This window comes from Salvelinus namaycush, chromosome 22 (assembly GCF_016432855.1).
Source record: "Salvelinus namaycush isolate Seneca chromosome 22, SaNama_1.0, whole genome shotgun sequence".
In the NCBI taxonomy this organism is placed as follows: Eukaryota; Metazoa; Chordata; class Actinopteri; order Salmoniformes; family Salmonidae; genus Salvelinus; species Salvelinus namaycush.
In genome coordinates this window covers 9,043,154-9,115,242 of record NC_052328.1, presented here as the reverse complement: position 1 = coordinate 9,115,242, position 72,089 = coordinate 9,043,154, and the positions used below count along the sequence as shown (strand labels likewise).

At 41.4% G+C, this 72,089-nt stretch overlaps 1 protein-coding gene across 1 annotated transcript; it reads right to left on the bottom strand.

The window, feature by feature from the left end:
• Positions 1–36,288: 36,288 nt before the first annotated feature.
• LOC120017526 (rab11 family-interacting protein 2-like) lies at positions 36,289–51,650 on the bottom strand. Its single transcript, XM_038960343.1, has 6 exons — positions 51,500–51,650; positions 50,288–50,942; positions 43,492–43,898; positions 42,987–43,356; positions 41,996–42,059; positions 36,289–39,458 (listed from the first exon to the last, which is right to left on the bottom strand). Exons 2-6 carry the CDS (start codon positions 50,638–50,640, stop codon positions 39,231–39,233), a joined length of 1,422 nt encoding a protein of 473 aa, XP_038816271.1. The 5' UTR covers positions 50,641–50,942; positions 51,500–51,650; the 3' UTR covers positions 36,289–39,230.
• Between the last annotated feature and the right edge of the window lie 20,439 nt (positions 51,651–72,089).

Below are 72,089 nucleotides of genomic sequence, written 5' to 3'. Positions count from 1 at the left end.
ATACTTTAGTTCGATTTCCAAAACTTCCCTTTGGAGAAAGGCAAAAGGAAAGAGGCTATTTGAGGGCAAAATATGCAGCACTCAAAATGATAATTCTCAGACATCTTTCAAGTGGAGGTCTGAGAAACGGCAGCTCAAGGTTCAAACTGCTTTATATCATCTTTATCATCATAAGGGGGTCAGCAAATCGCCAACCTGCTTACCTTGTAGTAGCCACTTCACTCATAACTGTCACTTACAGGTATCTGGTGCCTGCATAATGCCAGATTATGCTATCACTCAGTCACCACAAAAAGTGTTTCTTTGCATGTATTCATTAAAAAATAACTGTTCAAAAAACTTGCCTGAATTATAATTTCAAACTTGTGGAAGTGTATGAGATATGCCGTATATTTGTTCACCAGACTTCCAGTGCTTGATAAAATTGGTAATAGAAGAGATGGAATGAAGTAAATGAGAATAAATATTTGTGCAGACAGCACGGAATCATACACGTTACAAGTGTTGGCATTGAATTAAGATAAACAGCACGAAAAAAGGATGTAACATTGTAAGCAGATATAATAATATTACAAATACATAATAACACATTTGTTTACACTTTGAGATGTATTTACATCTTAACAAACTCTGCAGGAGGACAAAAACCCAAAGACCTGCTAGCTCTCCCCAGTTCTATCCATTTCACCCCCCCTCCCTTCTCCTCCCCAATGCTCTCCACCATTCTCAGCCTCTGCTGAAGGGTCCCCCCTCTGAGCACCTAGACCACCTTTACATTTCCGTATGGAGAGAGGGGGGGTGCAGAAAAACCAATTTACTAACAGAGCGACATCATCTGTTTGGCCGTTTATCTCTGACACACCACCCCTCAGTCCAGTGTTGACGGTACATGATATTCCATTAATCTGCCTAATGAAAATTTAACCAGTGTTATAAACAAATAATTGGCCATTATCCTCTCAAAGATTCCGAATAAATTACTTGGGCGTTTTTCATGGGCTTCTGAAAGAAGAAGAAGCCGGCCCCTCCTGATTGATGCTGGAATAAATGCGGGGCCTGCTCCGTCGCCGCGAATGGGTCTCGACTAAGCCTGTGATTGACTTAATGAGAGTCTTTGGGGTGAGTAAATGTTCCAAATTGCTCAGTCATTAGCTTTTGCTCGGCTGTCTGAAGATACCCCCGGATCTCCAGCACGGGTCTCTCCTCTTGTACCATTCCGCCTGCAATTACATTTTCATTTAGCGCAAACCTCTGAAGTCCGATAGGCAGGCCACTTTTCATTACGCTGGCCTCCTTTTTCTTTTTTATCTAAATGGTGTGAAATGTCTCTTCATTTAGACCAATTAAAGTTGAAAAAGACTGTGCTGTAATGAATTATCATACAAATTATTTACTTAATGCCACAATCTCGTTCGCTCTCTCCCTCTCCTCCTCTCTCCTCCTCCTCTTTCTGGCACCAGGGATGCAGAGAGCCAGGCAGACAGGGAGAGCGGTGAGAGGGAGGACACGGTGGGAGTCCACTGTGAATCTACTTTAAAATAGAAACTTCTCCCCTCAAATATATACTCGCACAAATTGCTGAGGTTATCCCCTTTGCCGGTTTTATCTAGGTTTTGCATTAACTGTGGGCTGTGGCTACTGTGTTCCGGAATCGAAGAGAGAAGGAGCACCACTAGATGAACAAAGGCATATATCGTCAACATTACTGTCATTTCAGGAATTTCATTTCAGGAGATGTCTAAGCTCCTCTTAATTAAGAACAAGCTTATGCTTTCAAATTAACTCATTTTAATTGAGGGGGACGTTTTCCATCTGCAAGATGGTGTGGAGAATGTCTCAAGTCTCCTTCTCCAGGCTGCTGGCTGACACACAAACACTGGGAGAGTTCAGAACTATCACAGCAGCCACATCCACTCCACTGGGACTGCCTCTCTCTATCTCTCCACACTAGGGCACAACACCACTAAAGGCTCCTCCATTAGCCTTTTACGCCAATATACGTCAGCTACTTAGTGCATAATTATTCAGCCACAATACAAGGCAGCAGCTAAATGTACCCACATTGTTGTTGTTTTTTAGGAATGGTGAAACTGTATATTATATCTTCTGTTGTTTTTGTTTTGCATCAGTCTGAATCAGAGCCCAGTAGCACTGGGCAAAGCTGATAGAGCTGAAGTGGCTTGTCACCATGGAGACTGCAGCTCCAGCTCCATGCCAGAGCAGTTTCGGCACAGGCCCCAAGATGAGGGGGCAGCAGGAGGGGGCCACCAGGGCGTCCCTGTCCAACCCCAATCCCCCTATAAACCCCCACTCCTCTCCAAATAGGAGGGGAGGTCTGGCCTCAGAGAGAACCCAGATACACTGCTTTGGGCCATATTTAAACAACAATACATTGAAAAACTATCCTAGATTAATTACTTTTAAGTTTGATGATGAAATCTAAATGCTATGGGGGGGGAAATAAACCCATGAGGGTCAGATCCAGAGGAGGTGTCAAAGTGTTGTTAGACTCACAGGGCAATAACGTTAAGTGCTCCATGATTTGTGCTAATCGGTATGAAATCACCCACAGTGCTTATGTGCAGCTACCGTTTCTGTTACACTGGCTCTGTTCAGTGTCAGGGCCGATTCGTTCTGACAGCTTCGCAATGCAAATACCAAATGGTTACCCACCTTGAAAACTTTACTCTTAGGTACAGCGGAGTAGACTTAGTAGACGCTCTTATCCAAAGCGACGGCATACATTTTCATAGTTGTTCATCCAGGTCCCCTGTGAGTATCAAACCCACAACCCTGGTGGTGCAAGTGCCATGCTCCACCAACTGAGCCACACTTTTCTAATCAGTCCTCATTGGGTTGATTTTCTTTGGAATTGTTTGCATTGATCATCCAATTAGAATAAAACAAATAAACGTGAGACCTAAAGGCAATTAAAACATGATTAATGACTTCAACTGCAGTGATATGGCGAGGGCCTCTGAACGGGACAAATTGAACTCTGGTGGAACAAACAAAAGAGGTGATATAAAGAGTCAGAATCACCATATATTATGTACATTTGACTGAGTTAACCTCTGTTGAACAGTCACTATCACCTTAGACCGTGAATGTCATTCTGAAAACAAACATAGTGACGAGCATCTGTTAAGTGGTTAAACACTAGAGCTGAAGGAAAGGGTCTGAGAGCCAATGCAACAAAAAAAAACTGCTCGTTTAGATGTGTCAGAGGATAGGTAGGCTGTCCAGTCACCACTCATACGGCTAGACAGGGGATGTTTGCTCAATCAAACACAAAGCAGTCTGGGTTATCATACTCAAGTCAAGTGCCTTAGAATTATGCATGGCAGTGTGCATGCGTGTATGTACAGCTTATGCATGCTAATGGCTGATTTGCTAGTCCTGTGTTTTCATGGTCAGGAATAAGATGGCAACCTATCTTTCCTGAAAACAGCAGAGGGATAGACTGCCCATATTCTTATTCACAGTATGTATCATATATTGTCATAGCTATGCCTATATTCTAGTAACAGTCGTTGTAACAACACAGAGCGGTTTGCAGTACACTCGAATTGTGTTACGTGCGAGCACAGTTCTGGCTTGTATTTCATATTAAGAATAAGATTAAGGTCACTTTATTGGTCAATGGCACATGAGGTCCAATCAAAATTTGACTTCCTCTTTTAACCCAACCCCTTCGAAAGACACACACGGGTTTTGCAGAGGTGTGGGGGCTGCCACACTGGGTGCTCGTGAGCTGTTGTAGAGGGGGAGGGGTGGAGGGAGGGGGGAGGGTTTATGTGCCTTGCTCAAGGGCACAAAGGCATCTAGGATTTGATAACAGCAACCCTTAAGTTGCCAGCTTACTTTCAGACATATTCTTCCCATCGGACCCAGGATTCAAACTGGCAACCCTCTGGTGGCTGGCTCACCTCTTTAACCACTAGGCTACCTGCCGCCCTTATCATATATCCTGAATGAATCAAAGCAGCTGTTACTGTACATGTGATAGCATCAAATGAATCATGAACGGATCAGAGAAGTGTGGGGAAGTACCTTACACATGTCCCTCACATACAGTATCTGATCCAAACCTTACAGTCCTAATATTGTCTTTGCAATGTCTTAGCACGAAGGTTTCCAACCTTCCCGACAAAGAAGAAAATTGTGACTCTTCTAGCCTCTCTCTCCTACCTTACCACCACATAATATGGGCATGTGGCACATTGTGTAAATGTGTTAGACAACAAATGGACGAATATCGATGCCGCTTGTCATGTAATAGTTTCCTTTGAAAAAATGGTGTCAGGAATTGTATTGAGCTGCCAGTGTTTGTTTGATGGTGGTTGAGCTTTTACGACTTCATTGTTCAGTGAGGCAGATCACATCAGAAGAAAGTCTTTGCAAACCTGCGGGATCACATTACCTACCTCCCACCTGAACACAATGGGCTTGTTTCTTTAGTATCAATAACCAAGCCTCACCTATACAAAATCAATTTGAAAGTGTGCTTTTGCTCCTGAATGGAAAGCGGAAGAACTATTAATTAAAAGTGGAACAGGTTCTTATTTTAGTGGAAAGTGGGAAAATGATGAGCCTTTGTTGAGGAAAGCCCAGGAGCAAAGCTTTCATTAGCCTACATGCATGGCAAAAGCAATTCATCAACTATAATTTTCTCTCAATGGGCAAAAAAGAAAAAAGGATCAACCTCAGTATGCTATTTATGGAGATTTACAGAAGTCTGGGAAATGCTAATGTGATTAACATTTATCTACAACATGTTTGGAAATGGCCCTCGTGTCCATATTTGCCACAAGATTAAAGTATTGCACTTATTCCCAGGAAAATAAAAAAGATATGCTGTGATATCAAATCTGCTTTGCAACGCAGGAGTAGCACACAATTATGATTTTGGGGAGAATTCTCTGTCATATTAGAGAATTTCTTCTTCTCTCTCTCTCTCTCCCTCTCCCAGCCCTCTCCTCTCTCTCTAAATATCTCTCTTTATGTGTGTCTGTCCCCAATGAAGGCACGGCGAGCAGAGCGGCTGCTTTTGTCCTACCGGAGTCTCTCTCGGAAATGTGAACTGTTCCACGGATTAGCCGAGCTGAGATTTATTTAATGCATCCTCGTAGAGTATTGTTGAAATCTATTTTGGGATACGAGGCTTGCCAAGCTCTAAGCCTGGTAATATATGCCTGCTACAGTTTAAGAGAGAGGGTTCGCAGACCCTCTTTATGTTGGGATCATATGGATCATACAGTCATTGAATATGAAAATATTGAGGGTCTGGTAACACATTTATTGTTTTCACAAAGGAAGCCCTCAAAGGCGTGTTTCCAGCATTCTCCCCTGTCTCTTGTTTGTATGGACTGTTTAAATATTTGATGTCCTAGAGAATGTTTTTTGATATTCTCCAGATAAGATACTGCACATGCATATGCCATGAGAGGCCCCTATTTAAGATGTCGGCTTAAGATTTCTGAGAGGCCAACAAAGCCATGGATGGAAGAGACTGGAGTGCATTTGCATTGAAGCTGTGGATTTAGAAGGAGCGAGAGGAAAATGAATTATAATAATGTATCTTATTTAAAATGCTAAGTATTTACCATATATTTTAATTTCCTTATCATAAAACCGCGAGTATAGTCACGACACATTTGTATTTACCATTCATTTCAATTACTTTCTTCTGTTCTAAACATGAAATATATATAAATGAATATATATATAAATATATATTGTAACTCAAATTACACCATACATGTCATTCTATCAGTCTTCCATTTTTCACCCAATACTGAACATACATACATCATCAATCTGCACCTGCTGATCTTCGTCTACTGTAGTCCTAAGAATTAAGCTTAGAATGAAGCTTAGAATTCTCGAGACATATTCCAACTACATTTCCCAGCATGCTTCAAGGTTTGGACTCCATTCCACGCAGTGAACTGTGGGCAATGTGACAGAGAGTGACACAAAAGAGGAAAGCCAGGGGGTGCACAGGAGTGGGGGAGAGGGAGCCGGACAAAAGGGGAAGACATGGGCTTTTCACGGAGGACACGATAAAGCCAGCAGCATTATCGTCAGTGTGAAAGACGGGGGCCATACTTCAAACGGGATTTTCTCTCCATGACAGGATACTCCGCTGACGCATTGCAAATACCTCTTTGTAGCAGCAGCATATAGCCCAAGGGCTTCTGTGGTCCTTTGTACAGTCACTACAACTACAATAAAATGATTCAATCTGTTATAGAGAAACCCAGAATTTTTCATACAGATTGATAGAGAAATATATAATTGTTGTCCAGATCGTTTGTAAAAAAATATATATAAGATTTTCCATAGAAGAAAGGTGGTTTTCACTCTTGAATCTCAACATAATCTAAATGTTTTCAAGGTGCACAATATCCTTTACATACTGTATAACAGTGAAAGATGCCTTCATTTTTTCCCGAGAGGCATTGAACTTTACAAGATATCCCTCCTGCAAGGAATCCACAGGGTTCAATCAATTAGTTTGTGATTACGATTACTTCTGTTCTTATTACTAGTCCCACTAGCCTGGCTGTTATGGTAACCCTAGACACAGTCCATACTACTAATCCTTGCCCCTTCCCTAACCCTAACCTTTACTCTCTTAATCAGCATCATGTCTTGAGCAAGGGTGCACAAATATGTACATGTTGGTTCTTGCTATGTTCAGTGAGAATTCCCTCTCAGTCTGGGAATTCTACATTCAAGTTGTTTGTTTGTGTGTGTGTGTGTGTGTGCGTGCGTGTGTGTGTGATTCTGCCCTAGTTCAGTGGACGGCTTTCACTCCTTTGTCTGAGTTGAAATACATTTTTTAAAAATTAACATTTGAATCCAAATAAATGAGTAAAAGAAAAGATTTTAGTTGTAGATGGGTTGTTGTGCATGTGCAGGTCTGTGTTTGATATGACTCTGTCTTGTACATTATGGCTGTTCTACCGCCCTAGTAATATGTCATAGTCTGTCTTAAAAGTTGTGGTACAATACCATGTGTTATGACTAAATAGCAGCAAAGAGAGTAATATATGGTATACCCTAACCGCAATTAAATAAGTTCAAGCCAGACAATGGGTAGGCTGTCTTTTCATTTCGTGTTTTTCGGCAGCAAAATGATTGTTGAAGAAGTTTGATGTGACAACAAATATGAACTGGACGGTAAGATAAAGAAAAGCATGAGAACACTGCAGCAAGCAAACATGACAGCAAGACAAAGATATTTCCTATGCAAAGCTTGCACACAATGTCATGTGTGATAGGGAAGGATCCTGTCCAAGTCACACGCAGGAGGGGAGTGGGGGTGGGGGTGGGGGGGGGACCGAAGCGAGGCCGGCCGCCTGCATCTTCCATTGATTCCCCCACTCTTTGCTTTGATTCTGTTGATCCGGTATCTCGCCGTATACCAGGGACAAAAAGCAGATCTTGGCTTTAGGGTAATCTCATTAAGAAACTCTAACCACCATGAGAAGAGAAGAAAATCGACTCATTCTGCGCCATGCCAAAACTAAGGCTCAGGGAGGCAGGTGTAATGTTACATAATTAGCCTTTAAACCGTAAAAAGGAGATTATTGCAAATGGGCCTACTAGCCAGCACATGCAGCAAGTGTACCTGCATGGTCCCTAAACACACACCAATTGAGTGGCACTGAAAACTCCAGGGGGACTGATCTGGGAAAACAAAAACAGAGTAGGCTGCTGTGAGGGTGCAGTTCAGGGGGGTTGGCGGTCAAGAACGGTGGTCAAAGTGTATGGTCAATATCCTCTCAGCTCCACTCCAATATACGTTATGAACATTAAACATTCACGGTTTAAGCATGTCAGGGTCATATGATTACATTTTGAAACAATATACCCACATTCAATATGCCTGGGGTTGGAAGGAAGGTATTGGAACTAAACAAGGTCAGCATCCAGTAAGATATTATTTTTTCTTCCATCTCTCTTGTTACTTTTCAATACATAAACACTGCATTGAGGGACTTTACTGAGGCCAGACTCTGTGCTCCTGCTGAGTTCTTCTGTCAACTACTACCAGTGGTTCCTGCATCTCCTTCTTCTAAAAAAAATGGTTAACAGAAGAAGTGATGGAGACTATGATCCAGGGAGCCCATACCAAGTCTCTCATAACCTCGAGACGGAATTATCATGTCAGATTGTTGCCATATGTGGCACGGAGCACCACTCACACAATGACAGTGATCAACTACTACTGTGCAGCGTCCCCATCCTCTCTGCAATGGACTAGACAGGATCACTGGGAGTTGAATCCTAAAACACTTCTCATGGTAGAGATACCCCCCCCCCCCCCCCGAGCTGTTCGAGAATTCAATCCCGCTCCACATTTTATGTTTCAAACATGTTAATTATTGAAACAGACGATTCGAAGCACTGTACGGTCGAAGACCAAACCCGGCTTTGGAGCAGGCAAGAGGGCGGCATTCCTTTGTTGCCTCTTCAGACGCACTGAAGCATCGGCTCGTTGTTACATAAAGTGGTATAACAAATGAGGCTGGAGCCTTTGAACTGGGCTGACCACACAGACCTGGAAGAGCCACTAGGAGCCCAACATGTGGCAGCAATAAGAAGGCCCCGCCCACTGCGAGACATGTGAGAGACACTGCATTCCAGCCGAGCTCATTAAAGCCAAAACACAACTCCGACAAACACTGCACCAGTCACAACGTTACTGGGTGGACTATTTAGTCAGCAGAAGAAAAATGATATAGAACATAATTGCTGCCTCAGTTTAACCGAAAGGCCTTCAATGACAAAAAAAAAGTTACAACTGTAGTGTGGTTAGTCGATGTGTAATCTCACAACGATGTATAGAATCGAACTAACAAACTATTTCAAACAGCATGTTATTAATGATTGACAGCTGTACAACAAAAGGTTTTCCTAAATGCACAATCTGTAAGATTTCCTGCTTTTCAGTGCTTTCCAATGGTTGTCCTAATCAAATGCTATATACCCATTATACCCCGTATTTAACTGTCTCACAACTGTCTTACCCTGTCATCACACAAAATCTAAGGTTGAATTACTCCATTGTTTTTGCTGCCATTGATTATTTGTAAACAAATAATGTATAACTTAAAAAAAAAAACATGCTTAAAACGTCCATGTCTTTCAGTCTCATGGACAGTCAGTTTATGCAGCAGTACTATAGCTCTGTCTATGAATTTGACAGTGGTAACATTTACCCAGACTCATCCCGCAGCTTAGCGAACAAAGTGGCAGGGTAAGGCTGTTGAAATGACAGATTTGGGCCTTTAAAAGTAGTCAGTTACCTTTTGTAGAGAGACTAACTTTAGATGCTACGGCTTCAACAAACTCTACAGATGTGGTTACGTTTCCCAACTAAAATATTGAAACCTGCCATTGAATTATGTTTACTTCTGTCTCGTTGGAGTGTGTGCGTCAATAGACAATTGCTGACTTTCATTTTGAACCATTCCCTGAACAATGACATCAACAGAGATCAGTCTTTCAGGTTAAAAAAAACCCCAGCAACCTCATATCGTCAAATGTGACTGAATATTATTCAATTTGCTTAAAATGGCATCACAACATGAAGCCGTGCATTCTGGACCCAAGAGTATATTCACTTAAGATTGCTAAAAACAGCCAAATCAAATGCCCACCGGTGGAGGCGGTTTGCTTGGTGTAAATCACATCTGGCATGATTATTTTCAGCTCTTCAACTAATCCTCTCGAAATGTAAACTGAGGAAAAATGTGCCAAATGGCTTTAGAGCAAGACTGTGTTCTGGACTTGCGGAAAGATTTAAATGAGTTGCATAGAAATGTTAGAGGCATTATTGTAAAACGTAGTGAAACAATTGTAATTAGTTGTCAGCCTGTCACATTTATAATCATTATCCCACTTTTTAGACATGGCAAATTTTCACTCCCCGTTAACCGTCACAACCGTAAGAACAGCCACATCAAACGATGTTTTGATATGCCTTCGTCCTTGTTGTCATCAGCCAGATGTTTGATACTGTACGTGGTGTTGAGACTGAAAATGTACATGAGGCGTGTGCATGCCATTCAGAGGTGGCACTGCAAGACAAATATCTACTTGTCAGGGTTGACTGCCAAGAATATCAGCCCACACACTTTGTAACATTACTTTATTCAAATTGGAGATCTGGGACATAAACTGTCTAGAATAAAACACACCCACCAGCATCAATGAAAAGGAGAGCTACATCAAAATATGAGCATGCGGACATGCTACGAAAACATTGATCCTTGTCCACTCGAAAAGCTTAAGAGTTTGCTGCACACTGGAGCCGAAAGGATTTTTGTTGATAACGAGTAAGCGAACTAATACAAGACTTTCTGGAAGCGTGTTCTTTTTAACTCCAAATATGTTCCTGCAATATTGAAAACTAACCTCATAATAATGAAACTACGTATTATGTGTATGCAACAAAGAAACGGTGTTTTCTGTACAAGCCAAGATGCAGCGTAGTCGCCCCCACATAGCAGGTGCCATATATACAAGAATATGTACATGTATATATATTCTTATTTGAATAAGAAGTCAAACTAATTTTGGGGCTGAAATACATAATACACATTTCCATGCACATTTCCATGCAGTTGGCAGGCAAACAGTGCCATCATTCAGCTGCTTAATATATGAGCAAGCAATAACATATACATCAAATGATGTAGCTAAGTCTGAGATTCCAATCCCCTGACTTCAAACAACGAGATGCATTTGACAGAGGTTCGGAATAGCCCAATCACAACAATAATACAACACACTGGCATGATTGATGGGGTTTAAGTAATGGCTCTTCGTGGCTATTTAAACAACCTCCAGTTGGCCAGTGACTTCAGTCTCCAACACATCATGAATCTCTATAAACAAAATTGCGGCTCCAAAAAAAACCACACACATCATAAGGCAAATATGTCTAATATATGTTTTCTGCTATTTAAGACATGCTTCCAGGTCACAAAGGCAAGGTTCACGTATGCATAAAAAGACACCTGTTGGAGCAATCGTTTAGGAGTGTAATAAATTCCTCTCTTGATAAAGAAGACAGGCGGATGAGGACATCTGCTGCTGATCAGAGTCTCACAAATGTATATTGAGGAGGATACTCTTGCTGTTTAGTGTAAGTGCAGAGGTACACAGTCGTGGTATACAAGGTGTTCTACTTTACAGTAAGATGATCTGTTTTTGGGTCCATGTTATTACGTCTTCTGTCATTGAAAAGTGAGCTTATTTAGACGTGGTTACAATGATTAATGGTTATGAGCGCTTCAATGCAAAACGGAAGAAAATAATAGCTTAGTACCGTGTGATAGTAAATTAGGCAGACAAAAACAAATGAATAGATATTTTAGTCATTCAAGTTGGTCATAGATTCAGATGAAAGGCTATGTGTGATTGACCTTTGCATAAGGCAATAAAGATTTGTTTCTGGAAAACCTGTCCTAACTATAACTATAAATTACACTACTTCAACGTCAGTTTTGGCAAGAGAGGAAGATTCTTTCCAGAGCTGGATATATTAATTTTACACCTTAAAACTGTCCATCAGAAAAGCTTTAGCACAAATACCATCGCCGAGATAAAGCCTGTATTATCAATCAAATTTTGGAACAAGACTAAATGAAAACAATATCAAATCCAAAGTGCACAATCTCAAGATGATTCCAATAAACCAACAAATAACATCAGTGTAGTAATTCATTCGCCTCAGGGCAAAGAGAGGAGCTGGCTGCCAAGACACGGCCCCAGTGAATGCCACAAGGGGCAGAGTTCGATACTGAATATATAAAATTACTGCTCGATTAATAACGACAGTAATTGTTGAAATATCACCACAAACATGAAGGGGAAAGAAAGATTCATCGAACTCTGCTGGTGGTTTGCAAGTAGCGTACGTTATTATCCTTGAAAGAAAGGATGAGGTCAAACTAGTTAATCATATTCATGTATGATGCCTTTCATTGTCAGACTATTACTCAATATTATATCATAAGGCTGTTTTAATGAATAGTGTTGGCAGTGGTTACTTCAATGCACTTGTAGTGAGTGTTGATACTTCCAGTCTAGACACAGGGCCAGTATTGCGTTTTGGATCCATATTTTCTGATTTACAATGTCACAATAATTGTAATTTCCTGGGCAAAAATACAAAGATTTGCTCTTGTAACTTCAGTCACAGCCTATGAACCTAAATCTGAATTCTGCACCCAGAAGGGAATCAAAAAGTTATCAATGACTTAAGGTCTGTAGTTATAGTTTCCTCTGTCTCCAAGGCATATTTATTTATATTATTTAACCAGGAAAGTTAGTTAAGAACAAATTCTTATTTACAATTACGGCCTAAACCCTAACCACGCTGGGCCAGTTGTGCGCCACCCTATGGGACTCCCAATCACAGCCAGTTGTAATACAGCCTGGAATCGAACCAGGGTCTGTAGTGACGCCTCCAGCACTTGAGATGCAGTGCCTTAGACCGCTGTGCCACTCGGTATAACTCAGTAGTACTATAACATACATCATTAATGTGGAGTGTCTCCAGATAATTAGACAACAATTCGGACGGTAACATCAGAGATCCTTAATGTGGTTTGAGATGTCACATTGTCATAGTCAATCTGGGACATTACACCAGATGCCAGTCAAAGGCCAGAGAATAGAATAACAGGAACAAGAAACCCAAGATGACCAAAGGCCTATTTACTTTAAACAGTATTCTATTAATTTTCAAAATGCCATTAAAAGTGGCCCAGAGAAATGTTAAATATTTCATGCTGCCAATTAATAGCTTCTTAGTGGAATCAAGTTATTTGAATTAGCTTGAAGCCTTGAACTCTCCTTTTTTAATTCATCAGATTAGATTGTTTCACAGTGAAGGAGATCAGTGTGCAGCTCTGGAGGAAGTGTAGTGAGAGAGGGAGAGAGGGAGAGAGGGAGAGAGAGACAGAGCGAGCAAAAGGGAGAGAGAGATTACAGTATGTAATGTCTGTATACTGTACGTATGTTCAGGTATATAGTATATAGTACGCATACATGTGTGAGTTGCTTGGTGGCTGGGCAAGGGGATACAATCTGTATCAGTATCTCCATCATCCATAGACCGAATTAAAACAAAAAAAGATCTGTCCGACTGAGAGGGTCAGAGAGGGAGAAGTAAGGGGGGTTGTGAGGGCATGGAACTCGATAGCACAACTCGAATCTCATTCAATCTGTGTACTAAATTGATGGCGATGAAAATAAGACTCTAAGACACAAAAAAACACTTGTTTGCAGATTATTGTCTTAAATGGAGGCCTGTGAGCCCACTCTTTATTGTTGGCTTCCTATATGGGCCTGAGCCCTGGTCTAAGAAACTGCACTACCGATCCTCAAGACCAGGCACTGTGCTTTCAGTGAAAGTAAAGGGGCTTAGTGCTAAGAAAACATGAGTTAAACTTCATACGGTCAAAATCAATAAAGATTTATGCCCCTTTTAAACCTGAATAACATATTAATAACTAAGCATTTATAAAGGAACATGCTCTGCAGTAGTTATACTAAATGTAACTGTTATTTAGGTGTTTTCTACAATGTCATAGTCAATATTGAAATACTAATATTCTCCAGGAAATTAATACATTTGTTGACTAACAGCATGGCTAAAAGTGTTAAATATTCAACATTTTAATCTGGTTTAATATTTTCTCCAGTTTTATGCAAATGATGGGCTATTAGCATAATCACATTTGAGAAATACATCCTTATAAAGTGAAAGATTATAACCAATTTTTTCATACATATATATCAAAATGGTATATTGAAATGTTAATGTTTTAAATGTGGTGTGCAACTGTGAAAAAAAATTGTACATTTACATATGCACTTTTGAGCATTAACGGTTCCACTCTACGTGACAAGATACAAAAAAACCTGAGCTAAAACCTCCATGAGGGAAAGCATCCAACAGCTTAAATGTGTTACCAGACATGAGAAATCCATTTAGTGAGCCACGATAAACAACTGTAAACAGTCTCTTTGTGCCGTTTTGCCCATGTTACACACGTTTCCCCTTGATTCTTCATGGTATCACTTTTCCACCTCCTCAATACTGTATACGTAACAGGTATAAATCCGATTTCTAGGCAAGAGAGGAGAGAGTAGAGAAGGAAAGAAAAAGGTAGGACATTACCTTCGGGCATTTAAGTGGAAACGGGGTCTGTAAAAGCTTCAGCAAGATATCAGTGTGGATAAAGACGTAAGAAAGGGCCATTATGCTGCCGAGGGGACTCTATCTCTCTCTCTCCATCCCTCCCTCTTTCCCTCTTCACGTTCGCCTTGAACTTGCGAGGAGTTCAGCCGGGTCTGTGACTACAGTCCAGACAGGCCCCTGGAATGCGAGTACGGCCACTCAAGCCCGTCCGACCTGCCACCGAACCAGCTCCATTTCACTCGAGCTAACTTACCTATTCATTTACAATGAGACTTAAACTTTATCTCTCACCGTAACCCAACATTAACTACCAAAGAGCTGGAAATGCATTATCGGCCCGCCCCAAAGCTTTGGGATCGCTTCACTCATAAATAAGATCATTATACCAGGGGTAATCCCATTAAATAGATCATTTTGCAAATATCTAAATCCAATTAATAATGTGTTTTCCAGAGGGGGTGCAGAAAACACTGCTCTTTAGAAAGCTGACATGCTGTGACTCAACGTCCTTTGTTAGTTGCTTCTGCCTCTGTAGCGAGTGTGGCATTAATAAAGTACAAACTTGAAGCCTGAAGCACAGTCTGAAGGAAAACGTCCAGATAAAGGCATTCGCTTATAGTCTCACAAAATAATACATCCACTGACATTCCATAGAAGACCGTTCAACAATATATCTTCGACAGTGCTCAAGACAATAAAGCTCAAAAAATCTCGAACTATTTGATTCTAAAATATTGTACGTAAAACGTTTGAAGTCATATATCACAAAACACATAAATGTATAATGTATCGACGTGATGGCATCAGATGATCGAACTCACGTAACCCAAGTTAAAAGTGCTTATCTTTGGCCACATGGTTCAATAAACGAGTAACCAACCACCAACCATTCAACCATGCTAAACCATTTAGTTTTAAATTGAGGAAAAGTTGGTTTATAAATTAGCCATTTATGGGATTAATAAGGGTCACTTAATTGGGAATAGCTGAGAATTAAGAAGTTATTAGAAAATGAATCAGAGAGAATACCCTCTAAATGCCCTTTAACAACCTCACTAACTTATTGGATAATATTTCAAGATTTAAAAAATAATGGTGACACTTAACGTTATGATGCAGTTACAATGCATTGGAATAATTGTCATGAGCATGTACTGTATCGTCCCGTTATAATGTCTTATAATCATTTCACAATGATCCTGACTAAATACTGGCCATTTTGGCCAAGTTCAGTGGTGGAAAAAGTACCCAATGGTCATACTTGATTAGTGTTGTAAAAATACTTTATAGTACTACTTAAGTAGTTTTTTGGCGTATCTGTACTTTACTATTTATATTTTTGACTACTTTTACTTTTACTTCAATACATTCCTAAATAAATAATGTACTTTTTACTCCATACATTTTCCCTGACACCAAAAAGTACTCGTTACATTTTGATTGCTTAACAAGACAGGAAAATGGTCCAATTCACACACTTATCAAGAGAACATCCCTGGTCATCTCTATTGCTTCTGATCTGGCAGACTCACTAAACACAAATGCTTTGTTTGTAAATGATGTCTGAGTGTTGGAGTGTGTCCCTGGCTATCCACAAATTTAAAAAAAAACATGAAAATTGTGCTGTCTGGTTTGCTTAATATAAGGAATTTGCAATTATTTATACTTTAACTTTTGATACTTAAGTATATTTGAGCAATTACATTTACTTTTGATACTTAAGTATATTTAAAACCAAATACTTTTATTTTACTGGGTGACTTTCACTTTTACTTGAGTCATTTTCTACTAAGGTATCTTTACTTTTACTCAAGTATGATAATTGGGTACATTTTCCACCACTATACTTGAGTAAAAGTAAAGATACCTTAATAAAATACTACTTGAGTAAACATCTAAAAGTATTTGGTTTTAAATACACTTAAGTATACTTATACTTGGCTCCCGAGTGGCGCAGCGGTCTAAGGCACTTTGTCTCAGTGCTAAAGGTGTCACTACAGACACCCTGGTTCAAATCCAGGGTGTAACACAACCAGCTGTGATTGGGCGGCTCACAATTGGCCCAGCGTTGTCATTTTTTCTAAGGTGTCTTTACTTTTACTCAAGTATGATAATTGGGTACTGGGCCAATTGGGTACTGGGCCAATTTACAATGACCAGTGTAGGCCGTCATTGTAAATAAGACCTTGTTCTTAACTAACTTGCCTAGTTAAATAAATACATATGAAAAGTATCAAATGTAATTGCTAAAATATACTTAAGTATCAAAAGTATAAATAATTTCAAATTGAGCAAACCAGACAGACAGCACAATAAAAGTAGTCAAAAATGTAAATAGTAAAGTGAAGTACAGATACCCCCAAAAACTACTTAAGTTGTACTATAAAGTGTTTTTACATAAATACTTCACACCACTGGACAAGTAGATTAAAAAAAAAAAAGAAAGACATAAGAATTATAACACATTACAAAGACTGTGCTTTTAAGTGATAAGGCATGGTCTGCAGGCTGTAACTAGTGTTGCCAGGTACCCTAGCGATTAAGTGTGTTGGGCCAGTAACTGAAAGGTTGCTGGTTTGAATCCCTGAGCTGACTATTGAAAAAATATGCAGATGAGCCCTTGAGCAATGTACTTAATTCACTCTAGTTGCCCTGGATAAGAGTGTCTGATAAAAACAAATATATTTTTGAATTTTTTTATCAATGACATTTAACATTTACTAGAAAATTATACCATGCCCGAGCGGCTATCTCAGCAATTCAACAATACAGTAGTTGTCCCCGAAGTGGTTTTGTTTGTTACACTAAACTAATAAGTGTATAATCCATTGAGAGATGATATCCTGAGCTTTGGTTGTGCCTGAAGTGGTTGATTTACCTTTGTGGAATTCACATCTGGCATGGTAAGACTGTTTTCATGTCTTTTCATGGTTTTTAATTGTCAACTGAAGCGGTTAAGAAAACACTGTTGTGGTTAAATGAATTAGTGTGGAGCGCCCCTGGCTGATGTTAACACATGACACTTATTTCATCCAAAACATATATGTTCAGATGTATCTATTGAGGCTTAAGTTCAATATAAGTGATTTGCTTATTGTTTATAAATGTAGTTGGATTTTGATGAGATTTCCACACTTCCTAGATAGCTCTTCTTTGTTTGATGCCCATTCAGCATCGTTCACACCCTCCTAAACCTTAGCCTCACCCCACCCACACATGTGGTTCAATATGGTTGTCCATAGCTATATCTTTCCAAAAAATCTGTGGTAGCAAAGAGTATCTATATACTGACCAGGGAAGCCCCCATTCTGTTATAGGCAGAAACCTGTGGCATGACATTCCAATCAGGACTCATCTCAAGGCATGTCCAACCATTCCATTATCTTAGCCAATCATGATTAACCAGGAAGGATCCTGTCTTTCTCCCTGTATCACCCAGTGCTTTCTCCTTGGCTAAGCCAGGCTAATAATTGTACATTTTTATTAATACTTACGGATCCCATACAAGTTTGTAATTAAGGCACATGAAAGTTCACATTTAAGATGGCATACATGTTACATTTATTTTTATATCTAACAGCCCTACTGTGAAGCAGGAACTAGCGTCAAACTCCTCAGATCCTGTAACACGTCACATATGAAGTCAACTGCCAATGAAACACCTGTAATTCACTGTTATGCATGCTGATTTGACAAAATGAAAGAAACCACAACCTTGAGAGATTTGTTTCTGCCTTCTGTTTTGGTATCGCTTGACACCATTGCAAGCTAGCCATAAAATCCCATATTTTCCCTGAAGAGAACTCGGCATACGGTTAAAGCTCTATTGCATCGACAACACTCAATGTGTGCGTGTGCGTCTTGTGTGAGCATTTGGGCTTGCGTACGAGCATGCATGCATGTGGAAGTGCGCGTGTGATTCCCCTGGGGAGTGAGGAGTTAAAACACTTTGGGCCACCGTCCCACCAGATCATATTCTGTGATGCACCCTGGGAAGGAGAGAGGTTTGCGCACTGCGGCAGACCCCTTCTTCAACATCCTAATGACAGTATAATTAGAAGGATCATTGTGGTAATTATTCTTTTCATCTGAAGGGAAGTCTGCAAAGTGGGTGGGTGAAGAACACAGGTTGGAGGTTGCCAGAGCCCCCCTTCTTCAGTCCCCCTTTTTACCTGTCTAATCTCAGTCTCTCTCTAATGGAAAGAAAGAAAGAGAGAGAGAGAGAGATGTGGAGATTGAGGTCGCCTCCCCCTCGCAGGGTCAAACTCGAGGGGTTAATACCTGGTGCCCAACACAGCACACAAACTCTGCTGAGCTCATCACACTAATTAAACAGACACATATCCTCTCAGGGCTCTGATGGCCAATCGCTGCCAGCTAAAAAAGCAGCCCATTCATGGAGCCTGGCACGGTGTGTGTGTGTGGGGTGGGCTGAGGAAATGCTACCTGGCCTTGCTGAGTTTGATTAATGTGGGGAACAATGGCGCTCCTGTGGGCCGTCAGCCCCACTCCACTTGGTTCTGGTTCAGCGCTCTCGGAGAGGGGACTTCATGTTCCAAGTTCATACCCACCCGTAACTAGCCACCCACTATCTATTTCTACCTCATTTCAGCCACTCTGTTCACTAAGCTCATCTCCTCATCATTCTATCATTGGATCTGCAGTGGTGTTGTGATTGCTGTGGTATTATTTGATCACAGTAGCAAAGGCAAGTCCTAATGGACCTTGATCACTGATAAACCCAATGTGGATGATAGCATCCTCCATTTTCCAAGATGACTAGAAATGATTGCCATTTTAATGATCAAATATTGCAATACTACTAAACTACTGAGCTGCTTTCTATGAGAGTTATATGTTTGGGTTTATTTCGATTACCTTCTGTACTGTATTACTTTAAAAGAATTTGTAGACACTATCTTTATTTTTCTTATCTTTTACATCAGGTCATTTAAGAGTTATCCTTCGATTTACATTTACATTTCTCAACTTTACTTATCCAACACAAGTGAAAGAGAATAATGGATATTTTAGCCCTCGAGTGTGACCATCCTTCTCTCTCGCTCTCGGCGTATAAATGACAGCCAGCAAATACCTCGCTGGGATAAAGATGTCAACGTCATCCTTCTTGAAGACTGACGGCGTAATGCTGTGCGTGTCAAAACTGGGCAGACGTAATTAATTGCAGCACTTCTTCAACTCACAGCGAGACTCCTAGAAACTCAAGCCTCACTCTCGGGCTCACCGCCTCAGTAGTATCAAAACAGGGAGACAAATCGAGCCACCTGCGTACGTTTCCAAAATAGCCTAATTTCACTTGCAAATCAAGAACGTTTTTTTTGGAGGAGAAAAATAAAAAGAGAGAGAGAAAAGGTCCACAAAGGTTAGCTAGATTCCAGCCAGCTCTGCGTTGATGGGTCTTCATGGAGCTATGTGACACTTGGAAAACATTGGAGATTTTCCATCTCATATGGGGCTGGAAAATGAGCATGTGAAGCCCTAATGAGAACATGTGACTTGAGAGTACGGTGTTGGTCATCTACTGTACGCTGGGGCTGTTTTGAGTAGTAGTGCTTGACGAAGAACTGCCATTCACTTGACATGCGTTTAAAAAAAAATATACCTTGGCATGTTCTCAGGCATGCTGCTGAGAGGGATAGTGAAAGCTTGAATTGCTTGGCCGTGAATGGGACTTTGCTAGGGCATAATTGACCTTGCACTTGACACTGTTGACCATACTACTAATACTACTGTTATCAGAATGGTTATCAGAATGGTTGTCTCGTGATTTTTGTGTAGGTGTAAAGTTTGTGAGGAAAAGTGTAGATGTACAATCTCAGAAAGAGAGAGAGAGTGTGTGTGAGAGCGAGAGAGAGCGAGCGAGAGCGAGAGCGAGAGCGAGAGAGAGAGAGAGAGAGAGAGAGAGAGGCCCCTCAATAAAAAGTTATTATTTGGTTTGGTGTTTTACGGTATTGTAATCCTCTTTGGAAGCTATTTTGAAATGGAGTAAACGATTATTTATCTCAGATTAATTTGATTAAAGACCCTTTAAATTTCATCTGCTGTGGAGTGCCCATGAAGATTCTCTTTATGTGAAGAAGAAACACCAATGGATCTTTCCAGCCAGTCATTTTTTTTGTAGATTAGAGGATTGTAATTAATTGGTCAATTGGCTAATTGTTCTGTTCCTTAATTAGGCACTGCAGAGTAATACGTGTTCTTGCTAAATGACCCTCAATTAATGTGCAAAGCAGCGAGGTGTAGTTTCATTAGCCCATTCAAAACATGCAGTGATTACATGCAAGCCAAATTTAGCACAACTGCACATACTCACAATACAGTATTATACACACTGGCAAAATAACAGACAAATTACAAAATGGGGGCAAATCGTGGAAGGGTGCCATTGTTTGGGGAGAAAAACATCTGTGTAGCTGACAAATCCCATCACCTGTTGTCAGCTGTTAGGAGAAGGATTAAAGTGAAATTACATTTAGTATCTTGACTCCTCTAACACAAACCTGAAAATGACAGTATTCCCATCTGATTGACTGTTATGGCTTAATGAAGATCAAATACATAATGAGGAGTAACAACTGAAGTGACATTTACAGTACAGTACATTATGAGGGCCTGATTTTGCTTTGTTCACCTGCTGGAACTAAATACCTGAACAATACAATTTACAACTTTCAAATCAATACAATGCAAAAAATATGCAACTCCCCCCCAAAAAATGTCTGTATTTAGTGGATAAAGCAACACAGTCTCACGAGTTTTATAATCCATTTCAACCAAATAGTTGTGTTGAGTATTTTGCCGTTAAACATTGCATTTGAATGTTTTTCAAATCCTAACATACAAACACAAACATGTTTAAGATGCACCTTTCAGTGCTGGTTTTAAGGTGAGGGTTAGCACAACTGTATTTATTTACTTATTATTCCTAACTAAAATGGACAGATATTGAGCTTTGTAATTTTGCTATTTTGATCCAATACTCAGTGTCATAGTTAGTGGAGTACCACAGGTCACTCCTTTGGATCCCCAGATAACTTATTTGGATCATCAGGGGAGGGGAGGGTCCCTGATCTGGGGGCATGTTCTAGATCACCTACTCAAGGGCTTGATAATTAGTTGAATCGGGTGTGCTGGCTCTAGAATAACTCAAATACATGGAATGTTGGGGGTCCCCAAGGAGAAGTTTGAAAACCCCTGTCCTAGATCTCTTTATTGGGTTTTTGGACAATCTGGGACCATGTCATAGATCTCTTTTAGGGATTTCCAGATTTGAACCTTTCTTAAAATGGTCTCTCAGATTAAAACATGTTTTTGTCCCAGACCACTTTTTTTTTTTTAGAACATCCATAGGACCACTTTTTTGGACCCCCTCCAGTTTTACCTCAATTTTTTTCCCATGCAACTATTGCGCAAATACGAACTAATGGAACATAGACTTGACCACTCGATGATACTGGGTGAACACATAAGATCATTCAGTTCAGTTATACGGAATATTGGCAGAGGGAACGAACACAAACCATTTTTTTGAGGAATGTTGAAGACGCCAAAAAAACGACAGTACATTCAGAATTGGAACTACAATGAGTATTGTCAGCTGAACCACCATGTGATGTCATGTCCTGCAGACAGGCGAACGTGCACAGCCTCAACAGCAGCTTTCCCACTTTCACATTTGAACAGTGTCGCTCTGTGCAGAGCTACGAGGGCTAACTGTCGGGCCAGACACTCAAAGACATTGGCAGAACACTGAGTCGAGGGTAGCCCAAATATACAAAGTCTTCCCGTCAAACCTTGCTTGCTTAGCTGCTGGCACCCAATGTCGTCAGTCATTTCCATGCCAGCCGAGCTGAAGTGTGCACAGAGTACACACAGTGGCATCTCTACTCGTGCTCCTCATGCCCTCACTGTGTCTACCTTGGCACTTTACACATTTGATGGAAAAAAACGACACATTGTAGCTGAGAAGTCAAGTGCCAGACACCATATTTATACATTTTAATTAGCAATAATGAGGTATGCTACCTGCCAACATCTGATGCCAGTGGTGCCAAGTGTTGACTGTGTTTGTCTGTGGTTTGCCTGTTACTAAATGTTACTCATTTACTAAAAATAAAATCATTGGAATGTTTAGACTTCTTTGTTTCTACGTATAAATTGTATATCTACATGATGAAACATGTCCACAGACTTGATGTGCTCATTAGGTATGTAAACAGTTTGAACTGAGGGAGAAAAAAAGACTTACAAGTTGTAGCTTGCCTCGTATTTACACAGGATTATGAATTGGCTTAAAAGATGATTAATAGTTGCTCTTGGATTTGACATCTCACAGATCTTTCGTTTCAGCGGACCTGTTACGACATGGCGGGGAGCCACGTTACTCTCAAGACATTTCCTCAGAGATCCCTATGATTTGAGGCCATGTTTTGATGTAAACATGTCTAGATTTGCCAACGGTGATAAGTTTCAGCCCTGCAGAGAGACAAGTTCTTGCGACAGTTATGGAAACGAGGACAGCGTGCATTTGCTGTAAAATACAGCCGTTCCAGTGACATGTGAATTTATGGCGTGGTAATTCCCCACTAGAGTAATTTGGCTGGTACATCTGCAGTTTAACAGCATTCCAGCAGAGCTTCCCTGCCCTGTGAAGTCAGGGAGATGACTGATTGATTGACTGTATTACTCTCAGTTTAGCATGTGTTTATAATGAGCAAGGGATCAAAGTTCAAATGCAAACTACCCATGAGCAACCTGTTCTGATGTGTGACTCACAGACCGTTGTTGATTATATTAACCATTACTAGCATGTTGGGACCAATGATGTAAACTCAGCAAAAAAAGAAACGTCCTCTCACTGTCAACTGCGTTTCTTTTCAGCAAACTTCACATATGTAAATTTGCCAGTTCTTGCTGTGAGATGTTACCCCACTCTTCCACCAAGGCAACTGCAAGTTCCCGGATATTTCTGGGGGGAATGGCCCTAGCCCTCACCTTCCGATCCAACAGGTCCCAGACGTGCTCAATGGGATTGAGATCCGGGCTCTTCGCTGGCCATAGCAGAACACTGACATTCCTGTCTTGCAGGAAATCACGCACAGAATGAGCAGAATGGCTGGTGGCATTGTCATGCTGGAGGGTCATGTCAGGATGAGCCTGCAGGAAGGGTACCACATGAGGGAGGAGGATGTCTTCCCTGTAACGCACAGCATCGAGATTGCCTGCAATGACAACAAGCTCATTCCGATGATGCTGTCACACACCGCCCCAGACCATGATGGACCCTCCACCTCCAAATCGATCCCGCTCCAGAGTACAGGCCTCGGTGTAACACTCATTCCTTCGACAATAAACGCGAATCTTACCAGCACCCCTGGTGAGACAAAACCGCGACTCGTCAGTGAAGAGCACAGTCCTGTCTGGTCCAGCGACGGTGGGTTTGTGCCCATAGGCAACGCTGTTGCCTGTGATGTCTGGTGAAGACTTGCCTTACAACAGGCCTACAAGCCCTCAGTCCAGCCTCTCTCAGCCTATTGAGGACAGTCTGAGCACTGACAGAGGGATTGTGCATTCCTGGTGTAACTCAGGCAGTTGTTGTTGCTATCCTGTACCTGTCCCGCAGGTGTGATGTTCGGATGTACTGATCCTGTGCAGGTGTTGTTACACGTGGTCTGCCACTGCGAGGATGATCAGCAGTTCGTCCTGTCTCCCTGTAGCGCTGTCTTTCACAGTACGGATATTGCAATTTATTGCCCTGGCCACATCTGCAGTCCTCATGCCTCCTTGCAGCATGCCTAAGGCACGTTCATACAGATGAGCAGGGACCCTGGGCATCTTTCTTTTGGTGTTTTTCAGAGTCAGTAGAAAGGCCTCTTTAGTGTCCTAAGTTTTCATAACTGTGACCTTAATTGCCAAAAAAGAAACGTCCCTTTTTCAGGAGCCTGTCTTTCAACGATAATTAGTAAAAATCCAAATAACTTCACAGATCTTCATTGTAAAGGGTTTAAACACTGTTTCCCATGCTTGTTCAATAAACCATAAACAATCAATGAACATACACCTGTGGAACGGTCGATAAGACACTAACATCCTCCTGAAAAAGGGACGTTTCTTTTTTTGCTGAGTTTATATAAACCCTAGATTTCTGATGCTATCTATGTATTGGCCAATGAGAGTCTTTGAAGCCAGTGGTCACCATATTGTCACTCCCTGGAAAGATCAGTCCTCCATAGGAATGAATGGAATTCTACAGTATTTCAATTAAACGTTTCAAGGACAAAATCACATGTATTTAAGATTTTTGTTGTTGTAGTGGGGACAGTAACAGTAAAACACTTTTTTCCTTTTTAGGTGTGTTTGCTTAAGACAAAGCACAACTAGATTTCTTACATATTGTCACGCCCTGACCTTAGAGAGCCTTTTTATGTCTCTATTTGGTTTGGTCAGGGTGTGATTTGGGGTGGGCATTCTATGTTCTTGTTTTCTATGTTTTGACCGGGTATGGTTCTCAATCAGGGACAGCTGTCTATCGTTGTCTCTGATTGGGAACCATACTTAGGTAGCCCTTTTTCCCTCCTTTCGAAGTGGATAGTTAACTTTGTTAGTGGCACTATAGCCCTGTAAGCTTCACGGTCGTTTGGTTATTTCTTGTTTTGTTGGCGACATCATTCCAATAAAAAGAAAATGTACGCCAAACCACGCTGCAGTTTGGTCCACTTCATTCGACGGCCGTGACACGTACAGTGGGGCAAAAAAGTATTTAGTCAGCCACCAATTGTGCAAGTTCTCCCACTTAAAAAGATGAGAGAGGCCTGTAATTTTCATCATAGGTACACTTCAACTATAACAGACAAAATGAGGGAAAAAAATCCAGAAAATCACATTGTAGGATTTTTTTATGAATTTATTTGCAAATTATGGTGGAAAATAAGTATTTGGTCACCTACAAACAAGCAAGATTTCTGGCCCCCACAGACCTGTAACTTCTTCTTTAACCTCTAATTCCTCCCAAACCCGGATCCGGGAGCACCCCCATCAGTAAAAAAGCTGACTAGCATAGCCTAGCATAGCGTCACAAGTAAATACTAGCATCTAAATATCATTAAATCACAAGTCCAAGACACCAGATGAAAGATACACATCTTGTGAATCCAGCCATCATTTCTGATTTTTAAAATGTTTTACAGGGAAGACACAATATGTAAATCTATTAGCTAACCACGTTAGCAAAAGACACCACTTTTTTTACTCCACCAGTTTTTTACTCCATCAGTAGCTATCACAAATTCGACCAAATAAAGATATAAATAGCCACTAACCAAGAAACAACTTCATCAGATGACAGTCTGATAACATATTTATTGTATAGCATATGTTTTGTTAGAAAAATGTGCATATTTCAGGTATAAATCATAGTTTACCATTGCAGCCACCATCACAACTCTCACCAAAGCGACTAGAATAACTACAGAGAGCAACGTGTATTACCTAATTACTCATCATAAAACATTTCTTAAAAATACACAGCGTACAGCAAATGAAAGACACAGATCTTGTGAATCCAGCCAATATTTCAGATTTTTTAAGTGTTTTACAGCGAAAACACAATATAGCATTATATTAGCTTACCACAATAGCAAACAACACAACAGCATTGATTCAAGCCAAAAATAGCGATAACGTATAACCCAGCAAAAGATATTAATTTTTTCACTGACCTGCTCAGAATTCTTCAGATGACAGTCCTATAACATCATATTACACAATGCATATAGAGTTTGTTCGAAAATGTGCATATTTAGCGGCACAAATCGTGGTTATACAATGAGAAAAGTAGCCAAGCTGCAAAGAAAATGTCAGGAGAAATCTTGGGAAAGGCACCTATTCTAATCGATAAGTAATCATAAACTTGACTAAAAAATACAGATTGGACAGCAATTGAAAGATAAATTAGTTCTTAATGCAATCGCTGTGTTAGATTTTTTAAATTAACGTTACTGCGCAATACAGCGTGCGCTAAAGCGAGACCGCACCGAAATTCATGGCGGAATTATTATTTGACATTTGTCAACATAAATACGAATTAACAGCATAAAGACTGCTTACTATTTGCTGAGCTTCCATCAGAATCTTGGGCAAGGTGTCCTTTCTCCAGAACAATCGTCTTTTGGTTGAAAGATGTCCTCTTCTCCTGTCGAAATAGCCGCTAACGTTAGCTATGTGCCGGAAAGGTGTCCAACTCCTGATAGCGCATCACAAAGAAATCCCAGAAAATCGCAATAAACTGATATAAACTGCTATAAGTCGGTTTAAATTAACTACCTTATGATGTCTTTAACAACTATAACGAATAAAAACATGACCGGAGATATAGAACTGCTAAAACGAAAGCTTTGCAGGACGCCATTGTGATGTCCCTCTTGCGCCAGGCGCCCCGTTGAAAAGAACGGTACTTCCGTTCCACGGTCTTATATAGGGCCCCAGATGGTGCAATCCACTCCATTCAAATTCTCACCGCTTACTGACATCTAGAGGAAGGCGTATGCAGTGCATGTAGCCCCATAGCTTACATGGGGACTTATAAACTGACCCTAGAACAGGGACCTCGATTTCAGAAATCTCACTTCCTGACAGGAAATGTGCTGCAGAATGAGTTCTGTTTCACTCAGAGAAATAATTCAAACGGTTTTAGAAACTAGAGAGTGTTTTCTATCCAATAGTAATAATAATATGCATATTGTACGAGCAAGAATTGAGTACGAGGCAGTTTAATTTGGGAACGAAATTATTACAAAGTGCAAATAGCACCCCCTATTGCCAAGAGGTTGAGGCTCCTCTGTCCTCCACTCGTTACCTGTATTAATGGCACCTGTTTGAACTTGTTATCAGTATAAAAGACACCTGTCCACAACCTCAAACAGTCACACTCCAAACTCCACTATGGCCAAGACCAAAGAGCTGTCAAAGGACACCAGAAACAAAATTGTAGACCTGCACCAGGCTGGGAAGACTGAATCTGCAATAGGTAAGCAGCTTGGTTTGAAGAAATCAACTGTGGGAGCAATTATTAGGAAATGGAAGACATACAAGACCACTGATAATCTCCCTCGATCTGGGGCTCCACGCAAGATCTCACCCCGTGGGGTCAAAATGATCACAAGAACGGTGAGCAAAAATCCCAGAACCACACGGGGGGACCTAGTGAATGACCTGCAGAGAGCTGGGACCAAAGTAACAAAGCCTACCATCAGTAACACACTACGCCGCCAGGGACTCAAATCCTGCAGTGCCAGACGTGTCCCCCTGCTTAAGCCAGTACATGTCCAGGCCCGTCTGAAGTTTGCTAGAGAGCATTTGGATGATCCAGAAGAAGATTGGGAGAATGTCATATGGTCAGATGAAACCAAAATATAACTTTTTGGTAAAAACTCAACTCGTCGTGTTTGGAGGACAAAGAATGCTGAGTTGCATCCAAAGAACACCACATGTATCGTGAGATTTTGAGTGAAAACCTCCTTCCATCAGCAAGGGCATTGAAGATGAAACGTGGCTGGGTCTTTCAGCATGACAATGATCCCAAACACACCGCCCGGGCAACAAAGGAGTGGCTTCGTAAGAAGCATTTCAAGGTCCTGGAGTGGCCTAGCCAGTCTCCAGATCTCAACCCCATAGAAAATCTTTGGAGGGAGTTGAAAGTCCGTGTTGCCCAGCAACAGCCCCAAAACATCACTGCTCTAGAGGAGATCTGCATGGAGGAATGGGCCAAAATACCAGCAACAGTGTGTGAAAACCTTGTGAAGACTTACAGAAAACGTTTGACCTCTGTCATTGCCAACAAAGGGTATATAACAAAGTATTGAGAAACTTTTGTTATTGACCAAATACTTATTTTCCACCATAATTTGCAAATAAATTCATTAAAAATCCTACAATGTGATTTTCTGGATTTTTTTTCTCATTTTGTCTGTCATAGTTGAAGTGTACCTATGATGAAGATTACAGGCCTCTCTCATCTTTTTAAGTGGGAGAACTTGCACAATTGGTGGCTGACTAAATACTTTTTTGCCCCACTGTATTTATTATTATTCCGCTCGCTCTAGCGCGTAAATCGCTTAAGCTATTAACTGACCGTCAGCAAGTTGCTAGAGAAAATATTTTCGATAGCATTTATAGTTTATGAACTACAACAATGTCTCCAATGCATTTCAATGGCAAAAAAGGGGCCACAGACTTGAATGGTAAAAAAAAATCTACAATTCAGGGACAAATCTCCTCTTTTAAACCAATGTTCAGAATTTTTACAACATTTATACCTGTTGAACTATAACCATTTTAAAATGTTCATACTGACACATTGTAGATCGCTTTTACACAGATTTTTTTTACTATTCACACTTTAAACTATAACCATACATTTTTTTCATAAATTAACATTGGGTTGAATGAGAACCATAGGAATACAGATGTAGCTATTCAAATGGTCCTGCTCCTTGGCCAATTAAGCTACAAGACCAACTTTAAAACATTCAGGCGATCCTAAATTCAGATTTTGTTTTTTTATCAATTATATAGATTTGCATAGATTAGTATAAAATAACCAACCAACAGTAACTCTTGAACCATTCAAGCTAGACACACCGAACCAATTTTCAGGCTATCCTAACTTCAAATCCTTAAAACCTTTATAAACTATAAACAGCATAAATTAGCAGAGGTTAGAAGAAGTGATGACGTGTCACTTATATCAGATGACGAACATTGGTTATCTCATCTTCAGTGTTGACCTGCTGTCTGAGAGATCATGAGCGTCCCTAATGACAGCCATCCTGGCTGACAACGAGATCATTATTACCTTCTAGTTTGCTCTCAAATTGGCTTTCCTACTGTGTTTTCACACTAATATAATCCCTCCCAAAGGATTCTGTGGTGCCAATTACAGCATATAAATGACTAAACACTACAGCCTGTAGTCTCCTCATTGAGACATCTCATGTTTCATAGCTTTTGGGTGATAAGTCTCATCAGGCACGTGCTGGTCAGACAGTGTTAATAATGAGAGGAGTCGCTCACCAGCTTGCTGAAGGATGTATTTTTTTCCCCCCTGGCACCTTCAGAAGGGCAGAGAGTAGGCCTAGTCGCACGAGCTCAACCTGTTCAGCCACACCAGTCACACGATGACACAGCATGGATCTGGGATGCTACTGCTGTCAAGGTGTGGTGGAGCTGCGTTTCCATGGCTTCTTGACAGGATGGATAGCAAATCAAAAAGGCACAGCTGAAACCTGACACTGACCACAGAGACTAGACAGGCTCAGTCTTTGCCAGGTGCCATTGTTGCTCCATTGTTCCTAATGGCTCTTTAACTTTTATGCATTATTTCTCGATGAGTTGCAGATTACCAAGATATTGTGTGATAGCTGTTCATATTGTGTTAAAAAAAAAAAAGGGTCAACTGCAAGAAGCATTGAAATGAAACACGTCACTTCCTCGTTGAAAACGGTGCATTCTCTTATGGTTGTGTCAGGATACCAGTCAATGTATACATTTGAAGCCGTAAACACGTTAAATACCCATTACGTCAGAATGACCCTGTTAGAGAGACATGGCTGTGGCTTTTTCTTTCTCTCTTCAGGGTGTCATCTGGCTTTGTTCACCTGATCCTAGACGTGTGGCAGCGATCAGAGGCGGACAATAGACACACAACGCACACGGCTGGGGTCTTCCCTTAAGTGAGCAGCACATTTGACACCTGATTTCTCTTGAATGCCTATTCAGATTAGCAAACAATCTTTTGTATGGCGCTATGGAGGCTTCATAGGGGGCGGGGATTGACCTTGACATCTGGCCCCCGTTCATCTACCTTGTCTGGGGGCAGCTGCCCAAATATAGGTCTACATTTTCCCTCAAAAGCACCTTATCCATCTGGTAAATTTCACCTCATGCAAATGTCTTCGTGATTACCCCGGGCATCCCCCATTCAACGACGCGTGCGGTGTGACATCGATCCCCGGCCGCGACGCCCATCCATTTTTAAAGGGGAGCGCAGGCCGACCGGTGTGTGGCCCCCCTCTGGCACACGTGTGCTCTTCACCTGTACACGCGTGCTGTCGAGTGGGCATACTCCCTACCCAAGCTGCTGTTACCCCTGCCATTCGCTTATCCCTTCACGTAATCATGTTTTGTTGTTTTTTGCTTAAATTACAGCAACGTAATCTACACTAATAGAATGACCTAATGTGCTTTCATCTTTGAAGGTGTCCAGGCAGGTGACACGGGCCATCCAAAGTCTGGGCTATGTGAAACTCTATCAGTTGATGAACATGCATTGGTGGCAGTGAGTGTTTCAATTAGCTCCTCAAGAGATCTAATTACACCTATAACATACCGTCCCAATTACACACTTAAATCATTTGTAGTGACATTTTCATTCACCGATGATTACGTGATATGAAACATACTATACCAAATTAGGACTGTTCTTATTGTTAAAACACCAGTAGGTGAGCATGTCAAACCCTCATTCCATGAATCGGCATGCTAATAATTTTCTTTGTTTTACAAAAATAAACATTGTTTTGTTGAATACCACAATTAAAACATACAATCACACAGCGCAATATTTCTATAAAATGATTTACCCTAAAAACCTGGTAATCAGTTTGAATGAATAGGTTCCTTTATCTGCCTCTTGTACTTAGTTCTATTGAGAGCAAACAGTTCTATTGAACATTAAAAGTGTAGTCTTTGGTTTAACCTGACAGCTGTTTGAGCTGGGATGTAGCCTACTGCCTTTGGGTGCTGGCCGGGGTGACAGAAGAGGGGTCATGTTTTAACCTGCTATTTGGAGAGGTAGAGTGAAAACCCAGTCACAAAAGCACCAGACCGTAAACAACACAAGTGTTGATTGTCCTGAAACATTTCACATACACTTCTTATACACATAAGCAAATTAGGGGGGAGGTTTAACGAGCAGCCTTGCCACTCACAATTGTCTAACGACGCCACTCAGGTTTTTTTTCTGGGAAGGCATGGGAATTTCTCCTGAACAAAAAGGAGCCACAAACGGTAAGCAAACAAAGCTGGACATGACACTCAACACAAATAAAGTTCTAATCATGAAATCGGAGTACTGCATTGTATACTGAAATGTGTATAGGACTATTAATACAGAAAGGGAAGGCAGGGAAATGACTTTATTCAATGGACTATGGGGATTCAAATGTATGCACTCATCCATATGATTTGTTCAGAAAAAAAGACATTGTCTAATATATAATCATGAAAATAAAGCATGAATAATTCCATTAAAACCAAAACAGGTATTTTATTTAATAAGTACAGTGTATTTATTTGAAAAGAGCAATACAATCTGGTTTGTGCCTTCCAATTTTGTTATCCAATGGATCACTGACAATTCCTAATACATTAAGGTCTTGGAATGGAAATGTAAGTAAATCCATGCCACATGCCAAAATAATAAGCTTTTGGGGGGGACAGTGTGTGTGAGAGAGATGGACAATAAATACATACACTGAATGCATTTGAAGTAGTTATATCAAGCAGTGCCATCCTTTGCTTTTTACATAATCTGCATTGTTGTTCCCAAAATAATACCTTGTATACCAACATATACACCATATTCATATTTTCTCAGTATCACAATCAAACCGTTTTCTAATCAACCCCATATCCCCACTCATCCCGACATCTAAACTTTAGAATAAAGTATATATTAAAAAAAAATGCTAGTCTTGTGAAAACTTGCAGAAAACGTATACGGAAAAGTATAGTGACACTGCCACCATATAGAGAATAGGCGTTTGGAGATATTCCTGCCTCTATTATTGTACAATCAATCTGGACTTTGATCAAATACTGTTATTTTCTTTCTCAAAATGTGCTATAATATGAGCCACTGTGGTGATGGCTCTCTAAACAGAAAGTGTCCAAATTGCACAAAGCAAAGATGATTGACATGCAATTTGATATGAAAGCTAACTGCAGTGCGATAATGATTCACTAAGTAAAAAGTACACCAATGTTGTGCTATGGATGTAACTCATGGAGAAAGTGTTAGAATATTAGCTGTATATCAACACAATGAAGGCATTGTATTGATATACAAGTGCTCTCAATTATGCTTTCTCTTCTCACCTCAGAAATTCTGCGCCACATCACAACTTCAGAGGATTTAGTCAATGCTAAAGCTCCACGGAGGACATGGACATAAATGTAAAAGCTCTCTATACATTTTGGGGGGAATTATAGTGAAAACAGAAGCTGAGTATTTTGTCTGGATAAACCTCATATTTTAAAAACATGAAAAGCAGAAATAATAACCTAATTATAACAGTATAATGAATGAAAGCACACTTTGGAGCCTACATGACATTCAATGTACGACGATTTAGGTAAAGATTAACAAGAATAAATACATTTTTTTCGAACAAAAAAACTAAAATGTAATAGAGGTTAAGAATTTGTACACAATAGGCACAAAAAAACTAAAAAGTGTGTCTCATTGATGTTCGCTAGGACAAGCTTTATTAAAAGCACCTTTGGCATTTTATGGAATACCATTGAATTCTCTATGTTCTAGTTAATTGTGATTGGATTGGGAGGATTTGCAGTAAACGGTGTTTGTTACAAAAAAAACAGCAATGAGATACAATCTACATTCCAAAGTTCTATCATCCAAACAGTTAGGAAATCGGACTGTATCCTGACTTGATATGTGGTCATTCAGTTACTTCACCATATTTGACCCTACTTTACACATACAAGTATACAATATAGAAATTAGAATGTAAAAATGGACCATCGTTTTTTTTTTTAAGTAAACAAAAGAAAGACAGGAAAAAGAAACAAAGTTGGTTTAAAATATGTGTGACTTCATCTCAGCGTTGTCACTGGTTTAGACTTCTGAGGTATCCATAGTTCACAACAGGGGTCACCATACACTTAGTAAGTGCACAACTTTGAGTAACAGTCCTGTTAATCTAAAATACCATATAACACTATAGATGGCCCAACATTGCACAAAAAAGAAAAATAACAAAAAAAAGTGACGAATGTAACCTTTCCGCCAATTAGTTGAGACATGTTTGTCATCACTGACATTAGCTCCATGAAAGCAAGTAAACTCATAGAGGGGAAAGTTTTGGTAACACAGTAATACGTTTTACCTACTTACAGTGATAAGTAAGTAATAACTACGTGAAGTAACCTTTTCACAAAGCATTACAACTGTTTTAAGAAAGTTCAGTCGCACTCATTAATGGTAGACTCAGAAATATGACACCATACACAGCGGGAGACTTCATGCTTAACACATACAGTACCAGTCAAAAGTTTGGACATCTACTCATTCCAGGGTTTTTCCTTTATTTTTTTACTATTTTCTACATTGTAGAACAATAGAGAAGACATCAAAACTATGAAATAACACATTTGGAATCATGTAGTAACCAAATAAAGTGTTAAACAAATAAGAAAATACTTCAGATTCTTCAAAGTAGCCACCCCTTGCCTTTTGCCTTGATGACCGCTTTGCACACTCTTGGTATTCTCTCAACCAGCTTCATGAGGAATGCTTTTCCAACAGTCTTGCAGGAGTTCCCACAAATGCTGAGCACTTGTTGGCTGCTTTTCCTTCACTCTGCGGTTCGACTCATCCCAAACCATCTCAATTGGGTTGAGGTCATGTGATTGTGGAGGCCAGGTCATCTGATGCAGCACTCCATCACTCTCCTTCTTGGTGAAATAGCCTTACACAGCCTGGAGGTGTGTTGGGTCACTGTCCTGCTGAAAAACAAAAAAGTGCAAACCAGATGGGATGGCGTATCGCTGCAGAATGCTGTGGTAGCCATGCTGGTTAAGTGTGACTTGAATTCTAAATAAATCACGGACAGTGTCACCAGCAAAGCACCCCCACACCATAACACCTCCTCCTCCATGCTTCACGTAGGAACCACACATGCAGAGATCATCCGTTCACCCACTCCGCGTCTCACAAAGACAAGGCGGTTGGAACCAAAAATCTCAAATTTGGACTCATCAGACCAAAGGGAAGATTTCCACCGGTCTAATGTCCATTGCTCGTGTTTCTTGGCCCAAGCAAGCTCTTCTTCTTATTGGTGTCCTTCAGTAGTGGTTTCTTTGCAACAATTTGACCATGAAGGCCTGATTCACGCAGTCTCCTCTGAACAGTTGATGTTGAGATGTGTCTGTTACTTGAACTCTGTGGCATTTATTTAGGCTGCAATCTGAGGTGCAGTTAACTCTAATGAACTTATCCTCTGCAGCAGAGGTAACTCTGGGTCTTCCTTTCCTGTGGCGGTCCTCATGAGAGCCAGTTTCATTATAGTGCTTGATGGTTTTTGCGACTGCACTTGAAGAAATTTTCAAAGTTCTTGAAATGTTCCGGATTGACTGAGCTTCATGTCTTAAAGTAATGATGGACTGTTGTTTCTCTTCGCTTATTTGAGCTGTTCTTACCATAATATGGACTTGGTCTTTTACCAAATAGGGCTATCTTCTGTATACCCACCCCTACCTTGTCACAACACAACTAAATTGGCTCAAACGCATTAAGAAGGAAAGAAATTCCACAAATTAACTTTTAACAAGGCACACCTGTTAATTTAAATGCATTTCAGGTGACTACCTCATGAAGCTGGTTGAGAGAATGCCAAGAGTGTGCAAAGCTGTCATCAAGTCAAAGGGTGGCTACTTTGAAGAATCTAAAATAACATATATTTTGATTAACACTTTTTTGGTTACTACATGATTCCATATGTGTTACTTCATAGTTATGTCTTCACTATTACAAAGATAAAATAAAGAAAAACCCTGAGTAGGTGTCCAAACTTTTGCCTGGTACTGTACACTGATACTTAATCATAAAGGTCATAGCAGAATTTGTGTAAGCTGTGTAAAACAAATATTTTTGTCATAACAGTGTTGTTATTGAAGCAAAATGCCATGGAGACAAACTTAAAATGAGAGCGGTCTGTTTTTTTGACAAGCTGATACTGTTTGTTATGCTGTCATAGAACTATTTATGGTAACATATCTCATAAAACTATATATTTGGCCATGCTTTGGACAGTATGAAGACTGTATGACAAATTATTTAGCAAAACATACAAAATGTCAAATGTTTATATATATATATATATTTTTTTTTTTTACAACGGGTTAACATAGGCCCCTGTTCAAATCTGTACTGATAGTTTGATTTGTAGATGTGTTAAGTTCGTACAGTGTATTACTAGTAAAATATTACCAATAACCTTTCTGGAAAGTAATTACACTGCTCATTGATGGATCAAAGTGCTACGGCTAACATTTTACCTAATAAACAAAGTCAGCCAGCAAATGCATTACTATGTAGCTACGCACCTTCAAATAACTCAAACAGGAATCAGGAAATCTACAAACTGAACCACTTGTACCTAATGGAATCATTTTTTTCTCTGTAGACAAACAATGACAAGTGTAGAACGGATGTCATTCAGACATGTTCGACTTTAGTACACAATATGTTTTTTTTTTTTTTTGTTTTTTAAATGTAGAGAATTTGTAGATGGACACCAATTGAAAATGAAACATGTCGATAAATTATGATTATTGCACTTACCAGTACCAGTAAAGTAAAGCTAGAACTACTTGACCAATGGTTTATACTTATTTTTGTACAATGTATGGGCCTACATTGACTGTAAATAAAGGTCATACAATACGCCTGGTCCTAAAGACAAATACAGTCATCACGGGTCAGTAACCAGGTTTCCATCCAACCTTTTAATGCGAGTTAATTACATGTTGGATAAAATAAAATGTCACGACAGGCTTGATGGAAATAGAACATTTGTCGGTAAACTTTTCAAATGTCGACAAAACAAAACACGTAAGACAAGGTGGGATCTTTTTGTCGGTTAAATTAATTATGCGAGAAATGTCGGAGGCGCAAATACTGATATAATAACCATCATACCGAGGTAAACTTGGAGTCACGCGATGGCATGTGTGGTCCTCCCACTATGACTCGTCGGGAAAGCATGCAGTTTATTAGTCTACAGATGAAATAAGTTATGAGGAACTTCACAGGGTGGTGAAAGTGCAAGGTGATGAGTTTGATGCTCCTTTTTTAATAAATAGCGAGGGTGACATTCTGGTGACATGATTTCGTCCATAATCTCCTGTAGGCCAGGGACGGGCAACTTTCGATAAAACGTTTTAGGAACTCAGTCGGGGTCTCAATTTACTGTTGCGAGTTAGACTAGTAGAATACAAGGTGCAAATTGGTTGTGCAACTTGGTTGTGCATCAGTTTCTCTCTTGTTATGTCAGTCACTGATAGTCAATGTCAGCAACAACAAAAAAGTTGATTAGATAATTTAGCGGCCAGCTAACTTGGCAAATTTATCATGGTCAAATTACTGGCCGGGGGTCCCCATTGATTTAATTAGTCTCACTCATATCATATTAAAAACTGCAAACATTTCTCTCCGCCCCATGGCAAAATGTGTAGAATTGCAGCAAACTTGCTTTTAAACTGCAACATTTTCTCTACACCCCATGGCAAAATGTGTAGAATCGCACAGATTTATCTCCGCTGTCAAGAGGGGAGCCACAAATGTTTTGATCGCAATCAAAGTTGCCCATCCCTGATGTAGGCTGTACCCACACTGGATCGGTTGGCTAGAGTGCATGTTCCAAAACCAGAGTGGGCACACTCGGTGTAAAAACACACCATTTTTTTGTGAGAAAACTATCAGTGGAGTTGAAAATGCGATGGAAACCCATTTAACTTTTATTCGGTACATGGGAATTTAACCTCCAAATGTGTTATGTGCATTACGTCGTCACGCAGAGCCATTTATCCGCAACAAGTCAATTTGATGGAAACATCTCTGGTGGGAAAACACGCGTATTGTTTTTATGCACATTTTTGAATATTCAAATGAAAATCTGGCGCTAATTGGATGGAAACCTAGCTTATGATAAAAAAAAACTGAAATAACAAACCCAAAAGCAATGACTTCAGAGTTGATATGATGGACAATGGCAGCTCTTTGAATGAATTCACTTTGGTGTAAATACTGAGGAGGCTTCAATAGCGGTGTCTTTAGTTGCCTACACTCAATCACATTCTGCACCAGCACGATGCCGAGACATTCTATATCATCAAATTGACCAGAGAGAATACAGTGTTTACCTATTTTTTTTGTTTTCACTGGAAGGTCACATTGTTTTCAGATCTGTGTTTGGATATGCAATGCCTTGAGTAAGAATTCAGTAGTGCTTAGTACCTACCCTCATAAGAGTAACTTTAAATAATATAATTTTGTACAAAGATGGCAAATGTCAAGAGATAGGTCCAAACCATCCTAATGCCAAAAGGCTCAGATCAATGTCACAGACAGGCGATAACATTGTATTCACACCTCCAGTATATCAACACAATCCTTGCCTACAGTAAGAGGCGTGTAAAGGGCCGATTGGCTGAGTGGAGAGTTTGTGTGATAATCCTGCGTCTTGGTCTGAAGTGTAAACAGTCATTAGAGCTCTATTCAAATTAGCACATCAAACCCTATTCAATAAACTATGTCCTTTTCTTCTTTCTTTTTTTTACACAAGTGTGATAAGTTAACACTCAGTGTTTGGTACATTTTAATACTAAGGCCATACATATTAAACATTTAACAGATTTATTTTTAAGTGAGGCGAGCAAGCCGAAACAAACGAAAAATAAGTAGCCCCTTTTATTAAAGACGTGCTCCGGTATTTTTATAAACCTCCCACTTTGGGATGGATGTGTCAATGAGTAGTTTATACATGCATAACCTATAAGCAGAATTACCGTCTTACCTCAATTAGCCATGAAATCCCTAGTTTTTCTCTATACTGTGCTACACCATTTCCCCCCACGTGGGCTAGCCCCCTAGCAGCACGAGTTCAACAAATGTACTTTAGCACCTCGCCATATGAATGACAGCTAGCAAGATGCACATGAAGCACCCACAGCAGAGCGAGAGACACAGTAGGCCATTTTCAGGGACCACTTTTGGCTTGCGAGTGCTACTTTTAGAATTACTAGCTAAAGTATACAAAAGTACTAGATAATCCCTTTAAAATACTACAGCAACCTTAGTTCAACACCTAGCGACCTAATCAAGTGATTTTAGCCTTTTGGGGGGGGGGGGGGGGCATTATTTAGATCGAAACATGCAATTTTTTCAGTAGGACTTAATCTTATTTATTTATTTGTATGTTTTTTTTTTTAAAGTGAAGTGAAGAGGGCCATCTGTTAAACATTTAATTACATTTGTATGGCCTTAGTGTTAAAATGCAAATCTAGCTTGATGGTGGTTCCATGTGCACACAATCGCCTCAGAAGCTGTCTGTGTTTTTCCCCATGTTATATGTGTGTGAAAGTGCACAGGTCTATTGTGTACACTATTGGGAAAACTTGTACACCTTGGAGAAACTGTCACGCATGGCATAACCCCACTAGTTTGTTTCTTATCCCACTGGTCTCTGCCAAGGTGTCATTTCACATTCTTTCAATTCAGCTGAATAGGAAAAACAAAGGAATGTCATGCAAAGAACGGAGCAAGAGGTATAATACTAAAAAGGATGAATGGATCACTATACAGCAACTGATTCACAGGTTAGTATTTCTATAACTATGGGAAAGCCATGGGGTTTGTTAAAATGCAAGTCAAAATGTCAGATATTTAGGTAGTCGGGTGTACTTCACTTCCCAATAAAATTGTTGGGGAACCTGGTGTAAACTCAAATCAAAGCATGCAAAACCTATAAAAAAAATGTTTTTAAATAAAAATGGTGATTTGGCATGGGTCAATCCCCTTCTCTTAATTTTTGCTCTATACCCACAATACATTTCTTAATGGCTAGGATGGGCCCTCACTGAAACAAGAGCATATCCTTGGGACCCTAACTCTACCTTGACACTAGTTCTTTTTGGAGATTTTCCCCGCTTTCCTCTTGGGCTCGTAGGGTGTCCGTAGGATGCTCGGCGTCTCCTCCATAACGCGCACCAGCAGGTTATCAATGTAGTCTTCCAGTTCACGGATATGCGCGTCCTTCTTTTTCACCACCCCCTTCTGCTTGATGAGCTCCTGCACCACCTCGTCGAAAGATAAGTTGCTATAGGAAGCCACGCTCGTCTGCATTGTCTCCTGCGGGTGCAAACCACAGATATTGTGACGACTTCAACATTGATGGCGCCATTTACAAAAAAAAGTGTGTTTCTTCAAACGCGTCTTGAGATACGAGACAATTCCCGAGACAGTTGTTTTCAATGAGTAGTATACAGTACAGATGGTAGGAATAGAAAAAAACTAAGCAAAAGGTAAATTAGTGCTTAAGATGATCTAAAGAAAGACAGAAGGTGGGCTAGGCCAGGGAATCCCTCGTATTTACGGCAGACAGACTAACTGCCAAATTAAAGGTGTTAGAAAAACGACACAAACTACGTCACGGCCGCACGTGTTCAGCTCGCATAACCTGGTGGCAATCAGGACTAATTGAGAGGCTGTGATAAGACGTCACTCCCACAGGTTTGTTAGCACAGTCGCTGCCATTGCATTTCACTTCAGATGTTTGATCTGATCAAGTGTTCAATAGTGTTCAATAGAAACTCATCGATGGCTCGAACAACCAGGAATCCTGTGGCAGGGAATCTAATGTGTTGTTTTAGTATCAGTTCTAGAAAATAAAAAAAGCTTTCAACCCCCATTAACTCTTTAAATCTTAAAGCACATTTCCTCCTCTCAAGCCAGCCTAGACAGAGACCTTGACCAGCTGTCAGACAAGAGCATCACATTCAAATGAAACCACGCCGTGAACAGTAATTAAGACAAAAAAAATGTGGAAGCTGCCTGGAAACGGCAGAGTGCATATTTCCGGAATAAAAAGGTCAGACTAATGAACAAGAACAGAAAGATGCAACCCAACTATTTTGGTTGAGTTTGTTCTTTAGAGGACCGGGTGCATCGCAGTCTGTGCCGATCCCATTATGGAGGGACGAGAGGAGCTGTAAGCTTCTTTTTTTTAATGAGGTACCATGTTATCGCTTCAACAATGGACATGGTTCCGCCAGGCAGACACAGCAGCAAAGCCATCAACTTGTTTAAAACACTACACTTAGTCCCTTTCCCCTCCCTGTGCCCAAACCAAGCTGCCATCGCTGTGCGGTGTCTACGATGTGAAGATCAAGTGCCGGACCATATTCACTGTATACTGTAACTCTTCGTAGAATGAGAAACAAAGAAACTAAAATGTGAGGATCCCTAGAGTTTATGTCCAAACAAAAGAGGACTAAGGCGGGGATCACACTAAACATGCCAGCACTTTTATTTCCATTGTTTTCAATGGTATGTGGACATGCTAGGTGTGCTGCGGTCGATCGTAGCTACGCTTCAAGTTGTTTTGTTGTCGTTTCCTGGGCAGCCAAAGTTAAAAGTAGCTAAGCAACGTGCCTCACGTTTTCAGTCAGAGAAAAACAGGTGTTGTTAGTGGGGGTGTATCAACTATCTACTGGGGAAGTGAATATGTTTTTGGAGACAAAGTGAAAATATACTGAGAAATAGGCCTTTTGCGCTACCAGAGAAAATGAAGAGCTGACAAGTCATAACGACAACCAATTCCTCTGAAAGACTTTCCTAACATGAATCAAGTTACCAGCTCAGTATCATTATACTGTATGAGCAATTGTGTCCATTACACACATGCCAAAAAGCCCCAGACATGATATAAAGCTACACAGCCGGGAGCTGTAGTGGCTGGTGACAGAGGCCTGGAAATGACCATGAACTACCAAAGTACTGACAATTTTTCCGCGATCAGTGGTGAGGAGGAGATAAGGCGAGCACACTTGGCCTTCTCCAGTTGTCTCATTACTGCTTCTAATGAGCTCTGCTTTGAGAATTTAAAAGCTCCGTTCTTTAAAATCTCTCACTATCCTCCCCTCCTCCCTCACTGGTTAATTAGCTAGGGCCTGAAAGGAGAGGAAATGGAACTGCCAGTTCATTTCTGCTCGTGCAGAGTATGGAGGGGCACATGTGGTTAAGACAACTCCTCAACACCCACAACGAGAGGTGAGGAAAGCCATTATCAGCATCCGTTTCTCATTTCAACATCACTTTGGACGCTGCTCTCTTACCATGTTAATACTAATTCTGCAGTGTAATGGCCAGCGACTACTAGAATTAAGCACCATGAAAGCGTTTTTTTCTTATTTGTCTTTGGGTGGGGTGGGGGGGGGGGGTGACAAAACTAAGGTGGCAAACAACCCCCCCCATCAAACCAATGACAAATACAGATTTCTCCCCCCCAAAAAAGAGCTCCAATTATGGTACCAGTACGATATAATAGTACTTCACTTGACCTTAGAGACCAAAACTTCACACTGTTTCAAATGATGAGCCGATCAGATGATGACCGCTGTTTTCAGCTGTTCATTAGTTTAATGACACTCATAGTGAACTGTCAAAGACGGAACAGACAGCAGTTCAGAGACCAACATCACCAGCTGCAATGTCAAGTGAGATCTGGGAGAGCTACTCAATTAAAAGCCAGTGGTGTTCTGAATCTCAGAACAAGTCCCCCAAAAAACTAGGACTATGCTTTTTGTTTTTTTCCCCTTCTTGTCTCCCCCCCCCTTCATTTTCTTTGAGATTAGTTCACAAAAAGTGTACAAGGTATGATCTCTTACATTTTTCTTTCCGTGGTTCTCTCTTGCCTTTCGGATGTCTCCATTAGTGGTGGGATTTTTATCGCTGCAAAACATCCATGTACACTGAATTACAAAATCATCAAAACACATCAAATCATATTTACATGTGGCTGAGGGTTATATTACCAATAACCTGCCCACAATTATTTTTAACCACCATGCATCATCTGCCTTCAACCTAAATGACCACAGAGGTAGTGTATGGTGGCAGCTGTTAAAAGCTGCAATATGTAACTTTTTGGGCGACCCTACCAAATTCACATAGAAGTGTGAGTTATAGATCTGTCATTCTCATTGAAAGCAAGTCTAAGACGCAATAGATCTGTTCTATGTGCACTATTTCTATGCTTCGCGTTCTTAAGTTTTGTTTTTGCATTTTTTACTTTCGGTTTTGTACACCAGCTTCAAACAGCTGAAAATACAATACTTTCGGTAATGAAAAATACATTTCAGAGCGGTTTAGGTGGTACGATTCTCTACGCTATACTTGCATGTTTGTCACAAAAACTGAAATTAGACAAACTATAAGTGCAACACAGGAACTTGATATGATTGGTTCGGTGAAACTGCTTCGAAAGGTACCGATTCAGTTAAACTGTGTTCGTTTTCTGAAAGCATGTTGCAATGTTTTGTAGTGGAAGGTCTAGTTGTATTAGCTACCTAGCAAGTCCTGAATAAGCCAGGTGACCAAACGTTAGCTAACTGACCGCAAAATCCATTCAGCTTTGTAAGTCTTCTAACAAAACTATTCTAAGGGATCAAGAATACTGTGCAATACATGTGCATCTGGGTTGTGTTCATTAGGGCACACAATTGAAAGAGTTGTACATTTTTTTTTTTTTAAATGAACGTTTCTTATTGGAGGTAGTCCCTACCCGTTTCAGTTTGTATTCTTCCGTTTGGTGCTTATTAATGAACATGATCCTGGCTTGGATACCAAACATGGTGGTGTGGACGTGAAAAGCTTTACCTTCCTTTGTAGTGTGAGAGGAAGGGGTTGGTTGGTTGGGTGTCGCCCTGAGAGTCGCTGCTGAAGGGGTTGCTTGAGCGCAGGTCTCCAGAGCTGCCCGAACGCCCCCCGTTGTTGGTCTTGCGTCCCTCCTTCTTCCCGGTCACACGTTCCAGCAGGCTGACCTTCTCCTTCTTCTCCTTTTTCTCCCCTCGGTCCCACAGCTGGCCCTGCTCCCCCTCGAACGGGTTGCGGTTGCGTGGGAGGGTGGCGTACTTCTGCGGCAGGCCGTCGCTGATATGAGTAAAAGGATCACCGTGCCCCTCGCTGTCCTGGTAGCCTGGCACCTCGCCCTGGGAGCGCCGGTGAGGGGCGGCACCACTCCCTTTCTCTGTGAAACACAAACAATTTACCTGAAACATTCATGGAAACAATACTAATCACAGACAAAGAAAGATGGTACAGGTAGGCTAATACAAGTAAATACTAAAATAGGCCTAATACTAGAGGAAGCTGCTGTCCTTACCCAGCTGTTCCATGGAGTTTCTAGAGTCCAGCTTGGGGCGGAAGTGAGTGCCAATGAGGTCAGACATAGAGCGGGCTGCAGAGAGCGTATGGGAGCCGGCCAGTAGGTGTCTCTTGATCTTGGGCTCTGGCTGGGGCTGATGGTCAGATGCACTGGGTTGGCGAAGGGTCTCCGAGTCACACATGGCGGAGCGGGGCAGGATGGCTGAGGTGGTGTCGGAGAGACCACCGTCGTGCCTGCGCCCCTTCATCTTGTCCTTGAGTTTGGTGAAGGGCGAGCGGGGCTTGTCCTTTACGGAGAGGTCAAACATGCTGGCCGTCATGTTGTTCCTCATGAACTGAATGCCGACCTGGATCTTCCCTCTCTCCTTCCTCTTCTTCCCTGGCCTGGAGTCCAAGGAGTACCAGCTAAAAGAAGGGATGATGATATTAGCCATCTGTAAATTGTGTATGTGGCACATTTAAATGAACACAGGAATATAAGATTCAAGGATGAAAGAAAACCTCCGGTGCCATTGTTGGGTGCTAAAACAGAGCATTTTCAACAAGTTAAAAAGAAATGTATGTTTTTATTCTGAATTCATTTTACGTTTGTCATGGCAATGTATTCATTTTTAAATTAATACTAAAATGTATGTTTTCCAATATTGGTGTAAAGTGGTCAAAAAAAAAATTGGTGGAAAATATAGGCCTATTATTTAATGCATCTAAATTCTAGGCTTTGACATTTTCTTCAAGGTGATATGCTGCATCCATTTGGAGGTGAAAACTATCATTAAAGGAACAATACAGAAATCTGAGAGTACATACACTACCGTTCAAAAGTTTGGGGTCACTTAGAAATGTCCTTGTTTTTTAAAGAAAAGCATTTTTTTTGTCCATTAATTAAAATAACATCAAATTGATCAGAAATACAGTGTAGACATTGTTAATGTTGTAAATTACTATTGTAGCTGGAAACGGCTGATTTTTTTATGGAATATCTACATAGGCGTACAGAGGCCCATTATCAGCAACCATCAGTCCTGTGTTCCAATGGCACGTTGTGTTAGCTAATCCAAGTTTATCATTTTAAAAGGCTAATTGATCAATAGAAAACCCTTTCGCAATTGTGTTAGCGCAGCTGAAAACGGTTGTTCTGATTAAAGAAGCAATAAAACTGGCCTTCTTTAGACTAGTTGAGTATCTGGAGCGTCAGCATTTGTGGGTTCGATTACAGGCTCAAAACGGCTGGAAACAAAGAACTTTCTTCTGAAACTTGTCAGTCTATTCTTGTTCTGAGAAATCAAGGCTATTCCATGCGAGAAATTGCCAAGAAACTGAAGATCTCGTACAACGCTGAGTACTACTCCCTTCACAGAACAGCGCAAACTGGCTCTAAACAGAATAGAATGAGGCGTGGGAGGCCCAGGTGCACAACTGAGCAAGAGGACAAGTATTATTATATTGTATTGTATTATTATACTATTTAATGAAGCTGCCAGTTGAGGACCTGTGAGGCGTCTTGGCAATTTCTCGCATGGCATAGTGTTCATTTCTCAGAACAAGAATAGACTGAGGAGTTTCAGAAGACAGTTATTTGTTTCTGGCCATTTTGAGCCTGTAATCAAACCCACAAATTCTGATGCTCCAGATACTCAACTAGTCTAAAGAAGGACAGTTTAATTGCTTCTTTAATCAGAACAGTTTTCAGCTGTGTTAATATAATTGCAAAAGGGTTTTCTAATGATCAATTAGCCTTTTAAAATGATAAACTTGGAGTAGTGCTTTTCTTTAAAAAATAAAGACATTTCTAAGTGATCCCAAACATTTGAACGGTAATGTAACTGAATGGAGCTGCTTCATTTTGAAGAAATTAGTAGAGTGGGGACCAAAAACAGTTTCAGTGTCCGACACATTTCCCTGTGGAACAGCCACAACCATTATGTATTAAAAAAGTGACTCGGGTAAAATGTCTGTGGTGGAACTCCCCAATTTCACTTTCACTTTTCACTTTCACTTCAAATAAATCCACGTCATTGGAAGCTTTCGCCTCCCTGAGAATGCATATTACAGGCTACCCAGACCCCTCTTTTACGGTGGTGCTACTCTGTTTATTATCTATGCAGTCACTTTAACTCCACCTACATGTACATATTACCTCAATTACCTCGACTAACCGGTGCCCCCGTACATTGACTCTGTACCGGTACCCCCTCTATATAGCCTCGCTATTGTTATTTTACAGCTGCTGTTTAATTATTTGTTACTTTTATTTTCTATTTAACACTTACTTTTCTTAAAACTTCTTAAAGCATTGTTGGTTAAGGGCTTGTAAGTAAGCATTTCACTGTAAGCTCTACAGCTGCTGTTTTCGGCGCATGGGACAAATAAAACGTGATTTGATATGAGGGATAAACATAATTCCCTGCAAACTGTGATGGTCTGAATCTCGAGAAGAATGTTGAATAATATTGTTCGTCGAGGCCATTCTGCTCCTGTTTGTTTAACCTCTTTGCTTCGCCTGCTGGAAGTAATACGATTGATGCCTTCGCTGTGAGAAAAAGGGGTGACATTTGCACAAATCTGGCCTTTGTTCAGAACTGCTATGACAAGCAATTGGGAAATGACAAAGGCAACGGTGCAAGACAACCACGCAACTCATACATGCTAATGAGAATGATGGCTTCTAGCCTAGGCCTAGTTCATACAAACCAAGGGTATGTTGATTGCAGAAATGTAGAATGAAGAAGAAACCTCACTCAAAATACAAAGTCAACATTTAAACCACCTCTCAAACAGCACAGGTGTTCTGGCAAATTCCACAATTCCTTAATGAGCACAACCTCTGACTGTCCAAGCTTTAGCCTACTTCTGTCATGGGAAAAGTGGACAGAAGGTGGACAGGGATTATATTTTTTGCCCTAAACTGTCCTCAGACCGAGTGGCCAAAGAACCGCCATGGCATGGGCCTCTCTTGGTCGAGCTAGCCTAATTCCCATAGTAGTGGTCTCTGTCCTCCGGAGCATGATCTAAGAGCCACACAGCATTCTGCTGAGAGGGGGCCTGCCCTGTACTTCACATGGATGTCAAGGCCAAGATAAACCTCCCTCTGCCTGGAACCACAATACTCCCACTCTACCCAGACCGCTGGGAAACTCCTCACAATCAACAAACACAGGTGTGCGATAATTAGGGGCTGCCTACTCCGATGTCAAGATGGACTCTCCTCCCCATGCGTCTGCTTGAAAACACAGCGAACGGACACAGCTAGCTAGCAAACCTGGAACTGCTCCAGTATATGGATATGGTAGCACAAGAGTAGGCTTAGGCCTCTGGCTCATTCTATGCAAGTCAGTTGTGTTGATGACTAAATTCCAGTCCATTGACATCTCCACAACAGCTCTGTACTTGAATAACTGCAACCCTGGAGGTGCATCAGCTCTGGCACCTTAAATAAATACAACCATCAACAGTTGATTATGACATATCGCAATTCGCCCCAACTAGCGGGTAAAGAGGAAGTGTGGTCATGTGTTTGCATGATGAAATGTACTGATGGCTAATTGACACCAGATCCTCCTAATTATGTTCCTGTTCCTCTGAGCAGAACGTAGGCTTAGGCTACTCATCATGTAGGCCTAGCTAACTACAACAATTTGTGCAATGGTAATTCTACACGGCCAAAAATAACTTTATGTAGCGGCCTGGATTGGGTGGAGCTGGTGTGGTGTTTTCTCCATACATTCACACCACTGGAAAAACTATTATCATTTGAATCAGAATTAGTAACAAGACATGTCTGGCCAGCTCCACCACATTCATTTAACATACGCTAATACCCAAAGGGACACATCACAACATTCAGCCGATGCCATGTCCGTAAATGCCAGTTTACCATCTCAATTCCAGTATAAGGCAAGAATAAGCAAGGACATTTGTTCATTGTGTGATTACTGGAATTGAGGTGGAACAGTTTGCTGTATTAGCACCTACGCTGTGACAAGACACAGAAATAATCTGATAGCCTGTTCACTGCTGTTCTCGCTGGACTAGTTCACCAACTACAAAGACTACACCCAAGTCAACTCAATTACACCATGAATGGCAGCCTATTCTCAAAAGACTAACCTCTTGATTCATTATCAACAAAGCCCATTTTTCAACGAACACAATGGCGTAGCCTATGTCACAACAAGACAGATGTACTGGAAACCTCTGTTTGGGGCCCAAACTTTGGGCCTAGGCTAAAGTGGCGAAATGGAGGTGGTTTCGAATTGAAGAATCTTTATTCGTACAATTATGCCCGCATAAAAACATGTGGAAAGCTGACCACATACTCTCTGTGTATGTGTTTTTCCCACAACATCAGGTGCTCTAGGCTAGTCGACCCTACTCTCTGAATCGTAATCCGAAATAAGAATATGTTCAATGTTATTTCTGCAGTTTAGCCACACGACATGAACGAGACAGTTCTGCAAATCCACCCTCTTTCCTACTCTTTGCTGTTCCTGAAACATCAAACAGAGAACTAGGGAACCAAAGGCCTAGCACTGTTCAACGTGACTAGGGATTCTTTGTGGCCAGTGTGTTTGCGAGTGTGGGGCTGAGAGCAGAGCAGAAGACAAATTTCCTATTTAACAGTTATAAAGTTGTACTGTACTCAGGGTATCTGCAGGGTCCATGAAATTGAATTTAAGACTTTTTAAGACCTTTAATGCCACTTGGAATGCAATTTAATACCAATTTTGAGGTCTGTGCACGCCACACACCTGCTAATATTTCCCTCCAGAAACGAGCCCAGGTTGGGAAAAAGTTGTATTTTCAGGGCTGGTTCCTTCCCCAAAGGCTATAGCCTACATGGCTCATATTATCAGGCAGGTGTGCTATTTTAGCAACGCGCATTCTCCTGTAGCTTAACGAATTTGTAGCATAGTGGCTAGGCTTTAGATGACTGAAGGATGGGGTGGCTCATCTGCATTTGTTTAGGCTACCCCAATGGGTTAATCATTAGCTAGATCACAAACTCTTAAGCGTTTAGAATTTTGGCTTCGATACCAATACTAGCTGTAATGATACGCAATACCACAAAAATGTCTTAAAGTAAAATATACAGCACTGTTACTGTATAAAACAGTGACAACTCTCCATGAAGATGGCTCTATTTTCTTATTTTCTTAAAACTGCATTGTTGGTTAAGGGCTTGTAAGTAAGCATTTCACTGTAAGGTCTACACCGGTTGTATTCAGCGCATGTGACAAATAGAATTTGATTTGATTCTGATTTGATCTGGAGAGCTACGCCACTGGGTGTGCAGGTTTTTGATCCAGCACTTGTTCAAACACCTGAGTCAGCTCAATAAGGTCCTTCTCTCATTCAGTGAATCAGGTATCAAATGGCTATCCTTCAAACCAAGGTAGCTAAGCGGGAGGGCTTTTTTTTATTTTTAAACAATACAAAACATACACATAAAAAGACAGCAGCATACAGATGCACACAAACATCAATGACATCACAGCTGCCCAGACCCACCTGCTCACACCCACCTGCCCAGACCCACCTTCCCAGACCCACCTGCTCAGACCCACCTGCTCACACCCACCTGCCCAGACCCCCATCTCTAGCACCCACATTACTACCCGGCACATGGCCTCAAAGTGCACCATTTTGTCACCCACCTACTTTTAACATTTAGATAATAAACCATTTGACCTTTCCATTGTCTTAACGATGGAGGATCGGTTGATTTCCTGTTAAGTATCATTGTCTCCAAGATGATTGACGAGAAAAGGATCGTCCAGCCCATTGGGTATCTCACCGCGCCCTCATGTGCCATGTCTTGAAATAAAAATGCAGACAGACGGATTCAAATGAAATGTACATTGTAATACTTCTGACAGCCAACATTGTAACTCTGCCCATAACATTTGTTTTACAGCATTCCTAGAAGGCATAGATTGAGTCATTGCTAGTTTTACACTTAAGACATGACTCTGCTGTGGTGCTGTAGAACTTGTGAATTTGTCTCTTGTATAATACATTAGTTTATACTGGATTAAGCGCAAACTTTCGTTAACTGTAATTTCATTGCTTATGTTCCAACACTCCCTTCATCTTGTGCCAATATCAGTTCTTTTTAAGTCTTGGTTCCAATAGTTCTCTTTTCTTTTTTTTTTTCCTAAGAGATTGTCAGTTGGATAGGCTCTCTGCGAAGTTTTGTATATCTTACCATCATATACATATAATTTTCTGACTCAAAAAGTATTCCCTCCAGACTGCTCTGATGTCCAAAATATTTCAAATCATAATTTCGTGATATGAAACCTTTAAGTTGCATGTATTGGAAAATATCTACATTGGTCTGTCCAAAATTGCTTTTTAATTCTGTCATAGAAATAAATGCATTTCCTATTACCAAGTAATTTACGGTTTCTATGCCTAGACTGACTTTTTGCTGTGCAAAGTAAGACATAAAAAAGTTAGCTAGTTCATCTGAAATGGCGCACAGAGGTGGATAGCTCTAACATCTTGAACGTGTGCCTCGAGTATTATTTGATGTTCAGTTGTTTTTATTTCTCACCACGGGGGCAACAATTAAGCAGCAGCGCAACATAACGGAAACACTGTAGCCAGTTCTGTCACATTTAAGACTCTTGAAACAGAATTTAAGACATTTTAAGACTCAAGGCCTTTAAATCAGATAAATTCATTGAAGTGTAAGACTTTTTAAGGATCCGCGGACACCCTGTGTACTTTTGTTCTGAAACTTCCTTGAAAGGGAAAAACATGATTTAGTTTGATTAGTTGGTGATACTTACTCTGTTCTCCTTCGCTCCTTGTTATCAAAAATATCATTGAGATTGATGGTACTCTGGCCCAGGAATTTATCCATCCCCACCAGGGACCTGTGCATCACGATAAGGCATAATTCATAGATTTCTGGATTGCCCTCCAGAAGCAGACCAGGCAGTTCAAAGGAGGCTTCTTCTCTCCACGCTGGGTTGAGTGTTTTCTCTGCCACAGATGTCGAGTACTTCTCTTTGCCCAGCTGGATGATAGCGTAGGCGTCGTTGGTGCCATGCTTACCCTTAGCTTGTAGGTCAGTTGCTTGGAGAACAGTGGCTTGGACATGAGTTGGGAACCACGTTTGTGACTGCTTTGCTAGTGACATGATCAGCTCTGTTTATGTGTGGTTAGTCATTCAAATGTATGTGCAGGTGAATTGACCTTAAAAAGTGATGACAGAGCATGCAAATATTAACAACTTATTTGTAGGGCCATGTTGTCCATGTTGATTAGCGATATGTAGGTGTAGATAACTTACAGTGCTTTTTGGTCATATATTTACATGTACAGCTAGTAACATCTCAAAAGTCTGCAGCTAACTAATTCCCTCAGTCCATCTTACACACTTGTCTTTTGTGATTAACGTTAACATATCACAAATGTCCAGGCCACTGTAAGGCAAGTCATCTGAAAGCAAAATGGGAGATAAGAGTTACACATTGTAAGAGGTCGTTGCAGGTTGACTAGATAACTTATCTACTACAGATGTGCTAGTTAGCTAGCTAGCTATGATTGAAGCTAAGCAGGCTAGCTAGTTAACAAGCTAAACTGCTGACATCAATCACCATTTCCAGCTTGGCTGAAGTAAGCTGAATAACTATGTAGCAGGGCTCTCCAAACCTGTTCCTCGAGAGCTAACGTCCGTTAGGGCTTCGCTCAACCCTAAACTAGCACACCTAGCTAATTCAAATAATTAGCTAACGTTAGCGGATTAATAACTGGGTTGAAGCGTAAACAAACAGGAGGGCAGCTTTAAAGGAAAAGGGTTGGATAACTCTTGATATACAGCAACAACAACAAAAAAGCATGTTCTTCAGTTCTGTTGCGTTTGTCATATTGTGACACACCACCGGTTATTATACAATAATAACGTTGCAAAGTAGTAGTATTGATTTACTAGACGTTCATTAGATTGAACAGCTGATGTTGGCAAGCTAGCGAAACAAGCTTCCTCACTACTGTACCTCGTCATTTTCTCAAATCTTGTGACATGTTGCCATCCTGTAAATCCACTCGATTGTTGTTGGACATATTTCATAAATAACACATTTGAAAATGATTTATTGGAGCTTAATTTCGTTATTTTACAGCCTGCTAGCTAGCTGTACCAGCCCAAACTAGCTAACTTCCTTGTTGGTCTACTACATCCGCCACAATCACAGGTGAAAGTTCAAGCTCCTCCTCTGTTGCTGTGGAAACTAAATGTTTCAGGAGCACGCGCCTTATCTTTGATGTGTCAAACAAGTTGTTCCTGCCCTACGTACACAGTAGACTACACAGCCTTTGTTCATAACCAGAAAAAAGTCCAAACCATGGAAGAAGAATGTATCTTTTTGAAAAAGCAGGTAAAACATATCCGTGTGATACTCATGTAGGCACAGTATATAGGCACTTGATTCAGTTTTCTAAATTTGGAGAGTTTGTTCATGCTGAAAATGCTAAATTGCTCTACAAATCAAGTTTTTGGTTAGAGGAGTGAAGCCTAAGCATATAGTAATTTGCAGTAATTCATTAAAACTAGGAAGATGTAGAAGGTTGAAACTATGTCTTTATGATTCACGCCCCCAAATCTCTGCAATGTAAATATCTGGTTGGTTTTGCTCCCCTACAATTAAAGGAGAAAAGGAGGCCCTGGCCAATGGCATTCCATGGGGTTCAAACACCTCCTCCCTCTCACCTGTGAGGTTTGTGGGTGTCTGTGGGTGGAGGGGAAAGAGGGTGTACTGTAAAGAGGTAAATCACAAGAACATGGGATCTGCTTTGTCTCCTGAGTGGCTGCATGTAGGTGCAGATAAGAGAGTTCATTTGAATGAATATAGACATGCGTGTCACCCCACTTGACAAGTACATCTTAACCAAACACACCTGCCTATGTTGGCTTTATCGTCCTGCCATGAAAAGTGCAGTGTGTACATACCACAATCCCAGGGATGGGGCTGGGCCATCCATCACAGAGAGATTATTACTCTTATCTAGAGTGCATCTCTAAATTAAATGCTATGGCTTAGTGAAATATTGGGCCGTAGCCCAATAAAATGTGCTTTAGGCAGCTTTAAATAAAGAGGCACCATTTCAACTTGCAATTTTGTGTCAAGTCTGACTGCGAACACCAGAAAACAGCAGGGGAACCATTGGAGTAAAATGTAAGATGGTGTCCAGAATGACAATGTGAGGGATAACGCGTAGTAGGCAACTTGTTGAGTAATAAAGGCTAGCAGAAGACCATACACTACAAACATACAGTATAATGTTTCACCCAGTATAAGAAATCAATGTTTCTGAGGACTAGGCGAAGATCTTCTTGACTTGAAACTCAATACATGTAGGCATATAAACTACATGAATTACCAACCAGCTGCTTTCCCCTGATTGATTATGTTCTATGTTCATGCTTGCTCCAAGTGTATTATATATACAGTATATATAGTGCATTCGGAAAGTATTCAGACCCAAGATGGCGTATTCATAGTCCAAGATGGCGTAGCAGTGCAGACGTGGTTTGTCGTTCTCCCGTGTACATTTTGTATTTTTTTTGTATACATTTCAATTTATTTTCAATCTCTTTTCCATTTTTAAATTAAATATACCTTCCGGCAACCCGCCTCACCCAATGTGATACGGATCCGCTATTTTTAGACCTTATAGCCAGAACCTCCCTCAGAAGCTAGCCATCAGAAGCTAACAAGCTAATTAGCTACTAGCTATTTAGTCATTGTCAGCCACTGCTATCGGGCTTTACCTTTTGCACAGACACCAGCCGCTTTTAGCCTGGATAATACCTGCCAGCCTGCCAGTATGGGACTGTTTTCTCCACTACAAAGCCGGATTCCTGCCGTAAGCCCTGGACCATTACTCCTGATCATCACAGCTAGCTAGCTGCCACCGAGTGGCTCAGCCCCGAAGCTAGCTCTGAGCCAGGCCACCTCCCTGCCTGCTCAGTGATCATTCGGCTACACAGCTGATGCCTCCGGGACTCTTCATCAACACGACTAGAATCCACTACTCCACCGGATTCTTGCCGTAAGCTCTGGACCTTTGCATCGGATCATCGCTGCTAGCTAGCTGCTACCGAGTGCTTATAATGGCAAACGCCCCTGTCCCGAAGCTAGCACCAGTTAGCCGCGAGCCAGGCGCATCTCCCGGCTAGCAAACAAAATTACTCCAGCTACAATACCTCTTTTTCCAACTGGCCTGGACCCTTTGTCGACACGGATCCCCGCCGTTCCAGCAGGACTGGTCTGCCGACGTAACTCCATCCATTGTGCCCTCAACCGGCCTTTGCCGGACGTCGGAGCAAACGCTTCTACTAGCCCCGGCCTGCTAACTTTTAATTTTTAATTTTATTATTATACATTTAATTTTTTTGAACACCGTGTCTCCCACTTGCTAGTGAGGTAACGGCCACCCAGCGGCTTCCCTGTTTCATCTATTGCTGTTCACTGGAACCTATGATCACTTGGCTACATAACTGATGCCTGCTGGACTGTTCATTAATCACGGTACTCCATTTTGTTTATTTTTTGTTTGTCGGCCCCAGCCTCGAACTCAGGCACTGTGTGTAGTTAACTGACCCTCTCTGCACATTCATCGCCATTTTACCTCTTGTTGTTGTCTTAGCTGATTAGCAGTTGTTGTCTTACCCGTTGTTGTCTTAGCTAGCTCTCCCAATCAACACCTGTGATTGCTTTATGCTTCGCTTTATGTGTCTCTCTAATGTCAATATGCCTTGTATACTGTTGTTTAGGATAGTTATCATTGTTTTAGTTTACTGCGAAGCCCCTAGTCCCACTCAACATGCCTCAGATACCTCCTTTGTCCCATCTCCCACACATGCGGTGACCTCACCCAGCATAACTAGTGCGTCCAGAGATGCAATCTCTCTTATCGTCACTCAATGCCTGGGTTTACCTCCACTGTACCTGCACCCTACCATACCCCTGTCTGTACATTATGCCCTGAATCTATCCTACCACGCCCAGAAATCTGCTCCTTTTATTCTCTGTCCCCGACGCACTAGACGACCAGTTTTGATAGCCTTTAGCCGTACCCTCATCCTACTCCTCCTCTGTTCTTCGGGTGATGTGGAGGTTAACCCAGGCCCTGCGTGTCCTCAGGCGCTCTCATTTGTTGACTTCTGTAACCGAAAAAGCCTTGGTTTCATGCATGTTAACATCAGAAGCCTCCTCCCTAAGTTTGTTTTACTCACTGCTTTAGCACACTCCGCCAACCCTGATGTCCTTGCAGTGTCTGAATCCTGGCTTAGGAAGGCCACAAATTTCTGAGATTTCCATCCCCAACTACAACATTTTCCGTTAAGATAAAACTGCCAAAGGGGGATGAGTTGCAGTCTACAGCAGAGATAGCCTGCAAAGTTCTGTCATACTTTCCAGGTCTATGCCCAAACAGTTCGAGCTTCTAATTTAAAAAATGTATCTCTCCAGAAATAAGTCTCTCACTGTTGCCGACTGTTATAGACCCCCCTCAGCTCCCAGCTGTGCCCTAGACACCATATGTGAATTGATTGCCCCCATCTATCTTCAGAGTTCGTTCTGTTAGGTGACCTAAACTGGGACATGCTTAACAAACTGTTATAGACATATATAAGTTAATAAACAGATCACTGACCATTTCGAATCCCACCGTACCTTCTCCGCTGTACAATCCGGTTTCCGAGCTGGTCACGGGTGCACCTCAGCCACGCTCAAGGTCCTAAATGATATCATAACTGCCATCGATAAGAGACAATACTGTGCAGCCGTCTTCATTGACCTGGCCAAGGCTTTCGACTATGTCAATCACCGTATTCTTATCGGCAGACTCAACAGCCTTGGTTTCTCAAATTACTGCCTCGCCTGGTTCACGAACTCCTTCTCAGACAGAGTTCAGTGTGTCAAATCGGAGGGCCTGTTGTCCGGACCTCTGGCCGTCTCTATGGGGGTGCCACAGGGTTCAATTCTCGGGCCGACTCTTTTCTCTGTATATATCAACGATGTCGCTCTTGCTGCGGGTGATTCCCTGATCCACCTCTATGCAGACGACACCATTCTGTATACATCTGGCCCTTCTTTGGACACTGTGTTAACCTGTTTGGGCTGCAGGGGCAGTATTGAGTAGCCGGATAAAAGGTGCCCATTTCAAACGGCCTCGTACTCAATTCTTGCTCGTACAATATGTATATTATTATTACTATTGGATAGAAAACACTCTCTAGTTTCTAAAACCGTTTGAATTATATCTGTGAGTAAAACAGAACTCATTTTGCAGCAAACTTCCTGATAGGAAGTGGAAAATCTGAAATCGATGCTCTGTTCTAGGGCCTGCCTATAAATGTCCTTGATATTTATTAGAATACATGCACTTCATACGTCTTCCACTAGATGTTGACAGGCAGTGAGAGAAGAAATGGAGTGTATAACTTGATCTGGGGTCGAATAAAAGCTCTTTGTATGACGTGTCACCAGTTTCCTGTTTTCTGGAGAGCGCGTGAAGGGACCTGGTTTTGCCTTCTGATAAGCTGTCGTTATAGACGACTAATATCTCCGGCTTTGATTTTATGTTTTTTCAATATAGTTTTATTAGATTATTGAAATTTATTCGGGACGTTAGGCGTGTTGCGTTGTGTGCCTTTGTTCAGGAAGGAGAGCTTTGCGCTACTTTGCTAGCTTTCCATGCTAATTGACTGGAGAAGAGGACATTCTAAATCCAAACAACGATTGTTCTGGACAAAGGACCCCTTGTACAATATTCTGATGGAAGATCGTCAAAAGTAGGACCCATATTATGATGCTATTTCATATATCTGTCGAACATGTTGTACTAGTAGTTTGCGCCCAGATTTTGGGCACGCTCTCGCCATAACGTAAACTGCATATCGTAATGAAGTTATTTTTAGAATTCTAACACGGCGATTGCATTAAGAACTAGTGTATCTATCATTTCCTATACAACATGTATTTTTTAGTAACGTTTATGTATAGTTATTTGGTCAGAATAGTTGAGTGTCATAAAAATATCCGCACATTCTGGGAAAAAGATGCTACGTTAGCACAATGTATAACCACTGATTTCAGCTCTAAATATGCACATTTTCGAACAAAACATAAGTGTATGTATAACCTGATGTTATAGGACTGTCATCTGATGAAGCTTATCAAGGTTAGTCAAAAATTATATATCTTTTGCTGGTTTGTTACGATCGCTAACTTTTGCTGCTGGGGAATGGCTTGTGTTTCTGACTATTGTGGTAAGCTAATATAATGCTATATTGTGTTTTCGCTGTAAAACACTTAAGAAATCGGAAATATTGGCTGGAATCACAAGATGCCTGTCTTTCATTTGCTGTACACCATGTATTTTTCAGAAATGTTTTATGATGAGTATTTAGTTATTTGACGTTGGTGTCTGTAATTACTCTGGCTGCTTCGGTGCCATTTCTGACGGTAGCTGTGATGGTAGCTGCAATGTAAAACTAATTTATAGCTCAAATATGCACATTTTTCGAACAAAACAGATTTATTGAATAACATGTTATAAGACTGTCATCTGATGAAGTTGTTTCTTGGTTAGTTTGGTTGGTTCTTGGTTAGTTAGGTTGGTTTTGTGCATGCTACCTGTGCTGTGAAAAATGTCTGTCCTTTTTTGTATTTGGTGGTGAGCTAACATAAATATACGTGGTGTTTTCGCTGTAAAACATTTTAAAAATCGGACATGTTGGCTGGATTCACAAGATGTTTATCTTTCAAATGCTGTATTGGACTTGTTAATGTGTGAAAGTTAAATATTTCAAAAAAATATATTTTGAATTTCGCGCCCTGCACTTGAGCTGGCTGTTGTCATAAGTGTACCGACCTCGGGCTTGCAGCCAGAAGAAGTTAACAAACCTCCAAACGGGCTTCAATGCCATACAACACTCCTTCCGTGGCCTCCAACTGCTCTTAAACGCTAGTAAGACTAAATGCATGCTATTCAACCGTTCGCTGCCCGCACCCACCTGCCCGACTAGCATCACTACTCTGGACGGTTCTGACGTAGAATATGTGGTCAACTACAAATACCTAGGTGTCTTGCTAGACTGTAAACTCTCCTTCCAAACTCATATTATACATCTCCAATCCAAAATGAAATCTAGAATCGGCTTCCTATTTCGCAACAAAGCTTCCTTCACTCACGCCGCCAAACATACCCTCGTAAAACTGACTATCCTACCGATCCTCGACTTCGGCAATGTCATTTACGAAATAGCCTCCAACACTTTACTCAGCAAACTGGATGCAGTCTATCACAGTGCCATCCGTTCTGTCACCAAAGCCCCATATACCAACCACCACTGCGACCTGTATGCTCTCGTCGGCTGGCCCTCGCTACATATTTGTCGCCAGACCCACTGGCTCCAGGTCATCTATAAGTCTTTGCTAGGTAAAGCTCCGCCTTATCTCAGCTCACTGGTCACGATAACAACACCCACCCGTAGCACGCGCTCCAGCAGGTATATCTCACTGGTCATCCCCAAAGCCAACACCTACTTTGGCCGCCTTTCCTTCCAGTTCTCTGCTGCCAATGACTGGAACGAATTGCAAATATCGCTGAAGTTGGAGACTTATATTTCCCTCACTAACTTTAAACATCAGCTATATGAGCAGCTAACCGATTGCTGTAGCTGTGCATAGCCCATCTGTAAATAGCCCATCTGTAACGTCCTGACCAGAGTTCTTATGTGTTTTGCTTGTTTAGTGTTGGTCAGGACGTGAGCTGGGTGGGAATTCTATGTTGTGTGTCTAGTTCGTCTGTTTCTGTGTTCAGCCTAATATGGTTCTCAATCAGAGACAGCTGTCAATCGTTGTCCCTGATTGAGAATCATATATAGGTGGCTTGTTTTGTGTTGGGGATTGTGGGTGGTTGTTTCCTGTGTCAGTGTTTGTGCCACACAGGACTGTGACGGTTAGTTCGTTTGTTATTTTGTATAGTGTCTATGTCTAACATTAGTAGCTTGTGTATTGCACTTTCGTTTGTAGCTTCACGGTCATTTGTTGTTTTGTATTAGTTTGTCAGTATCTTGTCTTTGTGTTAATTAAATTCATGGAAAATTACTACGCTGCACATTGGTCCTCCGATCCTTCTCTCCTCTCCTCGTCCGAGGAGGAGGAAGAGCTAGACTGCCGTTACAGAACCACCCACCAAACTCGGACCAAGCAGCGTGAGTACGAGCAGCAGCGGCCCACTACACAGGAATCCTGGACATGGAAGGAAATTCTGGAGGGTAAAGGACACTGGGCTCACATTGGAGAATATCGCCGCTCTCGGGAAGAGATGGAGGCAGCTAAAGCCCAGGAGCGGTGGTATGAGGAGGCAGCACGGAAGCGTGGCTGGAAGCCCGTGAAGAAACCCCAAAAATTTCTTGGGGGGGGGGGGGCTAAAGGGTAGTGTGGTGAAGGCAGGTAGGAGACCTGCGCCCACTTCCCATGCTTACCGTGGAGAGCGGGAGTACGGGCAGACACCGTGTTATGCGGAAGAGCGCACGGTGTCTCCTGTACGTGTGCATAGCCCGGTGCGGGTTATTCCACCTCCCCGCTCTGGCCGGGCTAGATTGAGCATTGAGCCAAGTGCCATGAAGCCGGCTCAACATATCTGGCCTCCAGTACGTCTCCTCGGGCCGGTGTACATGGCACCAGCCTTACGTATGGTGTCCCCGGTTCGCCAACACAGCCCAGTGCGGGTTATTCCACCTCCCCGCACTGGACGGGCTACGGGGAGCATTCAACCAGGTAAGGTTGGGCAGGCTCGGTGCTCAAGGGAGTCAGTACGCCTGCACGGTCCGGTATATCCGGCGCCACCTTCCCGCCCCAGCCCAGTACCACCAGTGCCTACACCACGCACCAGGCTTCTAGTGTGTCTCCAGAGCCCTGTTCCTCCTCCACGCACTCTCCCTGTGGTGCGTGTCTCCAGCCCAGTGCCTCCAGTTCCGGCACCACGCATCAAGCCTCCTGTGCGTCTCCAGAGCCCTGTACGCACTGTTCCTTCTCCCCGCACTCGCCCTGAGGTGCGTGCCCTCAGCCCGGTACCACCAGTGCCGGTACCACGCACCAGGCCTATAGTGCGCTTTGAGAGTCCAGTGTGCCCTGTTCCTGCTCCCCGCACTAGCCTTGAGGTGCGTGTCTCCAGTCCGGTACCACCAGTTCCGGCACCACGCACCAGGCCTACTGTGCGCCTCAGCAGGTCAGAGTCGGCCGTCTGCCCAACGCCGCCTGCACTGCTCGTCTGCCCAGCGCCGTCTGAGCTGCCTGCCTGCCCAGCACCATCTGAGCCATCCGTCTGCCCAGTGCCATCTGAGCCATCCGTCTGCCCAGCGCCATCTGAGCCATCCGTCTGCCCAGCGCCATCTGAGCCATCCGTCTGCCCAGCGCCATCTGAGCCATCCGTCTGCCACGAGCCTTCAGAGCCGCCCGTCTGTCCCGAGCCATTAGGGCGGTCCGCCAGTCAGGAGCCGCTAGAGCCGTCACTCAGTCATGAGCTGCCCTCCAGTCATGAGCTGCCCTCCAGTCATGAGCTGCCCTACAGTCATGAGCTGCCCTACAGTCATGAGCTGCCCTACAGTCATGAGCTGCCCTACAGTCATGAGCTGCCACTCAGTCCGGAGCTGCCACTCAGTCCGGAGCTGCCCCTCTGTCCGGAGTTGCCCCTCTGTCCGGAGTTGCCCCTCTGTCCTGAGCTACCTCCTAAATCATGTGGGGGCCTTGGGGAGGATTCTTAGTCCAAGGTCGTGGGCGAGGGTCGCCACTCAAAGGACGCTAAGGAGGGGGACAAAGACAGTGGTGGAGCGCCGGAGCCGCCACCGCGGACAGATGCCCACCCAGACTCTCCCCTTGAGTTTTAGGGGTGCGTTCGGAGTCCGCACCTCAGGGGGGGGTACTGTAACGTCCTGACCAGAGTTCTTATGTGTTTTGCTTGTTTAGTGTTGGTCAGGACGTGAGCTGGGTGGGAATTCTATGTTGTGTGTCTAGTTCGTCTGTTTCTGTGTTCAGCCTAATATGGGTCTCAATCAGAGACAGCTGTCAATCGTTGTCCCTGATTGAGAATCATATATAGGTGGCTTATTTTGTGTTGGGGATTGTGGGTGGTTGTTTCCTGTGTCAGTGTTTGTGCCACACAGGACTGTGACGGTTAGTTCGTTTGTTATTTTGTATAGTGTCTATGTCTAACATTAGTAGCTTGTGTATTGCACTTTCGTTTGTAGCTTCACGGTCGTTTGTTGTTTTGTATTAGTTTGTCAGTATCTTGTCTTTGTGTTAATTAAATTCATGGAAAATTACCACGCTGCACATTGGTCCTCCGATCCTTCTCTCCTCTCCTCGTCCGAGGAGGAGGAAGAGCTAGACTGCCGTTACACCATCCGATCTACCTACCTCATCCCCATATTGTTTTTATTTACTTTTCTGCTCTTTTGCACACCAGTATTTCTACTTGCACATCATCATCTGCACATCTATCACTCCAGTGTTAATTTGCTAAATTGTAATTTCTTCACTACAATGGCCTATTTATTGCCTTACCTCCTCACGCCATTTGCACACACTGTATATAGACTTTCTTTTTTTCTATTGTGTTATTGACTGTATGCTTGTTTATTCCATGTGTGTTGTTGTTTGTGTCGCACTGCTTTGCTTTATCTTGGCCAGGTCACAGTTGTAAATGAGAACTTGTTCTCAACTAGCCTACCTGGTTAAATAAAGGTGAAATAAAAAATGTAAAAAAGACCCCTTGTCCTTTTCCACATTTTGTTACATTACAGCCTTATTCTAACATTTAAAAAAATGTCTCAATCTACACACTACCCCATAATGACAAAGCAAAAAAAGGATTAGATTTTTTTGCAAATGTATAAAAAAAAAAAAAAAAGGTAATTTACTTAAGGAAATTAAGTAAAAACCATTTACTCACTTTGGCAGCAATTACAGCCTTGAGTCTTCTTGGGTATGACGCCACAAGCTTGGCACACCTGTATTTGGGAAGTTTCTCCCATTGTTCTCTGCAGATCCTCTCAAGCTCTGTCAGGTTGGATGTGGAGCACCGATGCACAGCTATTTTAGGTCTCTCCAGAGATGTGAGCTCCTGAGCGCTCTGGAGCAGGTTTTCATCAAGGATCTCTGTACTTTTCTCCGTTAATCTTTCCCCTTGATCCTGACTAGTCTCCCAGTCCCTGCCGCTGAAAAACATCCCCACAGCATGATGCTGCCACCACCATGCTTCACTGTAGGGATGGTGCCAGTTTTCCTCCAGACGTGACGCTTGGCATTCAGGCCAAAGTGTTCAATCTTGGTTTCATCAGACCAGGGAATCTTGTTTTTCATAGTCAGAGTCCTTTAGCTGCCTTTTGGCAAACTCAAAGCGGGATGTCATGTGCCTTTAACTGAGGAGTGGCATCCGTCTGTCCACTCAACACTAAAGGCCTGATTGGTGGAGTGCTGCAGAGATGGTTGTCCTGGAAGTTTCTCAAATCTCCACAGAGGAACTCTGGAGCTCTGTCAGAGCGAGTTTTTGGTCAACCCTCTTACCAAGCCCCTTCTCTTCTTCCCAGATTGCTCAGTTTGGCTAGCCGGACAGCTCTATGAAGAGTCTTGGTGGTTCCAAACTTTTAGATTTAAGAATGATGGAGCCCACTGTGTTCTTGGGGACCTTCAATGCTGCGGACATTTTTTGGACCCTTCCCCAGATCTGTGCCTCGACACAATCCTGTCTCGGATCTCTACGGACAATTCCTTTGACCTCATGGCTTGGTTTTTGCTCTGACATGCATTGTCAACTGTGGGACTTTATATAGACAGGTGCGTGCCTTTCCAAATCATGTCCAATCAATTGAATTTACCACAGGTGGACTCCGATCAAGTTGTCTAAACATTTTAAGGATGATCAATGGAAACAGGATGCACCTGAGCTCAATTTCGAGTCTCATAGCAAATGGTCGGAATAATTATGTAAATAAGATATTTCTGTTTTACATTTTTGGTTAATTTTACACAAATTTAAAAAAAAAACTGTTTTCGCTTTGTCATTATGTGGTATTGTGTGCAGATTGATGGGGGGGGGGGGGGGGGAGGGGACTATTTAATCCATTTTAGAATAAGGCTGTAACATAACAACATTTGGAAAAAGTCAAGGGGTCTGAATACTTTCCGAATGCACTGTATATATATATATATAACACAACATGTGAGCATGTAAGGTGTTGGTCCCATGTTTCATGAGTAGAAATGAAAGATCCCTGAAATTTTCTATATGTACAAAAAGCGTATTTCTCTCTAATTTGGTGCACACATTTGTTTACATCTCCGTTAGTGAGCATTTCTCCTTTGTCAAGATAATCCATCCACCTGACAGGTGTGGCATATCAAGAAGCTGATTAAACAGCATTATCATTACACAGGTGCACCTTGTGCTGGGGACAATAAAAGGCCACTCTAAAATGTGCAGTTTTGTTAAACAACACAACAAGGCAGTGTGCAATTGCCATGCTGACTGCAAGAATGTCCACCAGAGCTGTTGCCAGATAATTTAATGTTCATTTCTCTACCATACTTTGCCTCCAACATCGTTTCAGAGAATTTGGCAGTATGTCCAACCAGCCTCACAACTGCAGACCTCGTGTATGGCGTTGTGTGGGCGAGCGGTTTGCTGATGTCAACGTTGTGAACAGTGTGCCCCATGGTGGCGGTGGGATTATGGTATGGGCAGGCATAAGCTACGGACAATGAACACAATAGCATTTTATCGATGGCAATTTGAATGCACAGAGATACCATGACGAGATCCTGAGGCCCATTGTCATGCCATTCATCCGCCGCAATCACCTCATGTTTCAGCATGATAATGCACAGCCCCATGACGCAAGTATCTGTACACAATTCCTGAAAGCTGAAAATGTCCCAGTTCTTCAACCGCCTGCATACTCACCAGACATGTCACCCATTGAGCATGTTTGGGATGCTCTGGATCAACGAGTACGACAGCGTGTTCCAGTTCCTGCCAATATTCAGCAACTTCGCACAGCCATTGAAGAAGAGTGGGACAACATTCCACAGGCCACAATCAACAGCCTGATCAACTCTATCTGAAGGAGATGTGTCGCACTGCATGAGGCAAATGGTGGTCACATCAGTTACTGATTGGTTTTCTGATCCACACCCCTACCTTTTTTCTAAGGTAGCTGTGACCAACAGATGCATATCTCTATTCCCAGTCATGTGAAATTCATAGATTAGGGCCTAATGAATTGATTTAAATTGGCTGATTTCCTTATATGTACTGTAACTAAGTAAAATCGTAGAAATTGTTGCATGTTGCGTTTATATTTTTGTTCAGTACATATATATATATATATATATATATATATATATATATATATATATATATATATTGTGTTGAGCTTTGTCAGTTTGTATTTAGTGAAATAGCATGATGTTGCATCCAATGGTATACACTAGGGTCACGACACAGATCCTTAATTTGACAATTTGTCAAACACTTTCATGTGTTACCCTATTGGAAACAGTACCTCAATCTCTCCATCTTGTGCGGGACAATGAACATGAAAGGCATTGCATTCCAACATCACCTGTATCCTTTTATTATTTTCCTCTGATAGAGTAAAAACCGACGTATATATATATATATATATATATATATATATATATATATATATAAAAACATCAAGTCATAAATTAAAGAACAGTAACGTATGGCCTCAGTCTATACTTTCCAGGGGAACAACACTGAAGCCCCATAAACTGTCCAACATGTAAAGGGAACCTCTATTGCATGGCAGCCAGGTCCACATGTTGAGCCATATTAGGCATCCCCTTTAAAGGCCACAGTCTACCAAGGGTCTCTCGCCACGGTCAGGCAGATGGTTCTGGTTTAGACTCCTTTCTTCAACACTATATAGGTTGTATTACATTTATTAAACACTTTAAAAAAAATCTTTGGCTGCAAGATTGTCCATCTGTTGGGGGGCAACACAATATACTATGAAGGAAGTATGAAGACCGGTGGGGGGAGGGGTAATCATTGTGATGTCAGTGCTGCTCTTAATGTGGTGCAGGTCTAAGTTCGGGATGGATGATTGATTTAAAAGGGCCCGCTTTTAGCTGAGCGAACATTTAGATCACAGATGAAAATTTAATAAAAAAAGAAGGAGAAAGGCACACAAATCACCTCTAGCTTTACTCTCTGGAATGTTTTTGCGCACAGATTTGATATATAGTGGTGCAGATGTGCGACTAGCGCGTGACGGATAGAGCTAAAAGAGTTGCTAAATGTGTCAGCCTGGTGGTTCCCAAAAATGCATTTTCTTAATAACCCCTGATTCAATCGTGTTTATCGGGGAGGCATCCCTATTCTATTTCACCTTCAAATGCACCTTTGGTGTGGTGGCAGAAATCGGTGCAATAAAGGCCAACACAATGATGCTGAGTAGCTTTGGTCATGCACAAAAAAAAACATATCCACTGTCATGTATATTCCCATGTGCAAACACACACACATTAAACAACTATTTAACAATTTTGAAAATTGTTAAAAACATATTTTAATACATGTGGAAAACTGACCAATGTTAGGTCTAGTTGAGGTAAGAATAAGGAAAGAAGAGTTATAGGACAAGTTATACTGTAACCCGTTTTAACATGAGGACTTCCACCATTTTAAAGTAGTCAACTGGGTGGGGATTCCTATGAATTGGGAGCAATCAGCCAATGAAGACGAAGAATATTGACTATGTTAAAATGGAGATAGCCTCAATGGCACTCCCATGTTGTCACAGACGCTATAATGTCACAGACACAAAGATGAGTCCTCTGTCTATCCATATGGCCTGTTGTTCATATGCGTATCTGCCCTCTCATTGGCTAGAATGGTCGCACCTGCTCTCACGTCCCGCCTGTCTTCCATCTTTGAGGACATATATTTCCATTGTTAGAGCAGTCAATTGACTATCTTGTCAATATAATACACAATCTTTGCTTTAGTTCCGTTTGTAACACAGCATAATGAGCTTTCCTTGAGTTTCTATCCAGTAATTTTATATAATTTGCTGAAAATGCATTTACCAGTCATCTCATTTATTGTGCAAAAGGCATTTTCTGGACATAAACAGAATACTTAAATATGTTTGTTAGTGTACTAATAGTGGTATCTGTAAATAGTTCACCAAGGTTTTCTGCATCATACTGGCCGCCTACTTGTTTAATTTTTAGATTACCTGCTCTTTAGGGGCTTACCTCCCACTGCCCTCATCTCACTAATAGTGGCATACCTGGAACCCCCTGGTGTTAGGCTGTGTCTCAGTATCTCTGTGTTATCTTATCTCTGCCATGATTTGCATGGACATTTTTGTAAGTGTTCAGGACATGAGTAGCCTATGCTGGCAACAGAGCACAGTTAAATTCCAATGTACCAATAGTTTTCGGTGTTCAGAGATTTGTCAGAAGGTATTATGCAATGGAATCCATTTCATTGGTCCTGATAGAGAAATTAGCAGTGATAACATAGTTGTTGACATATGTTATATATTGTGTGTCTTGAATTAATTTGCGTTGTCTTCGTCATTGTTGCAGGTATTTTCACCATGCATCATTGTGTGCAGATTTGAATTTGTGTAATTCAGATTCCAAACTCCAGTGGATTACACTGGGTGGGCTGGGGTGCGGTGGGGTTGATCCCAGTGCTAGGCTCTGGTCATCGCGGGTTCGATCCCAGTGCTAGGCTCTGGTCATCGCGGGTTCGATCCCAGTGCTAGGCTCTGGTCATCGCGGGTTCGATCCCAGTGCTAGGCTCTGGTCATCGCGGGTTCAATCCCAGTGCTAGGCACTTGTTTTGTCATTTTGTTTGTTTGTTTTAATCCTAACCCAAACCTTAACCAGTCGAAATTATATTTGTGATATGCATACATTTAAACCTACATTTAACTGTGCATTCAAATTCGGTTTGACTTTTGCACAGTTTGACTGACAGCTACAGTAACAGATAGCAACACACTCCGTAATCTACAGACGGCACCACACTCCGTAACTGAAAGGCAACACACGCCATAATCTCTGTTGCCTGCCATTACTACAAATGTCTCGACTTGCCTTAGAGGTTATATTGATCATTTTTTATACTGTAATTATTGTACTTCAGTTCTATATACTTTAAATATCTTAGCATCCATTTAGGCTAGTTGTAAAGAGAGATATGTAAAGATATGAGAGAGAAAGGATTATGTCAACAAATTACACCAGTTACTTATTTTATTCTCAATATCAATGTAAAGTGTACTTCTGAGTGATTTGTAACAGAAAAGTGTCTAAACATATGGTCATTAATGTACTCATACATATGGTCAAGACTGCAAATCTGGTTGAAAGAGAATATCACTGACATGTCCCTGGACTGGAGGTCTGGATGATTGCTTAATGTTTTTGAGTTTATAGTGACACGGCTGCTCAAGAGCTGACACAAAGAATGGATAATCATCAAGCCTGAATATACAATTCATGTAATGTGCCTTTTGTTCTCTTGTCACCTTACTGACAGCTGTCTAATTGTGGGATATCTTACACAGTCAGTCTGAAAATGGCGATCCGCTGTACTGTACCATTGCATATATCTGAGTTGGGCAGAATGTCTCCAGTTCTATAGGCAGCCATGTGTTAAACAGCCACGATGCCTAGAGATTGACTGAGCTCTGAGGTCATGTCTTGTGGGGGGCAGGAACAGGTGTCCTTCCTGCTCTAGTTTTTAAAGAAGAAAATCTACCAGGGCCTAAAGGAAGCTAGCAGGCAGTCCCACATGTGTGTGCCCCACGGTCTCTCTCAGTCTCTTACAGGATGAAATGATCCTTCAGTACAGTGCTGAGGAGGTATTTGAGGTGTAGAGTTCAAAAGCATGCTAATGACAAGTGCATGTTGGGAGAGAGAAGAAAAACTGCCAGCTTTGAATAAATTGGGGAAGGCATCAAGGGAGGTCATGTCATTAGGCAAAAAAAAAATTGCTGTACTAGAGGGCGCTTGCAAAATAACCCGCTGAGATTTGTCGAAATAGCCTATGCCTCAAAGACTACAGGATGGCTGTTGTCCCCTGTCTGTTGTTGTGCGTCGCTAAACTACTGTTGCATGGTGGATGTATGATACATACAGTATTTATGTCAAGAGACTAGCTCTCAAGCACAAGTATATTTGTTGCGATGAATAGCTAATTACATCCCACACTAATTACTTACATTCAATGCACACTGTGGTAAGAACAGACATTTTTCCCATTTGTTCTTTATATCCTTACAATCTGAAAAAAAATATATATATGCATTTTGTTAAGAAAATGGCTCATTTTCCCATAGCTTTGAAATGTTCAACGTTATTATTCCATTGGATTCTACATAGCCTCAAGTGGAAGATGTAACACGCCGAACGAGTCGTTCGAAATTACCATTTGCATACTATTGACATATTTGCGCTATGCCTACATGCAAGAGAGAATATATTTATATGAAAGCAAGTATAAATTGAAGGTGATCGTGTATTTCAAAAACAACAACATAGTATTACCTTGGCATGAAAAACCAGGAGTGGGATGTACCATTACGTCTCCTCAGCTTCAAAGCGGGAAAACAGAATTGAATAAACTTATTAACAGTCACTGTAGGGATGAACATCCCACTCAGCAACTTAGTCTGTACATGTAGTCATTTGCTTACATTAAAGCAGTCAAAAACGGGATTTCCTGTGTTTTGTATATATTTCCACACTGTGAGAGAGAGAGAGAGAGAGAGAGAGAGAGAGAGAGAGAGAGAGAGAGAGAGAGAGAGAGAGAGAGAGAGAGAGAGAGAGAGAGAGAGAGAGAGAGAGAGAGAGAGAGAGAGAGAGAGAGAGAGAGAGAGAGAGAGAGAGAGAGAGAGAGAGAGAGAGAGAGAGAGAGAGAGAGAGAGAGAGAGAGAGAGAGAGAGAGAGAGAGAGATTATTTATTTATTTCCCACAAGTCATTGTTGCGTTAATGTCATTCGATAGAGAAATTGGATACAAAAAGGTTGATATTTGGCCATTAAACACTATCTACTGTAGGGTAATGTCAGTAAGGTCACCTGAGATAAGATAATAATGTTCCTCCTATTGCTAACGCTTTACCAAAATTCATAGCCTTGAGCCAGAGTCTAAGTCTCGCTCTAGCTAGCTAATGAAAGTCGGCCCGAGAGAGATTACCAAATTGATGACCTTTGCATGCACGCTTATGCTAAAGGCCATGCGCGTGTGTTCACGACCTTGAAGGATATGTTTCACAGATAACACCATGGGATGACTTGACGTGCACCTCCAGTGTTACGTCATAGTTTAGTTAGTGTCAGAAGCACAAACCTGGACGTTTTTAGCAACTACAATGGTTACACAGTATGTCACCATTTTTTCATATTGTAATGAGAGTATGTTGATCTTGTGAAATATAGTGGATTACTACAAAATAATCATGCAGAATGCTGTTTATTCCACTCAATGCAAACACATTTTTAGAGGTGTATGTTTATACTGAACAAAACTATAAACGCAACATGCAACAATTTCAAATGTTTTACTGAGTTACAGTTCATATAAGGAAATCAGTCAACTGAAATAAATTCATTAGGCCCTAATCTATGGATTTCACTTGACTCTCCCGAGTCTGTACGGGAGTTGCAGCGATGGGACAAGACTGTAACTACCAATTGGATACCACGAAATTGGGGAGAAAAAGGGGTAAAAAATAAAATAAACAATAAAATCAATTGTGTTTGTTGTCCATAGCTTATGCTTGCCCATACCATAACCCCACCACCACGGGGCACTCTGTTCACAATGTTGACATCAGTAAACCGCTCACCCGCACAATGCCATACACGTGGTCTGCGGTTGTGAGGCCGGTTGGACGCACTGCCAAATTCACTAAAACGATATGGTAGAGAAATGAACATTCAATTATCTGGCAATAGCTCTGGTGGACATTCCTGTAGTCAGCATGCAAATTGCACACTCCCTCAAAACTTAAGACATCTGTGGCATTGTGACAAAACTGCATATTTTTAGAGTGGTGTTCTATTGCCCCCAGCACAAGGTGCATCTGTGTAATGGTCATGCCGTTTTAATTCATCAGCTTCCTGATATGCCACACCTGTCAGGTGGACAGATTATCTTGGCAAAGGAGAAATACTAACTAACAGGGATGTTAAAAAAATTGTGCATAACATTTGAGAGAAATATTTTTGGGATCTTTTTTTTTCAGCTCATGAAACATGGGACCAACACTTTACATGTTGCGTTCATATTTTTGTTCAGTGTAGTATATATTTGAAATGTTTGTATGATCAAACTCAACCTGCATGTCCCATTATATTTTGCAAAGAACATAACTGATATTGGATGCATAAAAATTGTACCAATAAATGGAAGATGTGTGGGAGATGTGTGTACATTCAATACGAACCTAATGTTTGCAGTCTTTGTACATGCCTCTTGTATACATGAGGTATCTGGTCATTGCTCCCTGGAGCCGTACCTTGTGCAGGTCATAGAGACATACAGGTCTCTGCTGGTCTGTCACCATCACTCTTACTCTCCCACTCTGGGACACGTCAGTGGTTCACTGCAAACTTACATGACCATATTACAGCAATAATGGATTTTCCAGATGTTGTGATCAGGTGTCTGTGACTTTTGCACTTTTATACTACTATCTCTTAGAATGATCATCACTGTACTCTATACCTTTTATGTTCTATGTACATGTATGTTAGTGAGTTTTGCTAGCCTGGGTGCCAGTCTGTTTCTCTGAATTGTCATGCCAAAAATATTTTTAACTTGACAATGACAATGGAGTTGGCAAAAGCACAAACTGATCTGGGACCAGGCTGGAGTTTTGCATGCAGATGGAAAAAAATTGAGATATTGATACAGTATTACAGATCTGCATTGCATGACAGCTGAGGTGACAAAACATGATGCAGTTACTAAGGGAATTATTCCCCCAAAATAGTGTTGTTTCTTGTGTTTCTTGTATCCTTTCAGTAAAAAGGGCATGCCCTCTCAGAGTAGCATGATGATGAAGAAATGATGCAGTATTGTCTGATTCTAAAGTTTGAAACAACAATTATCAAGCCGAAACTCAAAAAAGACTGATTGTAAACTCTGCGCATATTGCAGATGTATTCAGAAAGAAAACATTTTATGCCCAAAATCATTGACGAAATCATTGACGTAGGGGACAAACATGTGTCCTGTGTAGACCATCCCAGTAACATACCAAGCCCAGCACACAGCATGCAGTGGCTTACCAACCCACTATTCCTTTAGTTTAGTATAGCGTTTTCTAATTCAATCTTCGCATCAGCTATAGGGCTGTGAACTCTAAGCTTTGTTGTCAGTGTGCTTGTAAATAAATCAAATAGGATTATAATGAAATATTTTCTTATTGGACCCAAATTATAGTCCCTGCTACCCATAGAAACATTTTCAATTATAAAACGTTTAAATCTCAGCCTTATACTGAAAAGTCACCCCAAAATAAGCCCTTTGCCATACATGTGCAACATTCCATTAGAAAGGCCAATTTGATGCTGATCATGTGCCCTTGTTGTGTGATACCTTGAGCAGTTCAAAGAAAATCAATGCAAAGAGGGATTACATATTTCAATATTTTGCTAATCATTTATGAAATGCTTAATTATCTCACCCACACGTTGAGTGGATTAGACTACATTGATTTTTTTCTTTCTCTGTAAATAGTACTGTACCTAAACCTGACAAACTATGTAATAGATATTCTTGTGTATGATAAACATAGTTGGCAGAGCGTCATTGGGGTTCATATTGCATGCAATGGGAATGTCTAATCCTTGAAATGTGTGGGTGGGGTGATTAAAACAGACAGCAGCACTGGATATATGTTTGCTTTGAAACTCTGAATATGATATGACTATGTCACTATGAATAATTGGCAGAGAATTGGAGCTCACTTAGATCTAGAACTCAAATGCAGTTTATGACTAATTGTGTTAAGTGAAAATAAAGTGCACTTTTGTTCTTGGGATAATTGGCTGTTTTTAATGTTGCACGAGTGAATGTGGTGCACTTGGGCTCCAGTGCTTTTGGAGTGAACCCTAGCTCCCCCAACGGGTAACATCGCTTGTTGCACACCATTTAGAAGACAGGAGCTAAGCATCATATTATAGTAAACATTGTGGAGGTATCGCTGTGACAAAATTCTAATTTTGACAAATTATATTCAAATGTTCTTACCACAACATTTTAAAGCTGCAGGGTATTGTTTATGCTCCCAACGTGAACATGTAGTGGCTCACACAATATGTTTATTGATTGTACTAGTTGTATAGTGTTTGGATACATTTTCTATGAATAATACCTAGCATCCATGGAAATGATCTCTTGTTACCAGTTTCCATAACTTTTAAGTACAAACTGAAAGGGAACGAGTCATTTCTGAACCAGTCTCCTTTGGATGCCGTCATATAACCATTAGTTTACGTGTTTGAAAAGTACTTTG

Bases quoted from the DNA above. Each gene is read 5' to 3' on its own strand.
- LOC120017526 (XM_038960343.1), bottom strand. From the start codon at position 50,640: ATGTCACTAGCAAAGCAGTCACAAACGTGGTTCCCAACTCATGTCCAA. The intron at 43,357-43,491 runs GTAAGGACAGCA...TGTGTTTCACAG, and splicing joins AAACTCCATGGAACAGCTGG to AGAAAGGGAGTGGTGCCGCC. The intron at 39,459-41,995 runs GTAAGAGATCAT...TTGCACCCGCAG, and splicing joins AGAACCACGGAAAGAAAAAT to GAGACAATGCAGACGAGCGT.